This window comes from Aquarana catesbeiana, linkage group LG09 (assembly GCF_042186555.1).
Source record: "Aquarana catesbeiana isolate 2022-GZ linkage group LG09, ASM4218655v1, whole genome shotgun sequence".
In the NCBI taxonomy this organism is placed as follows: Eukaryota; Metazoa; Chordata; class Amphibia; order Anura; family Ranidae; genus Aquarana; species Aquarana catesbeiana.
In genome coordinates, this window is record NC_133332.1 from 318,071,562 (window position 1) to 318,137,585 (window position 66,024).

General features: G+C 46.8%; 1 protein-coding gene across 1 annotated transcript; it reads right to left on the reverse strand.

Annotated features, from left to right (window-relative positions):
* Positions 1-23,415: 23,415 nt before the first annotated feature.
* On the reverse strand, positions 23,416-53,307 carry EFNB1 (ephrin B1). The gene is made up of 4 exons (XM_073600767.1): positions 53,030-53,307; positions 30,974-31,066; positions 28,932-29,048; positions 23,416-28,564 (listed from the first exon to the last, which is right to left on the reverse strand). The coding sequence occupies exons 1-4, from the start codon at positions 53,196-53,198 to the stop codon at positions 28,176-28,178; spliced, it is 768 nt and encodes a 255-aa protein (XP_073456868.1). The 5' UTR covers positions 53,199-53,307; the 3' UTR covers positions 23,416-28,175.
* Between the last annotated feature and the right edge of the window lie 12,717 nt (positions 53,308-66,024).

The following is a 66,024-nucleotide window of genomic DNA, read 5'->3' on the forward strand; positions in this document are numbered from 1 at the left end:
GCCATCCCCAAACTGTTCCCACAAAGTTGGGAGCATGAAATTGTCCAAAATGTCTTGGTATGCTGACGCCCTAAGAGTTCCCTTCACTGGATCTAAGGGGCCAAGCCCAACCCCTGAAAAACAACCCCCACACCATAATCCCCCCTCCACCAAATGATTTGGACCAGTGCACAAAGCAAGGTCCATAAAGACATGGATGAGCGAGTTTGGGGTGGAGGAACTTGACTGGCCTGCACAGAGTCCTGACCTCAACCCGATAGAACACCTTTGGGATGAATTAGAGCGGAGACTGCGAGCCAGGCCTTCTCATCCAACATCAGTGGCTGACCTCACAAATGCTCTTCTGGAAGAATGGTCAAACCTTCCCATAGACACCCTCCTAAACCTTGTGGACAGCCTTCCCAGAAGAGTTGAAGCTGTTATAGCTGCAAAGGGCGGGGCCAACTCAATATTGAACCCTCCGGGCTAAGACTGGGATGCCATTAAAGTTCATGTGCGTGTAAAAGCAAGCGTCCCAATACTTTTGACAATATAGTGTATATAGACTTCACCACATGGAGATATCTTCAATATCAATCTGTCAATGGTTGGACTCCAACGCATTTCAACTCATAAAGAGTCTTCATCAGGGGGGTAAGCAATATTGAACCCTACGGACTAAGACTGGGATGCCATTAAAGTTCATGTGCGTGTAAAGGCAAGCATCCCAATACTTTTGACAATATAGTGTATAGAGACTCCACCATACGAGGATATCTTCAATATCAATCTGTGAATGGTTGGACTCTAATGCATTTCAACTCATAAAGAGTCTTCATCAGGGGGGTAAGCAATATTGAACCCTACGGGCTAAGACTGGGATGCCATTAAAGTTCATGTGCGTGTAAAGGCAGGTGTCCCAATACTTTTGGTAATATAGTGTACATAACATTGAGGTCATTTTGTGATGTTTCTATTTGTGCGGCCGTCCTTTGAAGCTCACGTCTCTCTCCATACAATCTATTAAATGGTTCCTGCGTAGAATTGGGGGCCAGTAGCAGCTGTGGAGGAGGGAATGGATTTTCATGGTGGAGCTCCTACTGTTCTCCCGGTGAGGTCTCTCCTCCGAGTCATCTGTCTTCGCGCTCCCCTCGCAGTGTCTCTCTCACATGTGCGCGATCTTTGTGAGTCAGTTAATGAGCCCCCGTCTCTCTTTCTTCTCCTCTAATAACCCATAATGCATCTTCCAGACCCTCCTCGCCGTCAGCTGCTGCTGGTAACGAGGGGCTTGTAAAATGCGCGGTAATGGCGGTGCCCCTCGCTGGGCTCTGGAAGCTGGGAACATTTCCCACCCTCCCCCTACATTTGGGGCTAAATTCCACAGGCTTTTCGTTTTTATGGGCGACGTTCCAGGTGAGCCCGCCTCACCCCGTGTATGGACGCATAACCTAAGAGGAAGACGCGGGGCGGAAGCGCAAAAAAAGAGAGACTTCATGCGGAGTTAAAAGCAAGACAAGGCCACTTAAATACGCCCATAAAATTAGATTCCCGTAAAAAGCCATAAAATCAAAAGTCAGCGAACGCCGTGGAGGTCATTCGGTCCAGGTAATCGTACGTAGGGGGCGGCGGGATCTGCGGATTACGCTCAGCGATTTATTTAATATGAACCGAGCTGAGCTGCACAAAAACAGATGAGCGCTTAGAATGGAAAACGTTGGACGTCTCGAGTATAATTCCATATGGATAATCACGGCGCTGATGGCTCCCATTATGGCCCCCGCCATACGTGAACCCCAACTCACCCTTGAAATTTCGCTGCACATGTGGAGAAGTAGGAAGAAGAATTGGCACCTGTAAATCTAAGTCCACTCTGTGATCTCTTCTCCAAGAACGGGACGGGATGTGAAGAGGATCTGAGCTTCGTCAGTCAAGGTGTGGTGGGACCATGACCATGAAAAGTGATGTCTACGTCCAACAGAGAAGCCCAACTTCCCTTCAGTCTTGCACAGATGTACTGGCACCTCTCCTGGCTTACTCTGATTTCACTGCACACTGTGAGCTCCTCGCATGGGCACACTGTGAGCTCCTCACAATGTGCGTTAGAAGTTGAAGCAGGTCCAGTACTGGCCCACAACGGCCTATCCAAGGCTCTCCCCCTCCTAGCCTTCTTGTTGAGTGGCCATCAGCTGTTTCCTGCCGTGACCTGACCTGTGTGCTCTGTGGATAGGTGTTGATGACCCATCTCCCATTCCCTGACTCACTCTTCTGGATTCCCTTTCAGCCTCTGCTCTGATTCTTGCTCCTGACCCTGGCCTGAACTCTCTGGAACTCACTTCTGCCCACCAAATTGATAGCTCCAATTGCTGGCCCCTGGCTTTGGCTGAAAACACTTCTGCCTGCTCGTTCCTGCACCTGTTGTTGCCTTCAGAAGTTGTGAAGTCCACCTGAAGTCTTTGGTGTCCTCTTCTTCTCCCTATGATGCTGTCCTAGCAGGAGAACAGACATTCCAGCTCCTCTGTTGCGCCACCTGTTACCACTACCAAGCCCACTCAGACAGAGACACCAGAGAGGCTATCCTCACTAATTCCATGACTTAAAACTCTAGGCACCTTCCTGAGAATTAGCATTGACTCAGTGGTTAACACTTCTGCCTTGCAGTGGGGGGTCCTCAGCTTGAGTCATGGCTGGGAAACCGTCTGCATGGAGTTTGCATGACCTCCTTATCCATGCATGAGTTTCCTCCAAAGACAAGGTGGTGGGTTAATTAGCTCCTGTCTAAGTTGGCCCTAGTATGATGTTCTAATTAGAGTGCCCAAGAAAGCCTACATTAAACAGAGACGCCCAACTTCTCTTCAGTCTTGCACAGATGTACCGGCACCTCTCCTGGCTTACACTGATTTCACTGCACACTGTGAGATCCTCACAATGTGCATTAGAAGTTGAAGCAGGTCCAGTACTGGCCCACAATGGCCTATACAACGCCCTCTCCCTCCTAGCCTTCTTGTTGAGTGGCCATCAGCTATTCCCTGCCTTGACCTGACCTGTGTGCTCTGTGGATAGGTGTTATTGACCCATCTCCCATTCCCTGACTTACTCTTCTGGATTCCCTTTCAGCCTCTGCTCTGATTCTTGCTCCTGACCCTGGCCTGAACTTTCTGGAACTCCTTTCTGCCCACCAAATTGATGGCTCCAGTTGCTGACCCCTGGCTTTGGCTGAAAACACTTCTGCCTGCTCGTTCCTGCACCTGTTGTTGCCTTCAGAAGGTGTGAAGTCCACCTGGAGTCATTGGTGTCCTCTTCTTCTCCCTATGATGCTGTCCTGGCAGGAGAACAGACATTCCAGCTCCTCTGTTGCGCCACCTGTTACCACTACCAAGCCCACTCAGACAGAGACACCAGAGAGGCTATCCTCACTACTTCCATGACTTAAAACTCTAGGCACCTTCCTGAGAATTCGCATTGACTTAGTGGTTAACACTTCTGCCTTGCAGTGGGGGGTCCTCAGCTTGAGTCATGGCCAGGAAACCGTCTGAAGGGAGTTTGCATGACCTCCTTATCCATGCATGAGTTTCCTCTAAAGGTGGTGGGTTAATTGTCTCCTGTCTAAGTTGGCCCTAGTATGATGTTGTAATTAGAGTGCCCAAGAAAGCCTACATCAAACAGAGACGCCCAACTTCCCTTCAGTCTTGCACAGATGTACCCGCACCTCTCCTGGCTTACTCTGATTTCACTGCACACTGTGAGCTCCTCACAATGTGCATTAGAAGTTGAAGCAGGTCCAGTACTGGCCCACAATAGCCTATTCAAGGCTCTCTCCCTCCTAGCCTTTGTGTTGAGTGGCCATCAGCTGTTCCCTGCCGTGACCTGACCTGTGTGCTCTGTGGATAGGTGTTGATGACCCATCTCACATTCCCTGACTCACTCTTCTGGATTCCCTTTCAGCCTCTGCTCTGACTCTTGCTCCTGACCCTGGCCTGAACTCTGAAACTCACTTCTGCCCACCATATTGATGGCTCCAGTTGCTGACCCCTGGCTTTGGCTGAAAACACTTCTGCCTGCTCGTTCCTGCAACTGTTGTTGCCTTCAGAAGGTGTGAAGTCCACCTGGAGTCATTGGTGTCCTCTTCTTCTCCCTATGACGCTGTCCCTGGCAGGAGAACAGACATTCCAGCTCCTCTGTCGTGCCACCTGTTACCACTACCAGGCCCACTCAGACAGAGACACCAGAGGGGCTATCCTCACTACTTCCATGACTTAAAACTCTAGGCACCTTCCTGAGAATTAGCATTGACTTAGTGGTTAACACTTCTGCCTTGCAGTGGGGGGTCCTCAGCTTGAGTCATGGCCAGGAAAACGTCTGCATGGAGTTTGCATGAGCTCCCTATCCATGCATGAGTTTCCTCCAAAGACAAGGTGGTGGGTTAATTGGCTCCTGTCTAAGTTGGCCCTAGTATGATGTTCTAATTAGAGTGCCCAAGAAATCCTACATCATCACGCCACAGCCACGTGCATTACACGCTGTTGTAGGAAGTTGCAGTACGGCCCCATGCATCTGAAGGGGTTGTAGTTGGTGGCAAGTTTCCATGGTAGTACACATTGCGTCAATTTCCACGCAATGAAAATTATACCACCTGTGGCATTTGGCTGCCAACTGCAACCCATACAAATGCATGGGACTGTGCTGCAACCACGCACATTACACACTGTTGTAGGGCAGTTGCCACAATCCCATCAATTTGAATGGGTGGCAGTTGGCAGCCAAACACCGACAAAATGCGGCAGGTGGTACAATTTTTATTGCGTTGCAACTGATGCGATGTGAGTTATGATGGCCACGCAGCGGGGGGCAGTGGGCGGTAAATTTTCCCCCCCACCCCCCCCCAAGTAAGTGAGGCCTTTCTCAATTTTTTGGGGGCGAGTCGTGACCGATAGATCGCCCGTGTCTCCACAGCGAGATTCTTCGTCCTTCTCTCCCCTCCCCCCCCCCACTCTGGAAGTTAATGAGTTAAATATGAACTTTTATTAAAAATCCATTCGGATCGTAAATTTCCCCTCCAGCCTCAACACACCGAACGTATTTCCATGGTGCCTCCTGCGCATTCGGTGGACGCGATCCCAGTTATTTCATTTTACACCTGGGCGCACAGTGATATAATGTGAAAAATGCAAATGAAGAGCGAGCGGGTGCAGCGGAGGGTAATGAAGAGCGAGCGGGCGCAGCAGAGGGCAGGGAAGAGCGAGCGGGTGCAGTGGAGGGTAATGAAGAGCGAGCGGGTGCAGCGGAGGGTAATGAAGAGCGAGCGGGCGCAGCAGAGGGCAGGGAAGAGCGAGCGGGTGCAGCGGAGGGTAATGAAGAGCGAGCGGGTGCAGTGGAGGGTAATGAAGAGCGAGCGGGTGCAGCGGAGGGTAATGAAGAGCGAGCGGGTGCAGCGGAGGGTAATGAAGAGCGAGCGGGTGCAGCGGAGGGTAATGAAGAGCGAGCGGGTGCAGCGGAGGGTAATGAAGAGGGAGGGGGTGCAGCGGAGGGTAATGAAGAGCGAGCGGGTGCAGCGGAGGGTAATGAAGAGCGAGCGGGTGCAGCGGAGGGTAATGAAGAGCGAGCGGGTGCAGCGGAGGGTAATGAAGAGCGAGCGGGTGCAGCGGAGGGTAATGAAGAGCGAGCGTGTGCAGCGGAGGGTAATGAAGAGCGAGCGGGGGCAGTGGAAGCTAATGAAGAGCGAGCGGGTGCAGGGGAGGGTAATGAAGAGCGAGCGGGTGCAGGGGAGGGTAATGAAGAGCGAGCGGGTGCAGGGGAGGGTAATGAAGAGCGAGCGGGGGCAGTGGAAGCTAATGAAGAGCGAGCGGGTGCAGGGGAGGGTAATGAAGAGCGAGCGGGTGCAGCGGAGGGTAATGAAGAGCGAGCGGGTGCAGCGGAGGGTAATGAAGAGCGAGCGGGTGCAGCAGAGGGTAATGAAGAGCGAGCGGGTGCAGCGGAGGGTAATGAAGAGCGAGCGGGTGCAGCGGAGGGTAATGAAGAGCGAGCGGTTGCAGCGGAGGGTAATGAAGAGCGAGCAGGTGCAGCGGAGGGTAACCGTGCCACCCACCGCCTGATCACATGACTCCTTCCATCGGCGTCCCGAACTCACAACGCAATCTCAGAGCTCCTCCCACATTCACTGCTGGAGGATTGAAGACGAAGGAACCCGATTGGGTCATCAAAAATATCCTCATCTCTCCTTCATTACATCGCAGGGCTGCTGATCTCCTGCAGCCTATTTGCAGCCACTTCCTGTCTCCATTAAAAAAAAAATATATATATATATAACAGATAATGGAATGAAAAATTCAATACATTGAAGATTAAACAAGCCCACGTCCTGTTTCAATGACTTCAATAGGCTGGGGACGGCACCATCTTTGTTGAGGCATCATTCAGAGTCAGTTTACTTTCCGGGGTGAGGAGGCGGCTCGGCAATGACGTCATCGTGTAAATCCCTGTGCAGCTCTTGGCGTTGCCTTCCCCCCCCCCGAACGCGGGAACACGAACAACTAACCCCCGACATCGGTGGAAGAAATTAGAGTGTATTTTTTTATGTAACATTAGCATATAAGCACTAAATATATACAGTATAATGTAAATATTATTAGTAAATATAATATAAATATATAAAATATACAATAATATAATCTTTATATAATAATAATTATCTACATTATATCTATATATACTAATAATATAATAATATCTATATAAGATAACAACAATAATAATAATAATAATAAATATATGTAATATATAATAATATATGTAATATATATATATACCGTATATATATATATATATATATATATATATATATATATATATATCTCCGGCCCTTTCTGTTCTCTGTAATGGGCGGAGCCTGCAGGTCCCTCCATAAGTCTGCTCTCTGCTTCTGCAGGAGGACTGGTCTTGTCTCCGCCCCTTCCTTGAGTCTGTAGTGGGTGGAGCTTACTGAGCCTTGAGTATTATTGACCATGGAGGTCCCTGTAAATTATTGACCATGAAGGGACAACACCATATTATTGACCATGGAGAGGCAAATCAATATTATTGGTCATGGAGGGACAACTCCATATTACTGACCATGGCGGGACAACTCCATGTTATTGACCAGGGAGGGATATGGAGTTGTCCCTTCTTGTCAATAATATGAAGTTGTCCCTCCATGGTCAATAATACTGAGTTGTATCTCCAGGGTTAATATGATGTTGTCCTTCGTTTGACAATTGACAACTCCATATTATTGAGCATGGAGGGACAACTTCACGTTAATATCCATGGAGGGACAACTCCATATCATTACTGACCATGAAGGGACAATTCCATATCATTACTGACCATGAAGGAACAATTCCATATTATTGACCATGGAGAGACAAATCAATTGTATTGACCATGGAGGAACAACTCTATATTATTGACCATGGAGAAGCAAATCAATATTATTGGTCATGGAGGGACAACTCCATATTATTGGCCATGGAGAAACAACTCCATATTATTGACCATGAAGGAACAACTCCATGTTATTGACCATGAAGGAACAACTCCATGTTATTGACCAGGGAGGGATATGGAGTTGTCCCTCCTGGTCAATAATATGAAGTTGTCCCTCCATGGTCAATAATACGGAGTTGTATCTCCATGGTCAATAATATGGAGTTGCCCCTCCAGGGTTAATATGATGTTGTCCTTCCATTGACAATCCATATTATTGATCATGGAGGGACAACTCCATAATTATTGACCACGGGGAGACAAATCAAGATTATTGACCGTGAAAGAACAACTATATATTATTAACCATGGAGAGGCAAATCAATATTATTGGTCATGGAGGGACAACTACATAGTATTGGCCATGGAGGGACAATTCCATATTATTGACCATGGAGGGACAACTCCATGTTATTGACCAGGAGGGATATGGAGTTGTCCCTCCAGGTCAAAAATATGAAGTTGTCCCTCTATGGTCAATAATACTGAGTTGTATCCCCATGGTCAATAATACGGAGTTGCATCTCCATGGTCAATAATACGGAGTTGTATCTCCATGGTCAATAATACGGAGTTGTATCTCCATGGCCAATAATATGGAGTTGTATCTCCATGGTCAATAATACGGAGTTGCATCTCCATGGTCAATAATACGGAGTTGTATCTCCATGGCCAATAAAATGGAGTTGTATCTCCATGGCCAATAATATGGAGTTGTATCTCCATGGTCAATAATACGAAGTTGTCCCTCCAGGGTTGATATGATGTTATCCTTCCATTGAACATGGATGGACAACTCCACAAGCTCATATAGGTGCAATCAATGGTCAGGTCTCAACATTTGCCCGTATTGTGTATGTACATTTTTGTGGTTTATGGGGATCAGACTGTACAATCATTATCCATTGTGTCTGTGAGTGAAAAGGGAGATCTCACACAATTTCTGCTGCAAGTATGAAGGATTGACCTCAGCTGCTAATATACATTACAGTGGTGTCTCTTGTCCCTGCTGGATTGTCAATCCATCCCCATGAAGGATCCAGCATGGGGTAGATTTCTTTCAGTGGAGTTAACCTTTAAGTAATCCCTTGACAGCCATCACCGCTGTGCAGCTGAAGAACCCCTCCTTCAGGTTAAGCCACATGAGAGCTCATCATGTCAGTGATTCACAGCTTGTAAACTCGCTGTAGAGGTTATGATCACTGCAACCTCCTCCATGGGAAAGTCAGTGGGATTCTTCTGCTGTCACACAAGTGGGATGTACTGAAAATCCTCCGATAGACTCATAGGCAGGGAATTGTCTGTGCAATGCATGTTAAAACAGCCAGTTGTACGTTCCATCAGAAGCTCGTGTGGCAGGGTGACAATGTTGTCACGTGTTGTCACCCTATACCAGGAAGTGGTCTTCATGGTAGGATCACCAGGAATTATTTTAATGAAAGTTGCAGATTTCAAAAGACCCCGTACACTCTTTGTAGAAAAAAAAAAATCTGCACAGGAGCTCCTCCCGACTCATTGATTCCCATAGCTGGAGATATGCTCCTCTGGGTGGCCGGGGCCACCATGAGTACAGAGAACCCTAGAAGCGATGAGCAAAGTCACCTGGGCTCAGTTCCTGATCAGTTTGGGAATATTTCTGGAAGTTTGTGGGGTGGGGGAGGGGGGGGGGGCAATCTTGTTATTTCATTCTGGGGTCATTTGTAGGGTCAATAAGCAAGATATTGTCAAACGAAAGGCATGGGAAGCCGGGCACTGCCATGGGGGACATTCACCAATTCATATATCTCCTCGAACAGAATTCTCTGTAAAAAATGCTAACACCACACACACTGGCAATATGGCGGCTGTGAGCCCACCCTTTTATAGAAAGGGGGCAGGGTTACCCATTCCTTCAAATGATTGGCTCTTGTGACTCAGCTGACCAAAGCAACGGCTATGCATTGCATTATAGGTTGTTTTCCAATTTCTGGTGGTGAACCCGTAAAGTTTCAGCCAGTAGTTTGCAATTCGCACTGCAAACTCGAGATATCAGCAAGACGTGAACCTCATCCCTATGGCCTTGAAATGGATGGACCGGGTGGCATGCACATACAGAAGGAGCTGGGCGCCGCCTGAATTTTTTTTTTTTTGGCAAATGCTGGGCAGTGCCGGGTGGGACCACACAATGAAGAGCTCGGGTTGGGTAAACATTTTGTTAGGTTTCTGACACTCAGGATTGGAGGGCATTTAAAGGGCAACTTCACTAAGGGCTCGTTCACGCTAGTGTTGGTCTCTGAAGAGAGACTTGTGTTTAGATTGCGCTTCAGAATCATTTAACAGGAGTTGAGGAGACGTATTGTCTCTTCACCGTCTGCTTTAACCCCTTGATCACCACACTGGTGCACCACAAGCATGGCACGCCGCTGGGTTGAGTTCAGTGGGCGCTACATCTGCCGAAAGCAATAGGGGGGGGTATAATTTGTACCACTGCTGCCATGGCATGTGTACACTCTTCAGTTAATGGGGGGGGGGGGGTAGTAGTTTTGTGGTGGTAGAAACACAGTTCGACCACTAGCGTGAGCAAAATAAGTTGGGTGATCTGGAGAACTCCTCATCCACAGGAGTGATGGGGTGCAAGTGTGTCAGTAGACCCACCTGGAGCAATGTGTGCAGTGAATGAAGAGAAACGTTGCTGTCCCGACCAGCCAACATGACATATTTCAGGGATCTTCAAACTACGGCCCTCCAGCTGTTGCAGAACTACACATCCGATGAGGCATTGTAAAACTCTGACATTCACAGACATGACTAGGCATGATGGGAATTGTAGTTCCCGAACAACTGGAGGGCCATAGTTTGAAGACCCATGACATATGTGGTAAGGATCGGCTTTGGCCTACATATCTCCGCCAAGAAACCTCACACCTGATGCGTTTCGCCCCACCAGGGCTTAGTCATGAGCCTTTGACTAAGCCCCCCGGTGGGCGGGGCGAAAGAAATCATGGGGTGTGGTTTCTTGGTGGAGACATGAAGGTAAAAACCGAACCTTAGTCACGTTGGCTGGTCTGGAGAGCGGCGTTTCTCTTCATTCACTAAAGTGAACGCCTTTACCTTCTGTGGTCCACCGCCAACTGAGGTGATCTTCAGAAACCATTTTAAAGGGAGGAGAACAATGTTGGTCGTCGGCTAGAGATGACAGCTCTCTATCTGGAGGATTAGGAAGTGGAATCGGTAACATAAAAAGACTCGGCTTGCTTGCCGCATTAATTCACAGAAGGCTGAGACACAGGAGACCACAGATAAACCAAAAGTGGATGGGAATTATGAGCCAGACCCCCCCCACCCTTGCCAAATACACATTTCAGACTCTACATCGATCTCCACTCACTGCTGATTAATTCAATTAAGCCACAGTCCTTGCTGTTAATTGATTTTTTTTTTGCTGCACGAGGACTGGAAAGATCTTCAGTTTATGTTTAATTAGTCTTAATTTATATTCTAGGCAAATTTCACTCTTTTTACAGTTTCATCTGCTGTAAGCGGGTTATTTAAAGACTTCTTTCCAATGGCTGTTAAAAAAAAAAAAAAAAAAAAAAAACTTGAGCGTTCCAACTGCACAGATAAAATGTTAGAAGGTTTTTTTTACAATGCTGCAGTTGGCTGGCCAGGTACGGCCTAATCTACAAATTAGATTTTTGAATTTTACAAATCAATTAATTCCAGACACAATATCCATCAACAGTATCATTTTTTTTTTTTTTTTTTTTAAAAAGCTCTACCTTTTACCATTGAAAAGCCAGCGACTTTGCCTAGGCTGAGATGTGTACAGTCTCCTCTCTCCCCAGATGATTAGGCTGCAACCATCATCTCAGTCTAGGATGGCCATTCTCAACCAGGGTTCTGTGGAACCCTAGTTCTTCCAGAGGTTGGAAGGGGGTCCTTGAGCTGTGGTGCCTTCACAGTATATGTTATTGTGGTATGCTGGCAACTGGTGCTGGACTTGAATGTCTGAAGACTTCATCACCTTGGAGGTCAATTATTCACAGCTCAAGGAACCCCTACCAACCTCTGGAAGAACCTCCACGTACGGAGGAGCATGTGACCTGGGTCAATTGTCTGTCACATGGGGAGGCCATAGCACTGTGTGAGCTATGGCTCTGCCCAATCTCAACCTCCTCAGAACTTTCCTTCCCTCCCAGAATTTGAATGAAGCCAAAGAAAGATAAGTATATGTTTCTGGGGTGATGGACCTGGAACTGTGAAGGCACCATCAGATGAGAGGTCAGTTAGACACAGCTCAAGGTACCCCTTGCAACCACTGAAAGAACCTCCAGGAGGAGGAGCATGTGACCTGGGCCAATTGTCTGTCACATGGGGAGGCCATAGCCCTGTGTGAGCTATGGCTCTACCCAATCATAACTTCTCCAGAACTTTCCTTCCCTCCTGGAAGCTGAATGGAGCCAAAAAAAAAGAAGGTAAGTACTGTATATGTTGATGTGGTGTTCTGGCTTTGGCCTCCCCATGTGGCAGGCAATTGGCCTGGGTCACATGCTCCTCCATACCTGGAGGTTCTTCCAGAGGTTGCAAGGGGTTCCTTGAGCTGTATCTAATTGACCTCACATCTGATGGTGCCTTCACAGTTCCAAGTCCATCACCACCAAACCATAGCAACATATACTTACCTTTCTTTGGCTCCATTTAGCTTCCAGGAGGGAAGGAAAGTTCTGGGGAAGTTACAAACGGACAGAGCCATAGCTCGCACAAACCTTTGGCCTCCCCATGTGATAGACAATTGGCCCAGGTCACATGCTCCTCCAGAGGTTGATAGACACAGCTCAAAGAACCCCTAACTAACCTCTCATATAATGGTGCCTTCACAGTTCCAGGTCCATCACTCCAGCAACATATACTTAATTTTCTTTGGCTCCATTCAGCTTCCGGGAGGGAAGAAAATTCTGGGGAGGATGCAAGCCATAGTTCACATAGATCTTTGGCTTCCCCATAGAACAGACTTTGCCCAGGTCACATGCTCCTCCATACCTGGAGGTTCTTCCAGAGGTTTCAAGGGGTACCTTGAGCTGTATCTAATTGACCTCACATCTGATGTGCCTTCACAGTTCCAAGTCCATCACCACTTGCCACCAAACCATAGCAACATATACTTACCTTTATTTGGCTCTATTTAACTTCCAGGAGGGAAGGAAAATTCTGGGGAAGTTACAAATGGACAGAGCCATAGCTCACACAAACCTTTGGCCTTCCCGTGTGATAGACAATTGGCCAAAGGTCACATGCTCCTCCATACCTGGAGGTTCTTCCAGAGGTTGCAAGGGGTACCTTGAGCTGTATCTAAATTGACCTCACATCTGATGGTGCCTTCACAGTTCCAAGTCCATCACCACCAAACCATAGCAACATATACTTACCTTTCTTTGGCTCCATTTAGCTTCCAGGACGAAAGGGAAGTTCTGGGGAAGTTACAAACAGACAGAGCCATAGCTCACACAAACCTTTGGCCTCACCATGTGATAGACAATTGGCCCAGGTCACATGTCCTCCATACCTGAAGGTTCTTCCAGAGGTTGATAGGGGTTCTTTGAGCTGTGTCTAACCCTCATATGATGGTGCCTTTACAGTTTCAGGTCCATCACTCCAGCAACATATACTTAATTTGATTTGGCTCCATTCAGCTTCCGGGAGGGAAGGAAAATTCTGGGGAGGATGCAAGCCATAGTTCACATAGATCTTTGGCTTCCCCATAGAAAAGACTTTGCCCAGGTCACATGCTCCTACATACCTGGAAGTACTGGGTATTTCACCTGGCTCTCAGTGTTGGGGATGTAAAGAAATGGTAAGCAGAGATTTCCTCTTTACTTACATTTCACTAACAAGGTGAAAATGGTCACCTGGACAAATAGATTTTCCCTAAGGGGACATGACATTTGAAACCTGACAGGGCTTTTAACATTTCCATCCAAATCTAGAAACACAAGTTATGGTTGAAATGATTAAATATAAAAAAACAAAAGACATTGGGTGATGGTGCCAGCTTCTTGAGCAGAAGATCATGGGAAAACCTGGGTTATTTGGTGGCAATAATCACTTCTTAGGTCCATACGCTTGCTCTAGTACAGGAGTCATGCTTGGTGCCACCACAGTTTCCAGGTGGACTTGTGTTGGCAGCATTCAGAAGGCAACCTGGACAGGAGCTAGGTCCTGGTGGTTGTGCAAGGAGTTCAGCTACAACCTTCGTACTCCTGCAGTAAAGCAGGGGGATAGTGCAATTAGTCAAAGCTCTGCACCTATTTGCCCACCCCATTACAAGGGAAGGTATAGTTGTAGGCAGTTGATGTCTAAAGGGACCACTACAGACAAGGTGAATAGGACGGCTCTTTCGTGTCCATTACAGATTCTGTCAATTAAAGAGATGAGGGGGGCCAGAGCTACCACCATGCCTGAGACTACTTTCTGCCTTACTGGTTGGCAGCATTCAATTCTCTGTTGTCTGCAATCTTGTATTTTGTCAGTGTGTTGGCCGAGACCATGATGAGGTGTTCAGCCAGTCTTTACTGTCTGCTCAGGCCTGCGTTGCCTCTAGTTTTCAGTTTTGTTGTATCAACATCATTTTGCTGTAAGGGGTATTTGTACTTTTGTCTGCCGACATGCATTCCTCAGATATGACTCTTACTAGGTTACTGGCAGGACGTAGCCGCTAGGGATGCCTGGAGACGCAATTCAATCTACCATGGTCCACCTGTCACTGAGGACACCAAAATGCACGCCGTGTCTAGAACCTGAAGGCGTTATCATCATTGCAAAAGACAGACATGTTATACCCCTGAGATAAAGTGGGTAATCATCCTGAGCACTAACAAAAGGATGAGGAAAGAATTATTCTCTGTATATGGAGGTATGTAGCAGTAACTATCAGTTTCATAGGTATAGATGTATATAATCTTTATGATAGCGCCCCCCCATATGATAGTATGCATTGTTTATACAGGTACCAAAGACTTCCTTAATCTATTGGGAGCAAATTGAGTAGAGCTTGTTAGACCTTACTGCCAGAGACCACTAAGAGGTTAAGAGCAGCAAAAGGTAGAACATAAGCTTGTGGCCACCCAATTACCACCCCCTTTCGTGGCTATACCTCCCTCACTCTTCTGGGAAGACTTTCATGTGTCTGTGGGAATTTGTGCCCATTTGAGGGTAGGTACTGATGTTGGATGAGAAGATCTGGCTCACCATCAGCATTCCAATTCATCCTAAAGTTGTTCAGAAGGGTAGAGGTCAGGGCTTTTGGTTTGTTGGACATCTCATTCCAAGACCATGGTCATTAGTCTTTTGTTCCCATGCGAGAGGCCAGGTAGTGATGTTGCCCAACATGCCTTCTTCACTGGGCCGGCCATAGTCAGAGAGCTTTCCAACATCGGTGGCCCTGCAAATAGCTATGCTATATAACCAAAATGTTGTGGACACCTGACCATCACAACCTTATCAGACATCCAGAACCATGACTATGGAGTTGCCCCCACCCCCTATGGCCAATATGTAATCACTTCCCATACTGGCTATAGTGCCCTCCATAGATCTGGGAACCCAGATTTTTGAGAGCGTCAGTGAGAATTTGTGCCCATTAGTGAGGTCAGGTACTGATGTAGGATGAGAAGACCTGGCTCAGAGCCAGCATTCCAAATACAAAGGTGTTCTGTAGGGTTGCGGTCAGGGCTTTGAGCTTATTGGACATCTCATGCCAAAACTATGGCCACTAGTCTTTTTGAATTCCCCCGCCCCATGTGAGGAGGTCAGGTAATGTTGCCCTGACCACTTCACTGGGTCATCGCCAGAGACCATTCCAACATGGGGGCCCTACAGATAGCTATGCTATATCACTAAAAGGTTGTGGCAACCTGACCACCACACAACTTTATGAGCTTGTCAGACATCCAATTCCAGAACTATGGCCACTACTACAGAGATGCCCCCCATAACCATTATCAGGAGTTTTCCCCTCCCCTATGGCCATAAATATGGAATCTGGCTATAACATGATCCACTCTTCTGAGAAAACATTCCACAAGATTTGAGGGCATCTGCGGGCATTTGTGCCTATTGGTGAGGTCAGGTACCAATGTTGGATGAGAAGACCTGGATAATATTCAGCATGCCAATTCATCCCATGTCCAGTAGTGTTGAGGTCAGGGCTGAGGACAGGACACTTGAGTTCCATTACACCATGTCTTTATCGAGCAGTCTTTGTACACAATCATGCTGGAACAGAAAAATGGTCTTCAAAGGATTACCCACAAGGTTGAGAGCTTGCTCCTCTAAAAAGGAGGATTTTGGACCATCACATATATAAATGCTTGGACATCCCATTTCAAAACCATGACCATTAATAAGGAACTGGCCCAACTTTGTGGCTATAAAAGACTGTACGCTTCTGTGAAAGCCTTCCACAAGATTTTGGAGGGTGTCTGTGGGAATTTGTCCCTTTGTGAGGTCAGGTACTGATTATTGATAAGACCTGGCTCACAATCAGCATTCCAAAAGGTGTTCAGTAGGGTAAAGGGTTCTGGGCTCTGTGTGAAATGCTTAAGTTTCTCCATGGCCACCAACCCACTGAGCACCTTTGGGATGAGATCACCTAATTCCAAAGGTTTTTCATAGGGTTAAAGTCAGGTACTGATGTTGGATAAAAAAAGCCTTATACCAACAGGCCTTTCAAAAGTAGGGTTGAGGTCAAAACTGTCCAGGACACTGGAGTTCCTCCACACCAAACTGGTCACACCTTGTCTTTATGGTGATGGCTTTGTATACAGGGGCAGTCATGCTGGAACAGAAAGGGGTCTTCAAATGGTTACCACAAGGTTGGAAGAGCACAATTGTCTACAATGTCTTTGTATGATAGAGGATTACCAGAACCCTTCACTGGAGACACCTAAACTATAACATTTGGAAGCAGTTCACATAATTTTGGTCAGAGTAGGTGTGACCTTCAGGTTTCCACATACTTTTAGCTCCGTATCCACTCAACTGAATAAACATCAGTTTTTGGGAAAATTCTCGATGTTAGGAAATTAAGGAGCCCTATATAACTTTTGATTTACCAAATACAGTGCAAGTGTTATATCCTTTGGTCTTCTAGCCTTCATTAGCACCTTCATAAGAAAAAAAAAAATACGCAAGCCCATTTCCATAGGAAAAAAACTTTATTTAACAATATATCAGGATTCCAACATAGCTCCAGGGAACTGGAGTTCCAGGCATTAAACATGGACATGGGGTGAAGTTTAAACTGCAGAGCTGTAGGGCAAAAATGTATTCAAAACAGGAAACAAAAGTAAAGTGGTAAGTCATGAAAAAAAAAAAACAAATAAAAATATTACAAAGTGCCTGAGGAATGAACAAAACAGAGGCATTATTGGAGTATGTGGCTTACAGTGAAAACTCGATGTGTGCACGGAAATCTCTTCCCTTTAAAAACGATGGAATCGGAAACCCCGCCTCCTGCGCCAGGCGATATAATGAGACAAGCGCCCTGACGGAGAGGCCTCGGACATGAAATGGCGTGCATAGCGGGTTGGAGCCGGGAAGCTCCGTCCGAGAATTCGGGGTCTTAAAAGGCACAGTCCAAAATGTAAAAACAAAAAAAAAAAAAAAAAAATATATATATAAAAAAAGTGTTTACCCTACTTAAAACTTTTAACTGTGTTCTATTTCGGCTTAAACCGCAAAAAGCTGAAAGGAGGAGGAGGAGTCGATAGGTGACAAGACAGCAGGGGTACTGAAGGATTCTGGGAAGCTGGCCACCCTCCTTTGCCTGAGAGATGCAGAAAACGTGATCAGGACAACCTTCTCCATACCTGGTGTTCACCTTCAATAGCAACATATGCACATAGACACACATAAGAAAACCCGGGAGGGGAACTGTGCTGTAGCCCAAGTTATTCCATAATACGAGGAAATGTCTGCTCAATTTTACCAAGCCGTCATTTCAATTTTTTTTTTTTTTTATACTCGGTTAGCTTTTATTAATTCTGGAAAATCTGGAAATGAATGGTTATGGACTAGAATCATAAACCTCATTTCCCTTCCAGACTATAAAGGCATTGCAGTCCACTAGAGCTACGGTCCTTTTAAAATTCGGGAACACAATCTTCTCAAAATTACCCAATATAGGGAAGCCTGCAACTGGTCCAACGTGTAGGTGAAGCTGAGGGCAAACAAGGGATTGGACAATGGAGCTACAGATAGTCCAAGGGAGTCGGGTATGACTCTAGTGTCAGGAACTTCAAATCTGGGTATTGGTTGGACAATGACGGGGGGGTCTTGGCTTTGTAAGCCGTGTAAAAAATGGCTATTCCTCTTGGGAACACCCCTCCTTTTTTCAGATATTTCCAAAGCATTCAAGACACCGACCTGTGGTGGTACAGTGCAAATAAATTAGCAACGTTCTAGATAAATCTAGGAGTGGTGAGAAAAAAAAAAATGGGAATGTCAAGCCAATGACTTAGGAGCTTGCGTGCAAAACATGCGTTCAACACAAGAGACACCCCTTCTGGGGTGAATGCATTGGCATGGTGAGCAGAGGGGGTGGTTTCACCTGAGTAGAGAGGAGAGCACATGCAGTAGCACAAAAACAAAGTGCAAGATTTACTATGTGTCCAGCTGTCTAACGTGACCCCTCCCCTAGTATATCTGGCAGGTTTTGCTTCAAGTTGGGTGACCAGTCATGAGGAAAGCCAAGAGTCCAAGAGATCTCACCTTAGTAATGCTAAACCATTTAACACAATTTTTTTTAAAATGACTGTCGCCAGCAAAAAAAAAAAAAAAAAAAAAACTAAAAGATGCTGCTTGTAAAAGAAAAAATATGATCTGTCCCGCTGCCAGCATAATTAGTCTTTATGCTCTTGAACATCCTTTAGTATCTGAAGCTTTTTAAGGAGTGTTGACTACCAGGATCACTTGAAAAACCAAGCCCCTCAGGAAGAGCCCCCTGGCCAACCCAGCCCCTCAGGAAGAGCCCCCTGGCCAACCCAGCCCCTCAGGAAGAGCCCCCTGGCCAACCCAGCCCCTCAGGAAGAGCCCCCTGGCCAACCCAGCCCCTCAGGAAGAGCCCCCTGGCCAACCCAGCCCCTCAGGAAGAGCCCCCTGGCCAACCCAGCCCCTCAGGAAGAGCCCCCTGGCCAACCCAGCCCCTCAGGAAGAGCCCCCTGGCCAACCCAGCCCCTCAGGAAGAGCCCCCTGGCCAACCCAGCCCCTCAGGAAGAGCCCCCTGGCCAACCCAGCCCCTCAGGAAGAGCCCCCTGGCCAACCAAGCCCCTCAGGAAGAGCCCCCTGGCCAACCAAGCCCCTCAGGAAGAGCCCCCTGGCCAACCAAGCCCCTCAGGAAGAGCCCCCTGGCCAACCAAGCCCCTCAGGAAGAGCCCCCTGGCCAACCCAGCCCCTCAGGAAGAGCCCCCTGGCCAACCAAGCCCCTCAGGAAGAGCCCCCTGGCCAACCAAGCCCCTCAGGAAGAGCCCCCTGGCCAACCAAGCCCCTCAGGAAGAGCCCCCTGGCCAACCAAGCCCCTCAGGAAGAGCCCCCTGGCCAACCAAGCCCCTCAGGAAGAGCCCCCTGGCCAACCAAGCCCCTCAGGAAGAGCCCCCTGGCCAACCAAGCCCCTCAGGAAGAGCCCCCTGGCCAACCAAGCCCAAATCTAGGTCTGTGTTCTTATGTGATGTGGAAGCTGCAGAATTGACCAGGCACCCACCACTTTTGGAAAAGTCTTATGCCTGACCCCCCCAACCAACTCCTTGTTCAACCAACTGCTACATAATTGCTGTGTCCTGCAAGATGGGCCAACAGATGGGACCACAGCTGACAGCAAAGACCTTTTTTTTTTTTTTTTTTTTGACACCCATGAGCAAGTCAGATGTATAAGATTCTTGGTCAATGGTAGCCCTTCAAGAACGAAGATCGGTAGAGTGGGCAGCTGGACAGGTTAAAAAAAAAAAAAAATCTTTACAAGGAGCATCTTTATTCAGAATTTATCAACATGGCTACGGAGTTGCTTTACAAAAAGGTTTTTCCCCAATCTAATATTGCATGAAGCCCGTTGGAATGCCATCATGCGGACTACCTAAAGCCCACACGTTGCTTGCAAAGGCCATTTTAAAAAGGAGGGAGTGGGACTGGAACTCTAATCTTCATAATAGTGGGGAATCCCCCAGATTAATAAACCATTTATGAGTCTCCCAATGACTGGTCACACGACCCCCAAAGAAAAACCCCGTTTGCCCAACATGGTCATAGTCTTCCCTGGCCACTCCCGAGATACAGGTGGTCCATCCCATTCATTTTTATTATCCAACATCCCCGTCTTATGCCATTATATAATAAGAACATAGAACAGTCTCATCATCCACCATTTTTTTTTTTTTTTTTTTACTGAAGCCTGCTTCATATCCTGCGAATACTTATTTTAAGAGTGCGTCGCTCAATTCATGTTTGAATAAGATAATGCGTGGGATTTAATGTTAAAAAAAAAATATCTAAATTTTGACTAATAAAAAACAAAATGAAAATTTGGAGTTTATACAAAAAAAGTTTTACAGTATTTGTTTCTTCCAAAAAACACATTATTTACAAAAAATATCAAAGTTAATTCTCTGAAGGTACAGAAGGTGGGGGGGGGGGGGAATAAATCTGTTTCGTAATTGGGGAAAAAAAAAAAAAAAAAAAAAAAAAAAAAGGTGCTACTAAAATTTTACATTGTCACCTTTTTTTTGCATTTTCACAATATGTACAATGTTGCTCGGGGGGCCTGAATTGACGGGGCTCAGATAAGAAATAAAAAAACAGGAAAAATAACCGAAAAAAATAAAATAAAAAAATTGTGCAGATAAAAATTTAGCCGCCCCAATGACGAGCCGGTTCAGCAATAGCGGGAAAGGTATCTAATAGGATTCTACAAATCGAGGTTATGAATTATTTAGGATGCCGGCTGCTCCAGTCTTAGGAAACTGGCCTATTAAAAAAAAAAAAAAAAAAAAAAAAAATGAATAATGAAAACCGGGTTTGCAGCGTAGAATGGAATACATATATTTACAGAGGCGGTAAAATAAGAGTGCCGATACGGGACGTCTTCGGATCATGTGCTTAGAAATGTGTTGGCCTCTTCTGGGAGAAAAACAAACAAAAAAACAAAAAAAAAAAACAAAAAAACAAAAAAAAACAAAAAAAAACAAAAAAAAAAAAAAAAAGGAGCAAGCCCCGTGTTCAAAAATTAAAAAAAAAATAAAATAAAAAAAAATACTCCAGCATCAAAAAACGGTGCTCGATGTGAGGTGGAGGGGGGTCAAGTGTGGTGCTTTTTAAAAATTCTATTTTAAGGCCTTCTTTTTTTTTTTTTTTTTTTTCCCTGGTCACATGAGACTCGACGTCTCCCAGCCCCATCTCGGGCAGACAGACAGCTGCTGCCTTAAAAGCACACAAGCCCTTAATCTGCCTCCATACAAGAAACGACACCGGATCCAACTCTGCATAGAATGTAAAAAAAAAAAAAAAAAAACCCCGGGCACGGGAGCTGCCCAAGGGAAGGTTAGGAAGGAAAACACCCGGGTGGTGCAGGGTGGCGAGGAAAAGGTCGTGGGGGTGGGGAGCTGTTGCGGCAACTCCAATACTCAATGCATGTCCTCCACCAAAAGGATTGGGGGTTTGTATTTTTTTGGCATGCCATTGGCGCCACAAAAGTCTTGCAATGTGAAATTGGATCTGAGCTGTCCATACTCCATCAAAGCATGCCATTGGTGCCACAAAATAACTTGCAATGTGTAGTCAGGGTGAGCTCTTGCCGCAACCCCAATACTCAACACATCCTATGAAGGAGTATTTTTTTTTTTTGCATGCCACCAAACTTGCAATGTGTAACTGGGTGTGGGCTGTTGCAGCAACCCCAATACCCAATATGCCTGTCCTCCATCCAGGACTATTTTTTGCATGCTATCAAACTTGCAATGTGGCATGCAAAAAATACTCCTTGATGTATAGTTGGGGGGTGTGAGCTGTCGCTGCAACCCCAATACTCAATGCATGTCCTCTGCAAATTTGGCATGCAAAAAATACTCCTTGACAATGTGCAATTGGGTTTGAGCTGTTGCAGCAACCCCCAATACTCAATCCATTGTCCCCCACCAAAGCAAGCCATTGGTGGCACCAAAAAAAACAAACTTGCAATGTGTAGCTGGAGGCGAGCTGTTGCAGCAACCCCAATAGTCAATGCCTGTCCTCCGTCGAGGAGTATTTTTTTGCATTCCATCAAACTTGCAATGTGTAGTCAGTGAGCCATTTCCACAACACATACACTCAATGCGTCTCCTCCACAAGTTTGATGGCATGCGAAAAATACTTCTCCATGGAGGACGTGCATGGAGTATTGGGGTGGCTGCAACAGCCCACCCCTAGCTACACATTGAAAGTTTGATGGCATGCAAAAAAATACTCCTCGTATAGTTGGGGGGTGTGAGCTGTTGCAGCAACCCCAATACCCAATCTATGTTCTCCGTCAAAGTATGCCATTGGTAGCACCAGAAAAAAGCCCAAAACCTTGCAATGTGTAGTCAGTGAGCCATTTCCACAACACATACACTCAATGCATCTCCTCCACAAGTTTGATGGCATGCGAAAAATACTCCTAGATGGACGTGCATGGAGTATTGGGGTGGCTGCAACAGCCCACCCCCAGCTACACTTTGCATGTTTGACGGCAGGCAAAAAATACTCGATGTATATAGTTGGGGGGTGTAAGCTGTTGCAGCAACCCTAATACTCAATGCATGTCCTCTGCAAATTTGGCATGCAAAAAATACTCCTTGACAAGGTGTAACCGGGTGTGAGCTGTTGCAGCAACCCCAATACTCAATGCATGTTCTCCTTCAAAGTATGCCATTGGTAGCACGAAAAATAAACCCTGCAATGTTCAGTCGGGGTGAACTGTTGCCGCAACCCCAATACTCAATGTGTGTCTGTCGAATTTTTTTTTTTTTTTTTTGCATGCCATCAAACTTGGAATGTGAAGCTGGGGGTGAGCTGCTGCAGCGACCCCAATACTCAACACGTGTCTTTATATGGAGGAGTATTTTTTTCTGCATGCCACAAAAAACTTGCAATGTGTAACCGGGTGTGAGCTGTTGCAGCAACCCCCAATACTCAATGCCTGTCCTCCGTCAAGGAGTATTTTTTTGCATTCCATCAAACTTGCAATGTGTAGTCAGTGAGCCATTTCCACAACACATACACTCAATGCGTCTCCTCCACAAGTTTGACGGCATGCGAAAAATACTCCTAGATGGAGGACGTGCATGGAGTATTGGGGTGGCTGCAACAGCCCACCCCCAGCTACACGTTGCAAGTTTGATGGCATGCAAAAAATACTCCTAGATGGAGGACATGGAGTATTGGGGTGGCTGCAACAGCCCACCCCCAGCTACACATTGCAAGTTTGATGGCATGCAAAAAATACTCCTAGATGGAGGACATGGAGTATTGGGGTGGCTGCAACAGCCCACCCCCAGCTACACATTGCAAGTTTGATGGCATGCAAAAAAATACTCCTTGATGTATAGTTGGGGGGTGTGAGCTGTTGCAGCAACCCCAATACTCAATGCATGTCCTCTGCAAGTTTGGCATCCAAAAAAATACTCCTTGACAAGGTGTAACCGGGCGTGAGCTGTTGCAGCAACCCCAATACTCAATCTATGTTCTCCGTCAAAGTATGCCATTGGTAGCACCAGAAAAAACCCCAAAACCTTGCAATGTGCAGTCGGGGTGAGCTGTTGCCAGAACCCCAACCCTCAACGCATGTCCTCCGTCAAGGAGTATTTTTTTGCATTCCATCAAACGTGTGCAGGTCGGGGTGAGCCATTTCCACAACTCCACCCCCCCCCCCCCCCCCCCCCCCCCCCCCCAACACTCAACGCACGTCCTCCATTAAAGTATTTTTTGCATGCCATTGGTGCCACAAAAAAAAAGAAAAAATTACAAGTGTGTAGTCAGGGTTGCAACAGCTCACCCCTACTACTCAGTGCGTGTCCTCCAAAAGTAGACCACTGGTGCCACAAAAAACTTGCAATGTGTAGCTGGGGGGGGGGGGAGTTGCAGCAACCCCAATAACTCAGCGCATGCCCTCCATATTTTTTTTTTCATTCCATCAAACTTGCAGCGTGTCATCAGCCCACGTCTCTGACCCCGGAACGCGCCGATTGCAGCATGCCAGTCAGTTACGCAACCCTTCACGATCAATTATAGAAATTTTTTTTTTTTTTTAAAAGGGAGCAAAAGTCAGATGTGCAGCACATGTCCTGACTCGGCGGTTGTGCTCAGGCAAGCATAGAGGAAACCCTTCCACAAAAACAGGATTTACAACAGGGTGTGTGTTTTTTTTTCCTTTTTTAAGTGCAGAGAAGTGAACAAGCATATGCATGTGCCTCTCTGGTGTAACACTCCAAAAAAAAACAAAATAGCGTGAAAAGAGCGAGTACAAATAAAAGCAAGCTAAGGGATAGGGGGTGCCATGCCTCGTCTGTCTTCAAGGGGTCCTTATTGGCTGGGATTTAAACGGGGAAAAAAAAAGGGTTAAATGTGGTGGTGGGTGATAATATCAAAGAAAAAAATCTGTGGGGGGGGGGTGGGGGCGCATTGTGAAAAGACAGGAATGTTGGCTTTTATGGACAGTGGTAGGAATGGGGAACACAGGACAGCCTCGGGTTATATGGGCCTGTGTCTATAAAGGCACAGACTGGAAGGTGTGTGAACGTTCGATGTGTATTGATTGGAGGACTTGGTGTGGGAGGTTTGTCATTTGCATAAAAAAAAAAAAAAAAGAAGGGTTTCATGTGTGAGCCACATGCACATAAAATTTCACATTAGACTGCACTGAGCAACTGTGTATGACCGGGAAAAAAAAAAAAAAAAAAGTACTTCTCTGCAGTACAAGCATTTTCCTTTTTTTTTACGTTCGAAATAAGTACAGAAAAAATTGTGTTTGGAAAAATAAAAAACGTCGCAAACCCCCGGCCTAAAAAACGGAGCATGTGTGCAAGTGTAGAAGAAGGGCCTCAGACAGCTTCACTCAAACCACGCCCACCTGACTCATTTGGGGCCCCCCCGTCCACCATGGCTCAGACGGGAGCAAAACGCGTCAGCGGGCGTGGTTTGTGGCATAAGCGCTGTCTGAGGTCCTTCTACACATGCTCCGGGTCAGGCTAGGAGGAGTGCGGGGTTTTTTCAAAACACAAAAGGATCCCGTTACTGTTGGATAAGCGAGTTCACATGCCGGCAACCCCAATCTTAGAAGACCAGGGAACATTGGGATTCCTCCCTTGCTTAGATCGGCACTTTCCGATCCTGAAAAACTCCCTCAAAAACCCAGTGAGCTCCTAACATCCCGTAGAAAGCCAACACCTACTGAAAGTGCCCAGGGCTGTCCACACTGGAAGCGTTGTCAGATTCCTACAGGAAGTTTTGAGTTCAAGTAAATTTTTGGAGGATCAGATATTTTTCTGTACCTGCAGCCTTTTTAAAGCATAAAACCTAAGGAAGCATGCTTGCATTGCAGAGATGTATTGCCCAGACTACACTTTAATAAAGGAGCAAATGTTCTGACTGCACACGCTGAAGGAAACCTCATAGAAGTCCATTCAACTCCCAACTGCCTGAAGGGTTCCAAAGGCCCGGCACACTATAAAGCCCCATACATACTATGAGTTTTTCCTTCAGATTTACTAAAACCATATAATAGGAGGTCAAACCTTAGGAGTTTCAATGTGTATGCCATCGGGCAGGCCCTTGCACTACATGGTTTTGGTAAATCTGAAGGAAAAACTCAGCAGAAAAAAACGATAGTGTGTATGTGGCTTTAGACTCAACCAAGGAGGTCCTCGGGTGGAGGAATCCCTCCAAGCAGGCTCTCGGGCTTCAGCAAGAGCAACGAAGATGATACGCAGAGGGTAGGAACCCGCACTGACCAGGCTTTGGCCATATCAGTGAGGGGCTTCTGCACTTTGGATATCATCGCGCTTTGCCTTGCCGTACTGGAGTAGCACCCAATGTATCCCAAGACTGAAAGATCGCTTCGGACTGCTGTCTGCTCCATGAGACAAGTTGGTGCAAATGCCAAGGCGGTGCTGCAGAGGCACACACAACACATGATGTAGAAAATATTGTGTACTTATTACCCAATTGGTGTTAGCAGGACACGGTTGACTAGCGTTGTGCCCGCTAGTAAATGAAGCCTATCCCCATGGTGATATACATGGCCCTAAACCAGTTCCTTACATCACTTGGCAACGACTACTCAGAGGAACCCAAGGGGAATCTCATTAGCAATGCTGGCACAGGCAGCGGACTAGGTCACCAGGTGCCAATATCTGAGCCAAGGCCTGGATTATGAGAGCCATGGTGTCACGCCAACCTTCAATGGGTACCCAGCTGCATGTTATACTTTGCTTCTCAAAGACAGAATTGTGGAACAGTTACAAGGGAAAAAAAAAATCCTAGAAAATCACCTAAAACCCATTGCTGACCACCGTCGGGAACTCCAAGATGTTCAGTACAGAAGACCAACCCAGGGATGTTGCGTCAAAGTAAAACTGTGGGTCACAACAGTCCTGTGTGGCTTCGGTGACGGTTGCTGACAACATTTTTTAACTTGTGGTTGCCTTTGCTTGGTTTTAGAACCGCCGGTGTCTAGACATGCTTCGTTCCATTACTCTACAACCAATGGGCAGCAGGCGGTGAGACCTAATGGCTAATCCCTGACACCTTTAGCTCCATCACATTGTAACCCATGGGCAGTAGGTGATATGAGACACAGCCACTGGTGCCCAGACACCTTTAGCTCCATCACAATATAAACCAGTGGGCAGGCAGTGAGACCCAACGGCTGGTCCCAGACACCTTTAGCTCCATCACAATATAAACTAGTGGGCAGGCAGTGAGACCCAACGGCTGGTCCCAGACACCTTTAGCTCCATCACAATATAAACCAGTGGGCAGGCAGTGAGACCCAACGGCTGGTCCCAGACACCTTTAGCTCCATCACTTTATAGCCAATGGGCAGCAGATGGTGAGACCCAACAGCAGGTGCACCAACAGACTTTAGCACTACAACATTATATCCAATGGATAGCAGGTGGGGAGATGCAGCTGCTGGTGCCCAGACACCTTTAGCTCCACCAGATTACAACCAATGGGCAGCAGATGGCGCACCAGCCGTTGGGTCTCACCAACAACCTTCAGCACCATAACATATCGCATTGGGCAGCAGGTGATGGGACGCAGCCGCTGGTGCCCAGACACCTTTAGCTCCATCACATTACAACCAATGGGGCAGCAGACGGTGAGACCCAACTGCCGGTGCTCAGACACCTTTAGCAGTGACTGGGGCCCAAACACCTTTAGCGTCATAACATTGCAACCAATGGGCAGCACATGGTGAGACCCAGAAGCTGGGTGCCCAGACTGTTAACATCCATCACATTACAACCAATGGGCAGCACATGGCAAGATGAAGCTGCTGGTGCCCAGACACCTTTAGCGCCATAACATATCCAAAGGGCAGCACATTGGGAGATGCAGCAGCTGATGCCCATATACCTTTAGCACCATCACATCATATCTCTAGAACAGCAAGCGGTGAGACGCATCCATTGGTGCCCATTAGCTCCATCACATTACAACCAATGGGCAGCAGGTGGTGAGATGCAGTGACTGTTGCCCAGACAGCTTTAGCTTCATAGCATTACAAACATTGGGCAGCAGGTGGTGAGACCCAGCAGCTGGTGCCCTGACACCTTTGCCTCCATCATATATTATAACCAATGGGCAGAAGGTGGTGAGACCCAGCAGCTGGTGCCCAGACACCTTTACCTCCATCATATATTATAACCAATGGGCAGCACATGGTGAGACCCAGCAGCTGGTGCCCAGACACCTTTAGCTCCATCACATAACAATGGGCAGCACATGGCGAGACACAGCCTAAATGGAAGGGGTGTGCAATTAAGTGCATATGCGTACACAGGTAGTATGCGTGGCGTGCACCGGTTAACATGAGTGGTTGGAGTCGTTGCCCGCACCATGGCTCAGGGTGGGTTCTCGCCTGGGCAGGATGACCTTCGCTCTACCCGGAAAGATACTCAAGTCGATCAGTTCCAACATGTCGGAGTCCAGGTAAGCCCAAGACGGCACTACCGTGCTGGTGAAACCAGTGAACCCGGGAGGTTGCCAAGCTCATTCCCACTCCTCTTCACCAGCTTGCCGAACAAATTCACAATCATCTATACTACCTGCATGATCGTGGTCCCCCCCCCGCCCCCACAAGACACATTGCGGTAGACAGAAATCCATGCCGCCTCTCCTCGGTCAAGTAAGGGTAGGACTGCCACAGGTGTGCAAAGTGCAGACAAGAGCAGATTCGATCCGCCCTCCCCCTGGACAATAAAAGGGAGCAGAACAATGAGGTGGGGGGGGGGGGCGGGGGACTATATAAAAAATACCTAACGTAGGGAAAATTTTTAGTCTTATTGCTCCGTCTCCCAGAGTCCCTTATGCAGAGTGACCTTTGGCCTGTGCTCCAGGTGCCGGATCGACCATCCCCCCCCCTCCCGGGGGGGTCGGGGGGAGCAAGGTGAAGTCGCCGTCCCTTCCTTTCCTCAGACCTTGTAGTAAATGTTCGCGGGGCTTTGAGGTGGCATTTCCTGAACAATGTACACCGGGTGCCCGTAGTCCCCGCTCACCTTCTCATAGTGCGGGCAGTAATTGTTCTCTGTAGTCCGCAGCGGGATGATGATGTCGCTGGGCTCCGAGCCCGCGTTCCCGCTGCACTTGGGACTGGCCAACGTGCTGAGCGACAGGGCGGCTGCCCTCTGCTGCGTGTGCTTGCGGTGCCGCTTGCGGATCTTGATGAGCAGGACGATCAGGAAGATGATGATGAGGATGAAGATGACGCACCCGGCCCCGATGGCGGCGAACACAGCGATCTTGGAGCTGAAGAAGCCGTCGACCCCTCCGTCAGAGGGCGTGTTGGACTGATTCACAGTCTCTGAAAACAAAAAAAAACATTTTTTTAAAAAAAAATTTGATTTTTGAATAAAATCTTTTCATTGCATTTTATTATTTAAGACCTATGCAGTGCAGGTAACTCATGGCTGATGGGAGGGGCCAACAAGGTGCTGTACATAGTTTCCTGAAACCGCCACAGAGCTCTTCGGAAGCATGTAAATATCAAAATACCTTGATGGGTAGGTATTCCGGAGAAGTGGGTGTTCCTAGGACAGACTTAATTAGGTCTAAAGGGAAAACTATGGGGGGGGGGGGGCACTTAGAAAAAAAACAAAACCGATACACTAAGCAAAAATGGGAACAATATTGTAGTCCACAATGAATGCGTCTGCTGAAGAAAGTCTTACCTGGCTTGCCGGAGTTCCCTTCCGCCTCCTTATCGTTTCGGGGGCCCGGTGTCACCAGCTTTCCAGTATTGTCATCTCTAGGTCGGCTGGTAGAGACGTGATCTGGTGCGTTGGGGTCTAGACAACAGAGGAAAAGGACCTTAGATTTATCAAACCTCGGACAGAATTCAATCTCTATCTGCAACATGTATGGTAACTTTTCCAACTTTAAGAAGCCCAGCCCCTCCTCCCCACACCCCTCCAGGGGAAGACCCTCCTCCCCACACCCCTCCAGGGGAAGACCCTCCTCCCCACACCCCTCCAGGGGAAGACCCTCCTCCCCACACCCCTCCAGGGGAAGACCCTCCTCCCCACACCCCTCCAGGGGAAGACCCTCCTCCCCACACCCCTCCAGGGGAAGACCCTCCTCCCCACACCCCTCCAGGGGAAGACCCTCCTCCCCACACCCCTCCAGGGGAAGACCCTCCTCCCCACACCCCTCAAGAGGAAGACCCTCCTCCCCACACCCCTCAAGAGGAAGACCCTCCTCCCCACACCCCTCCAGAGGAAGACCCTCCTCACCACACCCCTCCAGAGGAAGACCCTCCTCACCACACCCCTCCAGAGGAAGACCCTCCTCACCACACCCCTCAAGAGGAAGACCCTCCTCACCACACCCCTCAAGAGGAAGACCCTTCTCCTCCCCACTAGGAAGACCCTTCTCCCCCCACTCCTAACCTGCATTGTGAAAAGAAAAGGCCAAGCTTCGCCAAAAACTCCTACAGCTTCTTTCAAGACAGATTATTTGAGTAAGATCGAAGCAAGAAGTCCTTCACTCACAATTGTAGGGTTCTTATACATTTGTGCAGAAATGGTAAAGCCCCTTTACAGAGGCGTTTATGGTTTACCCGCTCCTTTCAATAGGTGGGAAAATGTTAAAATGTTCTTCAGGTATGCAGTGCAGGAACCTACACAGGGGGTTAGCCAACCTCAACACTCCAGCTGTTGTGAAACTACAAATCCAACCATGCCTGTCTGCTTTTCAAAATCTCATGGAATTTGTAGTTTCACCACATCTGGGAGTACGGAGGTTGCCTTTCCCCGACCTAGGGCCTACCTGCAGCAACCAACTGGAACTTCCCATCTTGCCCCAAATCTCAGGCCCTTCTGATAGCAAGTGTGGAGAGTTTGCCTGACAGTGGCCACCCCTTTCTACCTTCACACTCCTATTGGCCAGAAAGGTTGCCCATTCTACCGATGGGCGAATCGTAACATGGAAGGTTGGTGGCTTAGCAGGCTTCGACATCGGTCATAAGAAAGTTTTGGAGACTGGACCCCTTCCTTCCAGGTTTTGAGGACTGAGCACCCCTTCCTCCCATAACAGGGTTTTACTCTGGTTGTACTAGGAATGTTTAAAGACACCTCCATGGGCATGCTAAACTCACATTCCCCACCGTCCAGATCTGTGGGCCGCAAAATCTGGTAAGCTTCAACTTTACAATTAGCATAGAACTCCGTAACCTCTCTGCCCCATGCGGCAGCACCTGGACAAAGCGAATGGGGGTTTAGGCACAAAGTGCTGCATTTTTTGGGATTCCTTCGGCAGAAGGACGCAACTAAGGCGAGGAAGGCTTTGGCATTTGATTGGCTAGATATTGGCTCTCCTTGGAGGTGTCCCCCCAACCAATCAGATCAGGATAAGTTCAGACAAACTAACTAACTAAAGGTCTACAACTTTCTGTAGGCAAGGGGTGACAGCGTTGGGTGTCCCTCAGGACTATTTGGCTCCCTTGGTTCCCAGGATCTCATTGGGAGGATGGCCAGAAGTCCGTGTATAAAGCAAACAGATTTACTAAGAAAAAAAAAAAATTTTTTTTAAAATTGAATTCCTTTCACTTGACATTACTTATGGTTGGGCCTTTGATAAGAGGGCCTTCAATTTTCATGAGTGTAACGTTACAGGTCCCCTTTACATCTAAAAGGGGAACCAATTTAAAAAATTGTTCCTTTTCTCGTACATAGAAAATGGACACGTTGGAAAAAGTTGCTTGCAAATCACGTACCTTGCCCAACCTTCATGATGATTTTCATGGACCGTGTCTGGCACACGCCTCCTTCTCGGTTCTCCAGACCTGCCCACGTCCCATTGGATGTAGCTGTAACAAAGACAAAAGAAAAAACGGACATGAAGCAAAGGCAACGGAAGGCAACAATGAGACAACCTTTAAAGCTCAACTTTACTTTGCATTGTTTGAATGCAGATCGCCCAACCACGTGATGCTGAACCCACATAATTTAGAGGAACTGAAATCCAACTAATGAAAGGGGACGGGCCAGGGACACCCAGACTAGGGAGGAAAGGGGTCCACCAGCCGGGAAATGACTCTGCAGCTTCTAAATGCACATTGTAAGAAGCTCACAGCGTGCAGAGAAATCAGAGGTACACACACACATAGGTTTGGACTTGATGGACTTGCGTCTTTTTTCGACCTCGCCTACTATGTATGCGTATGTAGAGGAAGCCATTCCAGTCCAGGAGAGGAGCCGGAACCCCTGTGCAAGGCTGAAGGGAAGACCAGGGGACCGATTTAATATAATGATCTAACCAGCTCCTGAGCTGCATTACAGCATACCTGTGCAAACGCACGGCCTTAGAGAAACTCAACAAATAGCACAATCAGCAGCGTCATGCCGTGAGAAAATCGAAACTCTTCCAACCACCAGTCCAACGTTTTTCCGCAGACTCCGACATAAGCTGAACACGGTAAAGTCATTTCAAAAAGTTACATTCAATCTTTTATGAAATCTGCAGCTTTAATTAAAAATAACCCCTGATGGCCCTTCCTGTGAAGGTTGTGGTCCAGGGCTCCCTAGGGTGACAACACTGTCCTCTGCCAATTGTGCTCCTGTGTTGTCCCCCTATAACAGGGGTCTCCAAACTTTCTAAACAAAGGGCCGGGTTTACTGTCCTTTAGACATTGGGGGGGGTAAATTGGACTGTGGCCATTGGGAGTACAAAATGTCCCAACGTCAGTCGTCAGTGGGAGGAATTGTGCCCCACCACTGGTCCCATTGCTGGTGTTAGAGGAACTGTGCCCCATCGGTGGTGTTATTGGGAGGAATTGAGCCCCATCACTGGTGTCACTGGCCCCATTGCTGGCATCAATAGGAACTGTGCCCCATTATTGAAGCTATTGGTAGGAATTGTGCCCCATCACTAGTGTCCTTGGGAGGAAATGTGCCCTTTATTGGTGTCAGTAAATAAAATGGCACCAAGGCCAGAAAAAAAGCAAAGTGCCGCAGTTCGGAGTCCACTGCTCTATAACATTGGCTTCCTAAGGAGACCAGAGACTGTCAGAACACATTATGTAGGCATGGTCCACTGTTGTCACCATCAGAAAACAGAAATGCCATGCAGCAATCACGGGAGTGGCTGGAAAAAGGCTACAGGAGATCAGCCGCACTGAGATGGAACAAAAGGATGAAACACTGAAAACTAAACTAGGATCGTTTATGACATGGTGTACAGGATAAGCTTGACGTCCTTCAGGTCGGGTTTATATCGAGCGCGTGTTGCGTCTCTCAATCACTCTGCCATGTTTTTTTTTTTTTTTGTTTCATTCCAACACTGAGCTGACTCGCATTTGATACAATAATCATCTCAGAACGCAGCCAAAAGTGAAAGACGAATGACTCCACCAGCAATTATAATTATCTGCCAGACTCCAGTACAGATGTTGGGGCTTGTCAATGGATTAGCAGGAAGGAAGGAGAAATCATCTCTCTCCAGAATGGGACCATCCCTCCGTGCCTGCAGGCCTGGGAAGAGCACAGAGTCAGGAGAAGACGCTCGTTCACATCAAACGATATATTAAAGCGAGCGTCTAAGCCACCCCGACAATAAAGCTGGCTATTTATCCAGATTTATCCCGTGGTGGATCCCATCCCGCGTGGTCTTTAGGTGCATTCCCAGAAGAACTTTGGGCCAAGCTAACAAAGTACCATTGTCAGAGCAGGTCTTCACTGTGCAGTTTCTGAAGGCTTTAAATAAAAAAGGTGAAACCCATGATTGATGGTGGATTTTGGATTAGACAGGAATGCCAAACCACTCCTCCAGCATAATATTCCTCATCCAAGAAGAAGCCAGCAGAAAAATCCTTCAAAATTGAAGCTTTATCGCTCCAGGCAAACATGAGGTCCCAGGCGAGGCTTCATGCTGAGTGTCCAAAACAAGAAATCTTCACGAGGACCTTCACCCCCATCTATGACCCCAGGGCTGCCCCACTGCAAGATCCTCCACGACCCCAGGGCTGCCCCACTGCAAGATCCTCCACGACCCCAGGGCTGCCCCACTGCAAGATCCTCCACGACCCCAGGGCTGCCCCACTGCAAGATCCTCCACGACCCCAGGGCTGCCCCACTGCAAGATCCTCCACGACCCCAGGGCTGCCCCACTGCAAGATCCTCCACGACCCCAGGGCTGCCCCACTGCAAGATCCTCCACGACCCCAGGGCTGCCCCACTGCAAGATCCTCCACGACCCCAGGGCTGCCCCACTGCAAGATCCTCCACGACCCCAGGGCTGCCCCACTGCAAGATCCTCCACGACCCCAGGGCTGCCCCACTGCAAGATCCTCCACGACCCCAGGGCTGCCCCACTGCAAGATCCTCCACGACCCCAGGGCTGCCCCACTGCAAGATCCTCCACGACCCCAGGGCTGCCCCACTGCAAGATCCTCCACGACCCCATTGATGCCCCACTGCAAGATCCTCCACGACCCCAGGGATGCCCCATTGTAAACACCTATGACCCCAGCAGGGGTGCTGCGTCCCCTCTTGCCATCCCCTATATGGTAATGGGTAGATTCCTGCATAGCATGAACCTATCCATGTCCGCCCCCTATTCATGTGTCCGGCCCCTTTCGGGTCACCGGGTGCATGAATTACAGCAGCCAGTTTGTTTTGTTTTTTTTAAGCACCTGATTAGAGCCATAGGCTCTAGAGGGATGCTGAGAATGCGTCTGGAGCCCACCCAGGTGTGTTGCAACAGCGAAAGAATAATTTGCTGTTGCAACACTGATCATCCTCCCAGCCAAGTGGGACTGATACCCGTCACCCGAGCGGCTGAAAGGACAGGCGATCCTTTTGGATGCCTAGTAGGAGGGGAGGAGAGGCACAGCGGAAGGAGAAGAGCCGCCCGGTCCCCACTGATGCCTGGATGCCCGGTTCCCGCTGCCTAGAGGGGGTAAGTGCCGGTGGGCCGGAGCGGGGCGGTGTTCGGTTGTATGCCGCCCACCCCACAAAAAAAAAAAAAAAACCACCAGCCGCCACTGGACCCCAGTAATTGCCATTACAAGATTTTGATAATTCAAGTTTGACCTATTCTTGTTGCTGAAAGTAACCCTTTACCCGGTATCCCTCCACCGAGTATTCCTCTCCCCCCCCCCCCCCCCGTCCCTTTTTTTTTCTCTTGCCATTACAAGAACCTGACTCCATTGATGCTCATTACAAGAAGGTCCACCACTCAAGTGATGCCCTCAAAAGTTCTGATAGCATGCTCAAGACCACCTGGAAGTTCTCACATATGGGAGTGTTTCCATCACTTTCAAGTTTTTCAAGGGCCCATTTCTTCGAACATTGAGGTGCATTGACCGGGCCCCTTTAACACGGTGCGACTCAACATACAAACATATGCAGCGAAGCACACCATACTGCAATGTAAATGGGCCTACATAAGAATCACAACCTTTATGTGCAAGTTTTTTCCCCTAAATCGCAACTAGCCATTACATTTAAAAATGACTGCCATTATCTGAACAACCTTGGCCATGGATGTTACGTTCTAGACCGGCTTCAAGAATATTCATGACCTGAAGCACAAAAATTAATTTGTCAAAATGACATCTTAACATAAAAAATTAATTATTCTGAACATGCCGCGATGTATTTTTAAACTCTGACAAGGTATCCAAAGGCAAAAAAAAAAAATTGGATGCGATTTTGTAGTTCACACTTTGGAAGCAGCAAGTAAAAAAAAATAAAAAAATAAAAGCCATTTGTTTCGGTTCCATAAATTTGTGTATTTTCACTCCAGGATGACAGACATGGAGCAGGCTTCCTGCAGAAACCCTTCTAGAAAAAAGGTGGTTTAACGCTTCACTGGATGTCCAACTGGAGAGCACAGTATATGCTCACACAAGTGGTGTTGTTAGAAGGCCCTTCCGGCCACACATGCACCACTGAGAACTCGCACCAACAGCTGCCGAAGCCCTCCAAACGAGGGGCTATATGCACCTGGTAACAGCAAGCATGCTCCAAAGTGCCCCTTTTATGTGTGTGTGCCTTAAATAGTCTGGACCAGACCTCTCCACATTACTCGTCCAAAATACACACAAACCGTCCCTTATTCAACTACACAAACGTCAAAAGAAGAGTAATGCACATTTGGACCAATGACAGAAATAGACCATGTGGTGCATCAAGCTTGGGAAGCGATTTCAAGTTAACAATTTACAGCACTATTCTTTATTGGGTGCATCTGGTCAGCCTTTATATAAAACAGACCTTTCACCATCTAACTAAAGATCTACATAGAGGAATCAGGACCTTCCTCCTGCTGGTGACCCCTCTAGTGATATAAAGATCTATATAGAGGAATCAGGACCTCCTTCCTCCTGCCGGTGACCCCTCTAGTGATATAAAGATCTATATAGAGGAATCAGGACCTCCTTCCTCCTGCCGGTGATCCCTCCACTTGATATAAAGATCTATATAGAGGAATCAGGACCTCCTTCCTCCTGCTGGTGACCCCTCTAGTGATATAAAGATCTATATAGAGGAATCAGGACCTCCTATATAGAGGAATCAGGACCTCCTATATAGAGGAATCAGGACCTCCTATATAGAGGAATCAGGACCTCCTATATAGAGGAATCAGGACCTCCTATATAGAGGAATCAGGACCTCCTATATAGAGGAATCAGGACCTCCTATATAGAGGAATCAGGACCTCCTTCCTCCTTCTGGTGACCCCTCTAGTGATATAAAGATCTATATAGAGGAATCAGGACCTCCTTCCTCCCGGTGGTGACCCTTCTAGTGATATAAAGATCTATATAGAGGAATCAGGACCTCCTTCCTCCTGCCGGTGATCCCTCTAGTGATATAAAGATCTATATAGAGGAATCAGGACCTCCTTCCTCCCGGTGATGACCCTTCTAGTGATATAAAGATCTATATAGAGGAATCAGGACCTCCTTCCTCCTGCTGGTGACCCCTCTAGTGATGTCCCCAACAATTCTATATGCTTTATCAATTCTATACGCTTATTTTGTACTTGCCCAAAATGGTTTCCTACTGTAGTTCTGGCCAAAACCCCTCCACATATTGCACTCAAGTGTTTATTTTTCCTTTAGAAATATAAGTGCTCATGTACAAGGACAAGCAATTGTGGGGTGCACTTTTGAGTGACAGAGCTATGCTTCTACTGCAGTAACGGAACAGCTTGTGCAACTTTGCCACGCTAGCCACATGCGATTGCAATAAACACTATGACCGGTGAATGGGACAGCTGGGACTACCTAGCCATCCTGTAGGTCAACTTTTTTTTTTTTCGTCTGGTGTTGCACTGAACACAGACAGTTCAGTTAGAATGAAGTCCAACAAGGGTTAACGGTAGCGTCTCCTCCCAATCTCTGCAGGATTCCCCCCACACAGGAAATTAAACCTCTCTCCCAGTCTGGGAAGGGGGATCATGGGGTTTGGAGAAAGAAAAGAAAATGAAAAAAGCCTCGGAAAGGCTCGAGGCAAAAAACCAGTAAGGCTGTGGAACGGGGATTATTAGCTGCAAGAGCAAAAAATAAGAAGGACCCCCACAAAATACTTCTGTTTTCATTTCATAGACCAGTGCTCCCATGTGCAGCCGAAAACGCATTCCTACTTACTAAGAGCCAGAACCTGAAGGGGTCAATTACGGAACACGTCAGCAAGAAACGGGGCCGTTACCCATTGGAACGCCATTTCTCTCTAACCTGCTTTTGGAAAGGGTGTGCTCGGATTCTAAGGGCAACCACTCCACTTTCTTTAAATAAGAAAAAAAAACCCACACCACTCCTCCCTACCTATATAGGATTTATAGTTTGTGAACATGACAAAACCACTCAAGACTTGTGATGAATTTTGAGATATCATACTCAAGGCCAAAAAAAAAAAAATAAAATAAAAGGGTCTAAAACTCCAAAATTATAGATCTGTAGCGTTGGAAATTGAAGATCCCTTCATTACTCCTACATTATATACAGTGCCTTGAAGAAGTATTCATACCCTTTAAATTTTCCACATTTTCTCATATTACAACCAAAGACGTAAAATGTATTTTATATGATAGACCAACACAAAGTGTCACATAATTGTGAAGTGGAAGGAAAATGATAAATGGTTTTCAAACATTTTACAAATAAATGTGAAGTGTGGGGGGAATTTGTATTCAGCCCCCTTTACTCTGATAACACCCCCCCAACTAAAATCTAGTGGAACCAATTGCCTTCAGAAGTCACCCAATTAGTAAATAGAGTCCACCTGTGTGTCATTCTCCGTATAAATACAGCTGTTCTGTGAAGCCCTTAGAGGCTTTGTTAGAGAACCTTAGTGAACAAACAGCATCATGAAGGCCAAGGAACACACCAGACAGGTCAGGGATAAAGTTGTGGAGAAGTATAAAGCAGGGTTAGGTTATTAAAAAAATCTCCCAAGCTTTGAACATCTCACGGAGCTCTGTTCAATCCATCATCGGAAAAATGGGAAGAGTATGGCACAACTGCAAACCTACCAAGACATGGCCGTCCACCTAAACTGACCGGCCGGGCAAGGAGAGCATTCATCAGAGAAGAGCCAAGAGGTCCATGGTAACTCTGGAGGAGCTGCAGAGATCCACAGCTCAGGTGGGAGAATCTGTCCACAGGACAACTATTAGTCGTGTTCTCCACAAATCTGCCCTTTATGGAAGAGTGACAAGAAGAAAGACATTGGTGAAAGAAAGTCATAAGAAGTCCTGTTTGTAGTTTGTGAGAAGCCATGTGGAGGACACAGCAAACATGTGGAAGAAGGTGATCTGGTCAGAGGAGACCAAAATTCAACTTTATGGCCTAAAAGCAAAACGCTATGTGTGGGGAAAACTAACACTGCACATCACCCTGAACACACCATCCCCACCGTGAAACATGGTGGTGGCAGCATCATGTGGTGGGGATGCTTTTCTTCACCAGGGACAGGGAAGCTGGTCAGAGTTGATGGGAAGATGGATGGAGACAAATACAGGTTCACTTCCAGCAGGACAACGACCCGAAACATCCAGCCAGAGCTACAATGGAATGGTTTAGATCAAAGCATATTCATGTGTTAGAATGGCCCAGTCACAGTCCAGACCTAAATCACATTGAGAATCTGTGGCAAGACTTGAAAATTGCTGTTCACAGACGCTCTCCATCCAATCTGACAGAGCTTGAGATATTTTACAAAGAAGAATGGGCAAAAATGTCCTCTCTAGATGTGCAAAGCTGGTAGAGACATCCCCAAAAAGACTTGCAGAGAAAGGTGTTTCTGCAAAGTATTGACTCAGGGGGGCTGAATATAAATGCCCCCCCCGCACTTTTCACATTTGTAAAACATTTTGAAAACCATTTATCATTTTCCTTCCACTTCACAATTATGCTCCACTTTGTGTTGTCACTGTACTGGCCGGCTCCCTGCCATCTTCCCGATACCCCTCTTCCCGTCTCGGGTTGCCGGAGTGAGGGGCCAGAAGTCTGCGCCCGGAACGGACATCAGACAAAGCCAGCACAGAAGGAAAAAACAAACAAAAACTGGGTGCGGCCTGCAATAAGCGGGAGTAAGAAATTCCACGCTTTTGTCCTGTGGGCGGAGAGATAATGGCCGCGGCATTCATGGTGTTGGCATGAGAAAAGCTGAAGGTTGTCAGCCTTAGGAATTGCTTTCTAGTCACCATGGCGACCTGGAACATGGGATTTGTCAAGCCATGCCTTATAACAAAAGGTCTGCCAAAAGTAGGGTTGAGGTCGGGGCTCTGTACAGGACACTCGAGTTTCTCTACACCAAACTGGTTAATCCAGGTCTTTATGGAGATGTTGGTTAAGACCTGACTCATTCCATTTCATTCCAAAAGGTGTTCCGTAGGGCTAAGGACAGTTACTTATGTTGGATTTAGAAGACCTTATACCAAAGGGCTTCCAAAAGCAGGGTTGAGGTTAGGGCTCTGTGCAGGACGCTCGAGTTCCTCACTTATGGAGCCGACTCTACTCTTCTGGGAAGGCTTCCTGCAAAATTGTGGAGGAACATTTGAGGAGGTCAGGTACTAACTTTGGATGAGAAGACCTGGCTCACCATCAGCATTCCAATTCATCCTAGAGGTGTTCAATAGATATGAAGTCAGGGCTCTACAGGACACTCAAGCTCCTCCACACCAAACCAGTCACACCAGGTCTTTATGGAGCTGTCTTTGTACACAGGGGCACAGTCATGCTGGAACGGAAAAAAGGGTCACCAAAGGATTACCACAAGGTTGGAAGCTTGCTCCTCTAAAAAGGAGATTTGGGACCATCACACCTATACAGGCTTGTTGGACATCCCATTTCAAAACCATGACCATCAATATGGAACTGGCCCAACTTTGTGGCAATAAGAGTCTCCACTCTTCTGGGAAGGCTTTCCACAAGATCATGGAGGGTGTCAGAGTTTGTGTCCCTTTTGTGAGGTCAGGTACTGAGGTTTGAGAAGACCTGGCTCACAATCAGCGTTCCAAGCAGGACTCTTCACCGGGGACACCTGAACTCAATCATACAGAGGGGAGTCCACCAAAAAACAGTCAGCTATATGGTGTACTTCTGCAAAGTTTGGAGTTCCGGGAATTCTAAAGACATTTATAAAGCAAAGACTGTTAGATTCAAGAGACGCTGTCATTAGGACAAATGCATCTCAACAGTGTCTCCAAATAGATAAAAATGTCATCCAAACAGCCTCGTGCAGAAAACATGCTTGTTAAGTATTGGAATAAAAAAGACATTCTGAGGTCCCGGCATTTCGTTGAATAGTTAATCAAGCTGGCAACACTGAACTTTAAAAAAGGGTTTGCAGAAAACCAAACAGGAAGCCCAGAGCCCAGATCTGTTTATACAGTTGGCATATCTCATTGTCAGGCCTGGCATTTTCACAGCCTACCAGTCTTGTGCTCCCGGTTTGATGGACACACATAGCAGGTCTCCGCTCTACGTAGTTTAAACAAGAGTCCCAAATATGGAAGAGCGAAACCCTGCACGGAATGAGAGCCATTCGTCTCCCTCCACGGGAAAAAAAAAAAAAAACGCACAATGTGAGGTCTGCAGAGGGAAGAAGGGGGTCACACAACAGGAGAATGGTTGGAGGCATTATGAATAGCGGCAATTCTGCACACAGCAGCCGGGAAAATCATAAAAGAAACCCAAAATACAAGAATGCAAGATTTTTCATAGCAGTTGGTTGTATATGAAGCTGTAAAACGATATGACTTTGCACCGGAGTTCAGCTTTAATAAGGGGCGGTAGATGCCAAACAGCTAAATACTCAGTTGAAGATTAAAATTTGGGAGCCGCTTTGTCTGCTGAAGGATTTTTTTTTTCTGTTCAGCCAGTCCTGAGATTTACACAGGCCAGTCATGGTGACATTCTATTCACCAACCCCAATCCGAGCCTGTGATGTGATTGGAAAGTGAAGGAGCAACCTGAAGAACCTTCACGCTGATCTTTCCTCCTAACAGTATGTTCCTCACCAGTATATTTTCATGCGGAACATCGCATTGGCTCCTAGTGCTGGCTTTGCCTCTCAGTCTGAGCTCTGCTTAATGTGGGATTAAAAAAAAAAAAAAAAGGAGAAAGAGAAAGAGAAAGGAAGGGTCAAAGTCAGATTTTTTACACAAGATGCGTTTACAAATACATTTTTTTTTAGTCTCCTGGATCCCCACCGCAATATTTATTGGTTCCTTCCTCTGACCTCCACTGAAGGACTGAGCATTAGGGAGGAATTGCCAACCATTGTGGGGTACCCAGGGCATTGACACCCCCAAGTAGGTCAACTTCCAACGGAAGCCTAGGAGTGGAGTGGCATTCGGTTAGCATGGAAAGTAACGTGTCGCCAAACCCACATCATTAAAAAAAAAAAATTAATAAATCGATAAATGGTGCATTACATTCTGTTCATACTAAGTCACTACAAGATTCCTTTTCTGTATCCTGGTTGACCCTGCTGCTCTCTACCTCTCCCTTCTGTTCATCTCCCCAATTCAGCTGAAGATTTTGCAGCTGTGGTGGCAGCTCTGCACATGCTCAGTCGTCAGTGAGTTTGAATGGTGAGCATTTCCTCCCCATCACATCTGAGCAGTCCGCCCATGTGGGCGTATAAAAACAGTAGTTGGATGGACTTTAGCTTTTAACGTTGAAGTTAATAAAGACCCTTTACCCTTGAGGGAGCCTCTGCCTCCCTACTGCAAGGGTTAACTGCTTTTTAAACCTAGGGGGTAGGATGAATTAGGGCAATATACTTCCCCTATTCCTCATACAGGCTTCCCCCTTGCCGTAGAACCAGTCCCACCCCCCCCCCCCCCCCATTCCTCTCCGGTTGCAGTTATCAAATGTCATGTATAATGCAGGGCCAGCAGTCCTGCATTGCACATATGGGATGCCAAGAGCCCGTCCACAACCGATGAGTGTTGGCTGCCGTGGGAGCAAAGAGTAAGGCAAGTATATCATGCCATTCAACTTTTCTAAAGTTAACCCTTGGCAGTGGGGAGGGGAGCCAAGCCCACTGCCAAGGGTAAAGGGTTTCTCAGCATTCAACCCACTGCCAAGGGTAAAGGGTTTCTCAGCATTCAACCCACTGCCAAGGGTAAAGGGTTTCTCAGCATTCAACCCACTGCCAAGGGTAAAGGGTTTCTCAGCATTCCACCCACTGCCAAGGGTAAAGGGTTTCTCAGCATTCCACCCACTGCCAAGGGTAAAGGGTTTCTCAGCATTCCACCCACTGCCAAGGGTAAAGGGTTTCTCAGCATTCCAAAGGAACCCACTGCAAGGGTAAAGGGTTTTGTCAACTTTAAAGGAACACAATACAGTGACTCTTCTAAACTGAAGATGTCCGGAGACATTCGGCAATCATGTTTGGAGCTGATTTTGATTCAGATAGTAAATAGAATGTTTACTTTACCGGAGATGTGGTCTGGTAGTAAAAACAGAGGCAAGCTGTCCATCTACATTGCTTCCTGAGCAAACACAGCAAAAGGCCGCTTCAAGCCAACCCCTTCATTTCACAGGGCCTTACACTTCTATCAGATGCTGAGCACAGCTGTGCGCACCGGTGGACGGACACGGAGATAAGGGTTTGGATTCCGTCAAGGTAAGAAGCTGCTACACATCATACTCCAAAGAGTAGAAAAAGGTTCTAAAAACAAGGCAGCAGACGGAAACAGATGTGCGTATTGGGCCATCCGTGTTTTATAAAAAACCAATTACTTTGGGATAAAGATAACGATCACTATGCATTTTCTACACGTGGGACAGCAAGTACACGGGATGGGGAGTTAGACATTTATGAGAATTATTTTTTTCAGCAAAATCAAAATTTGAGGCCTTTTAATTTGGAACAGAATGAAGAGTCATGTTACAAAAGCCAAGACATGCAAAACGGGACAACTATTTGCTGGATGTCCTAGCTCTAATGCAGTCTCTCAAGCAGAGATCCTTCAGGAAGTAGCTTGGGTTCCTTAATGTGTATGTATAGCCCAAACTTAAGTTTTGGATAGAGAAGAAGGTTAGGACCCAGTTAGGTCTGATTGTGGTCAGTGTTCTTGCTGGGAGGATTCAGCCCGTTTGTCCTGGTGGCCATTATCAGCCAAACAAAGTGATGGGAAATCCTTAATGTGATCATGGTCACAAAAAAAAAAAAAAAAAAAAAAAAAAAAAGAGTGAATCTTCCAATGGGGATACCGATTTCAGTGACAATGGTCCAAGAGGGAAATTCATCCCACTTTGAGAGATTTTTTTTCACTTCCTTTTGCCCTCCACCCACTCCCAAACCAGGTCGCCACCAACCCAATGGTAGGCCTCTTACCCCAACCAGGTCGCCACCAACCCAATGGTAGGCCTCTTACCCCAACCAGGTCGCCACCAACCCAATGGTAGGCCTCTTACCCCAACCAGGTCGCCACCAACCCAATGGTAGGCCTCTTACCCCAACCAGGTCGTCACCAACCCAATGGTAGGCCTCTTACCCCAACCAGGTCGCCACCAACCCAATGGTAGGCCTCTTACCCCAACCAGGTCGCCACCAACCCAATGGTAGGCCTCTTACCCCAAACAGGTCGCCACCAACCCAATGGTAGGCCTCTTACCCCAAACAGGTCGCCACCAACCCAATGGTAGGCCTCTTACCCCAACCAAACCGCCACCAACCCAATGGTAGGTCTCTTACCCCAACCAAACCGCATAGTAACACAACCCCCCCCCCTCCTCCGTCACCAATGTAAAGGCGATTTTCTTGTCAAACCTCCAATGTTCAGGTGGTCCCTTTCCCCACCAGCCATCAAAGTAAAGGTGGCCTTCTCTCCTCACCGGCCACCAATGTAAAAAGGTGGACCCTTCCCCCTAATGGCAGCCAATGTAAAAAGGTGGCTCCCTTCTTCCCACCCGGTGCCAACATTAACTAGTCAGTCACTTTAATGACAAAATCTATCTAGGCATCACGGGCTGTGTGACCTTTGCGTCTGCCTCTATGTTCAGTTACTTCAGTGTAGGCAGATGGCCTTAGCACGGCCCCTTGCAATCACACCCCACATTACTGCAACGCAATCATCTACACAGAACAATGGAGGACATTTTTTTGCCACGTATCTCTTGGTCGCATTGGGTGTTTTCCCATCCTGCAGCTCGAATGTGGGCCCCACCACATGTCCGAGTTTAAATGAAGCTGCTACATGTCTATTTCAGTTTGTTCTTTAAAATCTAAAGAACGTATTTACAAGGCCACTACGGGGAAAATTCATTTTTAAAATCTCTCAAAGTCCAAAAAGGAGGAGGACCCCATGGCTCCATTCAGCAGAGGAAAAAAATACAGTGTGGCTCTGTTAGGAAGCATGTGTGGTCCAGACTTGCTCCGCTCACACCCTCCGGGCCCAGATGAGAGCGTCCCACACAGCACACAGGCTAAAGATCAGCCCGAGTATGGTTCAGAGACGAAAGATGAGGCCCTAGGCATGGGCACAAAGGAATGGAAGAAAAAATAGCAGACACGCAAGGATCTGTACACACCTAATGGAGCTGCAGAAAAGAGGAGGACAGAAGACAAACAAAGCGTGCAGAGATGTGATCTAAATGAACCCCGATACCCAAAGGATCTGCAGAATGTTTTCCTGATTTGCTGGACACCTCCGCCTGGCAGCTGAGGACAGAACACTTCCAGATGTGCACTGCTGCGAGAGATCTCCCCCATGTACACTCACACCCGCTAGCCAGCCGGTGCCAGGGGCGAAGGCTGAAGAAATAAAAATGACAAAGAAATACCAAGAGAAGAAAAGGAGGGGGGGTTGGGGGTGCGAGTCCGTCTGGAAAGAAAGTGATTTTTATAGAGGAAAAAAAAAAAAAAAAAAAAAACCCCAGCAGGATGTGACTGGCAAGTAGGAAGACCACATTTGACGACAGCCATAGCCAAGGGGCTTTTTCCTCCACAGCACTGTAAATACAGGAAAACCCGCTCTCTTCCCCCCCTCTAACGTTCTGGAGCCAGAACCGGAGAACATAAGAAGCACACCCTTGGCGCTGCCATTTCACGCTTTGCGAGCCCCTGGATCCCTGCGGTGAGGCTGGCACAGCCGGGTCAATGAGCATGCTTCCCCTACTGCAAGCAGAGTCGTCTTCTCGCTCCGTCTGGCCCAAATCAAATGCGGTTTCCGGAACCAGGGGACAGCCTGTCACATGTGGGCACGTCAGGCAGGCTTGGTGGAAGGTGAGGCCAGCAGCCTCCTGAATGTTTTTTTTTTTTTTTTGTTTTTTTTTACGTCTTTCCACTGGAGGAGCGAGGACAGAATCACAAAAAAACTTTCCAGCACTCACGTTAGGAGGGGTTTTTCACTGGCACCATGAGAGATAAACAGGCTGAGAACATACAAACAGTGCCAGCGGTCCATTTATAGCCATACTTAGTCCATGCCAGCACTTGTCCCACAGTTGTCTGGATATAATCATAATCCACAGCCATGATGAAGGCATCTCCGAGCAGAGAAAAACTTCAGTTAGTTATACTCTACTGCGGTTGAGGGATTTAAAGCTGAACTACGGGCAGATATAAAAAGGATGCAAATAAAAGCAGCTCTGCATTTAATAAATTCTATTGGTTTAATTTTTAAGCACCTGGATTTGGACTTGGTATTAGCCTTATGCAATTCCAAGCACATCAGCGCTAAGACTGGAAGCCGGTAAGGTGTGCTGCTCACAAATGAACACGTTGATAGGAGCAGACAGTGGAGGGTTGACCTCAGACTTCTGTTGCTTTTTCATTGTCTAATCAACAGGCTGGGGGTAGACAGGGTGGATGGGTAACTACCTGCTAATCAGCAAGGTTACTGAGGAGAGTGAAGGGCCACAGAAACAACCATGCAACCCTCATAAGCTACAGTAGGCAGCAGTTTTGTCAAAAGAAGGTGAACCCCCCCTCCTCCATATGTATGACTTTAGGCATCTCTAGTGAAGGGTACAGTTTGATACTCCATCACACGAAGACATTGTAGGCATTTGTGCTCCTCCAACCTTGTGGTAACAATTTGGTGAAGGCCCTTTTCTGTTCCAGCATGACTGTGTGCCTCTGTGTACAAAGCCAGCTCCATAAAGACAAGGTTTGACCAGTTTGGTGTGGAGGAACTTGTGTCCTATACAGAGCTCGGACCTCAACCTTACTTTTGAAAAACCTTTGGTATAAGGTCTTCTCATCCAAAAACAGTACCTGTCCTTAACCCTACAGAACACCTTTTGGGTGAGGTCTTCTCATCCCAAAAAGGTGTTCAGTAGGTTTGAGGTCATGGAACGAGTGTTCTGCACAGAGCCCTGACCTCAACCCTACTAACACCTTTGGGATGAATTGGAATGAGCCAGGTTTTCTCAAGCAACATCTCAATAAAGACAGTGTGACCAGCTTGGTGTAGAGGAACTCGTGTCCTGCACAGAGCCTTTACCTTATCCCTACTGAACACCTCAGGGATGAATCGGAATGGCAATTGTGAGCCAGGTATTCTCATTCAACATCAGTACCTGACCTCACAAAATGGGCACAAATTCCCACAGACACTTTAAAATCTTGTGGAAAGATTTCTCAGAAGAGTGAAGGAATTTAAAGCAAACACCATATCAGCGGTCATTGGGGGGCGCAACTCCATATCAACAGCCATGTGGGGGGGGGGGGGGGGGACGAAACTCCATATCAATGGCCATGGGAAGGGGGAGATGGAAACCCCACATCAACGGCCATGGTTTTGGAATGGGGCAACTCCATTATTAATGGCCATGGTTCTGGAACAGAATTTCCAACCAGCTACTATAGTGCGATGGTCAGGTGTCCACAAGCCTTTGGCCATATAGCGTACAACCCCAAAAGAACACTAATGAAACCGACGGGACATGATTCAAAGACTTCAACATTTACCTTCAAAGCGCTAACTGCAAACATTTCAGCAATTACAAAACATGAAACACATTGCTGCTTGGCTTAGATAGTACACACAAATGAGGTTTTTGAACGAAATCCACCTTTCATATAGTTCCCACAGTCTAAGCAATACAAATCATTACTACTGCAAGAGGAGGGGGAAGAGTTTACATTTATTGCAGTGCCCTGGGCTGCAATAAACCTTACCATGACCCTAAACTGCAGAAACCCTTCTACTTAACAGGCCATGAGCCCCGCTAAGGGGAATACTTGAGATGTACTCCACACTGCTGCGTGAGCACATTTCACACAAGACTGGTGAGAAACATAGGCACTTTAATTATACTGAAGGACCCAACACTGAACAGAATCCAGGTCTCATTTACATTTTCTACACGAAAAGCTCTACTGAGACAACTTTCTTTAACTTGTTTTTTTATATCTGAGAAGGACTAATTAGATCTATAGAGGTCTTCTACTGCTAAAAATTCAATGGAATAAGTCATTTACATATGCACAGCTAGCTCGACCTTGGACACAATTCAGTTGTACTAGTCAACAGACAACACCAAAAGAAATGGTAGTTTTAAGGTACAGTTTTAAAACTTAAAACAAACATGTGTTCGTACCTGACCATTACATCTACTACAAGACCAAAGGTATGAGGGCTTCCCTCCAACTGGGTTCAGGCGTCTCCAGTGAAGGGCCCTGGTAATATTCCATTATACAAAGACATTTTGGACAATTGTGCTCTTCCAACCTCGTGGTAACTGTTTGGTGAAGACCCTTTTCTGTTCAACCATGACTGTGCCCCCAAAGTACAAAGCCAGCTCCATAAAGACATGGTTTGACCAGTTTGGTGTGGAGGAACACGTGTGTCCTTCACAGAGCTCCGATCTCAACCCTACTAAACATCCTTGGGGTGAGTTGGAACGCAGATTGTGAGCCCGGTCTTTTGGCACCCAACGTGAGGCCTAACACGTGAGCCAGGTTGTCTCCATCATCAGTACACTAAAAATCACAAATGAGCCAGCTCCATAAAGACATGATTAAACCAGTTTGGAGTGGAGGAACTCAAGTGTCCTTTCACAGAGACTTGACCTCAACCCTACTTTTGAAATGCCTTTGGCATCTTCTCATCCAACATCAGTACCTGGCCTTAACCCTATGGAACATCTTTGGGATGAGGTATTCTCATCACAAAAAGGTGCTCAGTAGATTGGAGGTCATGGAGTGTTTTGCACAGAGCCCTGACCGCAACCCTACTGAAGACCTTTGGGATGAATTGGAACCCCAATTGTGAGCAAGGTCTTCTCATCCAACACCAGGACATGACCTCACAAATACTTTTGGCTTAATGGGCACAAATTTCCAAAGACACATTCAAAATATTGCTGGAAACCTTCCCAGAAAAGTGGAACCATGTATTTAAAGACATTGTTTGACCAGTTTGATGTGGAGGAACTTGAAATGGCACAGAGCACTGGCCTCAATCCGACTGAACACCTTTGGGATGAACTGGAATGCCGATGGTGAGCCTGGTCTTCCAATCTGACATTAGTACGTGGCCTCAAAAATACCCACAAACACCTTCCAAAACTTTGTGGCCTTCCCAGAATGGAGGATGTTAGAGCTTCAAAAAAGGAGGGCAACTCCATAATGGACTTTTCTTAGAATGGGAGGTCCAACAATCTCATATGGGTGCAATGAGCAGATGGCCATATCGTGATTAGAGTTACATTATTTAGGCTCATTATAGGCCCAACAGCTAATGCCGAGGTTCTTTCTGCATCAAGGGAGTTTTTTTTGGAGGGTAGCAGAACAATGGAAATATTTTAGACCTGGTAAAATCTTTCCAATATAAAAAGGAGCCAGCTCCACAGAAAAAAGCCAGGGACAATGGGCCACCAGTTATGACACCAATGCCAGAAAGTACGGATGGCCAGGGTCACTTCACCTTACCATACTAGTATAGAGTTGCTATTTGGTGGTGAAATTAGGGTTCCGGGATGCAGCAGTGGTATATATGTCCTGGATCCAGGTGACACCAGGATCTTGGTTAAATCCTGGGACAGTCCCAGAGTACCTAGGCAGTTGAGGAGACTCTTAATGGCCTGGTCAGTAGAGGTTTGTTTTCCCCCTCAGTCGCCATGGTAAACAGGAATTGTTGAGCCCAGTTTTCTGTATAGTTGGACATTTTGTTGAGAGCATGGAAGGCACCAAGGAGTTATCCTATACCCTGTGCTTTTCTTAATGCCTGGTGTACCATCCTATCCTACACAACATACCAGATGACCTGTCAGAAATCCAGCGTCTCCCTACTTTCTGTAACGGGCTGACAATGCTGCACTTCAATCTTAACCAGCATTGTTAAACCTGCCCGGGATCTACTCTGGACTACAGAACTCTGCCCATCTGCTCCCCTCTCCATGTGCACACATTCAGCTCTTTCACAAAAAAATAAAATAATGCTGCCACGATACCCAGAAGTCAGAGTGTAGAGAAAGGGTACTTGGGAAATGTAGTTCTGGGGGGGCTTGCCTAGGTTATTAGACATTGACTTCTCATTAATCCCTGCTGCCCCCTTTTACAAGCCTGGTGTCATCACAGGGAGTAATAAAAGCGGTTTCTCAATACAAGAACAAAAGTAAAAGAAAAAAAATAAAGCCAGGATTACTGTGAGGGGCTGGTGAAGACCTGGCTGTCATGGTGCACGTTGGCACCAATGACAAAGTCAGAGGCAGATGGAGTGTCCTAAAGAACGATTTTAGGGACTTGGGAGCTGAATTGAGGAAAAGGACCTCCAGGGTAGTATTCTCAGGAATATTACCGGTACATCGAGCCACACCAGAAAGGCAGAGGGGGATTAAGGAAGTAAACAAGTGGCTGAAGAGCTGGTGTAGTAAGGAGGAGTCTGGGTTCCTGGAGGACTAGGCCGACTTCTCAGTCTATCACCTGTACTATAGAAGGGACGGACTGCACCTAAATGAGGAGGGTGCAGATCAGCTGGGAGTGAAGATGGCCAAAAAGTTAGAGGGGTTTTTAAACATTAGTGTTAGGGTGACCAAAGCTTATAAAACCAAGGTAAGTATAGTAGCAAGTCCTAGTTGCAATCTCGGAATACCCAATAAGAGGATAATATGCGACCGGTCTAAACTATGTGGCATGTTCACCAATGCCAGGAGCCTGGCAGGCAAGATGAGTGAACTAGAAATACTGTTGTACGAGGAGGATTTGGATTTTGTGGGAATTTCAGAGACTTGGTTCAAAAGCTTCAACCATTCAAGGGTATACCCTTTATCGCAAGGATAGAGAGGGTAAAAAAGGGGGAGGGGTATGCCTATATATCTCAAGAATAATGTACACGTGAATGTGAGAGATGAGATCACTAAGGGAGCTAGGGAGGAGGTGGAATCCTTATGGGTAGAGCTCCAAAGGGATGAAGCATGAAGCCAAGGGGAAAAATAATACTGGGAGTATGCTATAGGCCCCCTAACCTGAGCGAGGAAGGGGAGACAGATCTATCACAAATTGGATTAGCAGCAAGGATGGGAAGTGTTATAATGTGGGATTTTAATTATCCAGACAGACTGGGCGGAGGGAACCATGCATTCATCTAAGGCTCGCCAGTTCCTAAATGTTTTGCAGGACAATTTTATGGGTCAGATGGTAGACGCACCAACTAGAAATAAAGCATTACTGGATCTACTGATCACGGATGTGGAAATACAGGGCAATTTAGGTAACAGCGATCACAGGTCAGTATAAAATCACACAAATAGGAAACATAAAGGGGAATACAAAGATATTGAATTTCAAGAGAGCCAACTTCCCTAAACTACGATCCTTGCTAGAAGGCATGAACTGGGATAAAATCTTAGGAACAAAGAAGATGGAGGAGATATGGGTTTGGCTTTAAGAGCATATTAAATAAGGGCATTAGCCAATGCATCCAATTGGGTAATAAGTCCTGGATGGCTTAACTCCAATGTAAAAATGCATATAAAAGCAAAGGAGGCGGCCTTAAAAAGATACAAGGTTGAGGGATCATCATCATCATCAGCATTCAGACTTTACAAAGAATGCAACAAGAAATGTAAGGGTGCAATTAGGGCGGCTAAGATCGAACATGAAAGACACATAGCGGAGCAAAAAAAAAAAATCCAAGAAATTCTTTAAGTATGTAAACAGTAAAAAAAAAAAAAAAAAAAAAAAAGGGAGGACAGACCATATTGGCCCCATAAAGAATGAGGAAGGACATCTGGTTACAAAGGATGGGGAGATGGCGAAGATATTGAATTTATTCTTCTTCTCAGTCTTCATGAGGGAATCGGGGGGCTTCAGTAACCAAAACTGCAGTGTTTATCCTCATGACACAACACAGGAAGCACCTACATGGTTAACAGAGGACAGAATTAAATTTAGACTTGGGAAACTCAATAAATCACCGGGACCAGACGGCTTGCACCCAAGGGTACTTAGGGAACTCAGTCAGGTGATTGCCAGACCATTGTTCCTAATTTTTACAGACAGTCTATTGACTGGAATGGTACCAGCTGATTGGAGAAAAGCCAATGTAGCACCAATATTTAAAAAAGGACCCAAAATACATCCCTGGGAATTACAGACCAGTTAGCCTAACATCAATAGTATGTAAACTCTTGGAGGGGATGATAAGGGACTATATACAAGATTTTAGTAATAAGAACGATATCATTAGCAGTAATCAGCATGGATTCATGAAGAAATCTTTCTTGCCAAACCAATCTATTAACCTTCTATGAGGAGGTGAGTTGCCATCTAGATAAAGGAAGGCCCGTAGACGTGGTGTATCTGGATTTTGCAAAAACATTTGACACAGTTCCCCATAAACATTTACTGTACAAAATAAGGTCCGTTGGCATGGACCATAGGGTGAGTACATGGATTGAAAACTGGCTACAAGGGCGTGTTCAGAGGGTGGTGATAAATGGGGAGTACTCAGAATGGTCAGGGGTGGGTAGTGGGGTCCCCCAGGGTTCTGTGCTGGGACCAATCCTATTTAATTTGTTCATAAACGACCTGAAGGATGGGATAAACAGTTCAATCTCTGTATTTGCAGACAATACTAAGCTAAGCAGGGCAATAACTTCTCCGCAGGATGTGGAAACCTTGCAAGAAGACCTGAACAAATGAACGGGGGAGGGGCGACTACATGGCAAATGAGGTTCAATGTAGAAAAATGTAAAATAATGCATTTGGGTGGCAAAAATCTGAATGCAGTCTATACACTGGGGGGAGAACCTCTGGGGGGGGGGGGGGGGGGAGATCTAGGATGGAAGAGGACCTGGGGGTCCTAGTAGATGATAGGCTCAGCAATGACATGCAATGCCAAGCTGCTGCTAACATAGCAAACAGAATATTGGCATTAAAAAGAGGATCAACTCCAGAGATAAAACGATAATTTTCCCACTCTACAAGACTCTGGTCCGGCCGCACCTGGAGTATGCTGTCCAGTTCTGGGCACCAGTCCTCAGGAAGGATGTACTGGAAATGGAGCGAGTACAAAGAAGGGCAACAAAGCTAATAAAGGGTCTGGAGGATCTTAGTTATGAGGAAAGGTTGTGAGCTCTGAACTTATTCTCTCTGGAGAAGAGACGCTGGAGAGGGGATAGGATTTCAATTTACAAATACCGTACTGGTGACCCCACAATATATAAAAACCGTACTGGTGACCCCACAATTAGGGAGAAAAAAACTTTTTCGCAGAAGGGAGTTTAACAAGACTCGTGGCCACTCAATAAAATTAGAAGAAAAGAGGTTTAACCTTAAACAATGTAGAGGGATCTTTACTGTAAGAGCGGCAAGGATGTGGAATTCCCTTCCACAGGCGGTGGTCTCTGCGGGGGGGCATCGATAGTTTCAAGAAACTATTAGATAAGCACCTGAATGACCGCAACATACAGGGATATATAATGTAATACTGACATATAATCGCACAGATGGGTTGGACTTGGTGGACTTGTGTCTTTTTTCGACCTCACCTACTATGTAAAAGTATTATTTTACTGAAAGGGTAGTTGATGCTTGGAATAAACTTCCAGAGGTAGTGAGACGGTCAACAGTAAATGGTTTCAAATATGCTTGGGACAAACCTAGATCTATACTCGAGAAAAAAAAAATGGCCAGACTCGATGGACTACTTGGTCTTTTTTCTGCCATCGGTCTTCTATGTGAACAAAGCTGCAGCACAAAGTGGAGGGAGGTTCGGGGTCATGACTATACAAATCCTTTAAATGCCCCAACACAGCCTTAATAACTCATTGTACAGTCATAGTATAGGAAGACGGAGCGGTACGGCTGAACATGGCAGCAGCGTTGCCCTCCCATTAAATCGCAGGGGCACTTACATGTGATGTAGTAATCCTGGTTCCTTCTGAACTCCAGGCCCATGTAGTTGGGGCTGAACTCCTGGAACTTGATGGTGAATCGAAATTCTTTATCCGGCTGGTTGCACGTAACCAAGACGTTGGGATCCATAATGGTGCTGCAGGATTCAGCCTGTTCTTTGCGAACCATGTACAGCTTGTAATACTCATAAGGCCGCGATGGCTCCCCCTTGGGGCAAATAATGTCCAATCGGTCTCCGATCGCTGGGTGTATAACCAAGCCCTTTCCTGGTAGGAACCTGCAGAGGAAACAAAAAAACCCCATCATTAGATCATGCCTCGGCTTTTTGCCAGATTTATTTATTTTTTAGCACCAACACCCACATATTATCACTGGTTCAGCAATCACCTTCTAAAGCTCCCATCTGTTACCATACGAATCACACCTTTAGCTACTTCCCACATCGCACCACACCTCCTGCTACTTCACGACACCCTTTTCGACCACACGGTCCGCGTACAGCTTGTGCTACTTAAAAGCTGTCAAAGGACGATGATTGCAAGGGATGGGCCAACTAGTAGAGAACGCAGAGAGATGAAATTAGGCTATCTGGAACATCAAGCGCCGGCAGCGAGGAAGTAGCACTGCAAAAAAATCCACAAGCTCCGCGCGCTGCAGGGATGTGTAATGGGGTTTGGCATTTGGATGGCACCCAACATAATCAAAACCTGTATGGAAACTAGGCGTGGGCATCCCCTGGGCTGTACAGGCACCTGGCATACAACAGAAAAGTAATAGTGAGAAATTTGTAAGGTCTGTGTGCTGCTCCAAGTAGGTCAGGTAGGAGAAGAAAAACAAAAATAAAAAGCACACCGGGGAAACAGGTTTTGAAGGCATGGGTGTTCAACCAGTGGCCCTCCAGTTGATGCAGAACTACAAATCCCACCAGGCATTGCAAGGCTGGCAGGTACAAGGCATGACTTCCAAAGGCAGAGGCATGATGGGGCTTGTAGTTGTTTCGCAACAGCTGGAGGTCCACAGGTTGAGCACCCCATGTTCAAGGCATCTACTGCCGATACGGGACAGGCAGTCGCATTCCAGTCCTCAGGCCAGAGTTTGCCAACGGGGCCCTCAACAAACAGGTGATGGGCCCCGGTGTGTATGAAGATCAGAAAGCGGGCATGCTGCAGACACCTTCAATGGTCGGCACGCTGCTGGGGAAAACTGACACGTGGTAAGAAGTCAAAAAATTCTGGTCAAACATCTACAGCTTTATGCGAAGGTGTGCTCATCCTTTGAGTCTTAACCAGGTCAATTTTTTTTTTTTTTTTTAAGTGAAGATCCTGCCAGAAACAGCACTACCTGTATGGCCATATCAAGTTACTGTCCTGCAATTGGCAGCCAGTTGGCCGTTGGCCAGTTGGGTTTGCAGAAGCCATGTCCCGATGAGCAGCCCAACGGCCAACTGGCAGCAGCCGTTTGGGATTTCTGGCACGCGACTGTCCCTTGAAGGCGTGGGTGCTCAACCTGTGGCCCTCCAGCTTTTGCGCAACTACAAGCCCCATGAGGCCTTTTGCACGGCTGACAGCTACAAAGCACGGCTCCCACAGACAAGAGGCATGATGGGACTTGTAGTTCGGCAACAGCTGGAAGGCCACAGGTTGAGCACCCATGCCTAAAAGGGGCGATTGCATGCCAGAAACTCCAAAACAGCTGCTGCCAGTTGGCCTGCTCATCAGGGCATGGCTCCTGCAAACCCCACGGCCACCTGCCAATTGAAAGTCAGTAACTTGATATGTCCAATCATGAAGTGGTTTCTGGCAGGATCTCAAAGTTGACCTGGTCAAACCAACCATGGTTTGCTCAAGACTGTATACAGCTAAACATGTCAAACTCAAAAGTATATTTTGGGTTTACACACCCACTTATTCTGTTTGGCCAGATTCAGGAACCTCTGCCAGATCCTGGACATCTCAGAAGACCGCACTTTACAAAATGCCCTGGGTGAGGGCGTTTTGCATGTCAATTATTAGACAAATACTGGTGAGGACACTCCTGTGTTCTACCATGCAGCAAGTATGGTTCATGTGATAGGCTGCCAACACAGAACAAAGCAATGGGGGGGATGAACTGGGTCTCGAATTTTGTCCAAAACTCTCAGCATGGTTGTACAGGGGCCAACAGACGATTGATAGAACATAAAGTACCTGAACTTTCCTTATGTAAAATTGCATTTAAGCCGGACGACCGCCCATGTTGGTTTTCATGCGTGGTACCAACAATCACACATTGCCTGGCATAACAAGCAAGATGAACTACCATAGCCCATGTTAAAGTGTATGGAGGGAAGAGTTGGACCTTCTGCCAAGTTTGTGTTGCTGTCCGTCTCCCCACTGGGAAGCTTCAACCCTTGTGTCCCGATGACCATGGTCACCAAGACAGAAAGCGAAATCCTGAGCAAGAAATGAGAGAATGGTCAAAAATCGGGACAAAGGTTTTGGCGACAACCAAGACGGGAGTATGCCTTGCTTTGGAGAAATTTCCTCACGAGGTGAAGTAAAGGGAAGTCTCACAGACAGCAAAAAAAAAAAAAAAAAAATAATGGTGTCCAGTAGCTCCAAAAGCAGGAAGAAAGGATGCAAACTGACCACGCTGGGACAGACCTCCTTCCATGCCTAGCACGATCAGTTAGAAACAGGAAAGGTTCTGTCCAAGGTATACTGGCAGGATCACTGGAGATTAATAGTCCTAGTGGCATTTTATAAACAGCAATGGCCTTTAAAAAAAAAAAAAAAAAAAAAAAAAGAAAAAATGCAACGTAGACCCCAACTTCAAGATTCACATACACTTCAATTTATGGTCTTGAAGCACGGATAGAATCTACAGGCTTCATCACAACAACGGTCCCAGAGCACCAAGAATCCGAGCCATAAAAATCGACACAAACTTCCTATATGAACAGCATTTAATTAAAAGCAAGTTCCCACCGAATTTATGGTACAAGATGCAGAACGGGCCAAGCACATGCCCTACTTTGATCCTATGGAACATTGAGCACGCTTTGTGTCCAAGAGAAAGAAGTGGGTTAATATTTTACTCGATTGGCAGACAGGAAGGCCTGGAGTCTTCTAGGTCTACATAAAAGATATATTTCTCTACACATAAATATATATATTGCAGTCTCCAGGGGATGGGATAAAGCCTCGGCAGGGCGTCCCCAGCAGATTCAGACGCACAGCACAAAGGCCGTCTCACAAGAGCCTGTTAGCTCTGCACATTCCTCTCCGGCCGGTTCCTTGGGAGAGCTATCAGGTGGCAGGCCCCAATTTTCTTATTGTTCAGGGAGGTGTTTTCTGATGGGAAAGGTGAAGAGGGGATTTGTGAGGTCTGAAAAATGATCCCTCCGAGTTGGGTAAACAAGAATTGCTTTGTTACCAGGCAAGATTCACAAGCTGTGTGATAAATGTGTGCGTTTAATGTGTGTGCCGGCAAGGGTGGAGCGGTGCGCTGAGCACGGCAGGAGAAAGACCCTATAAAAAGAACCCACTTGGGGCAAGAGAGCTGAATTAGGAAGGGTGGTGCTGCTCGTTCCAAGGGTGGAGGTGTGTGCAAAGCATGGTGGGGGGGGGGGGGGGACCCTATAAAGAGCACACTCGGGGCAAAAACTCTGAAATACAAAGGGTGGTGCTGCTCGTTCCAACAGGGGGGAGATGTGTGCGCATGGCGGGGGGGGGGGATGGAGATCCTATAAAGAGCCCACTCAGGGAAAAACTACTGAAATACAAAGGGTGGTGCTGCTCGTTCCAACAGGGGGGAGATGTGTGCGCATGGCGGGTGGGGGGGCGGAGATCTTATAAAGAGCCCACTCAGGGAAAAACTACTGAAATACAAAGGGTGGTGCTGCTTATTCCAAGGGTGGGAGGTGTGTGCCGGGGGGGGGGTAATCCTATAAAGAGCCCACTCGGGGCAAGAAAGCTGGATTGCAAAGGGTGGCGCTGCTTATTTTAAGGCTAACTGGTGTACAGAACATGACGGGGGAAAGACCCTATAAAGTGCATTTCAGTTTTCATGCCCCAAGTAAGCACTTTATAACGTCTCTCCCCCCCCCCCCCCCCCCCCCCGTCATGTTCTGTACACCAGTTTAACTCTAAAATAATCAGCACCACCCTTCGCAATTCAGCTTTCTTGCCCCGGGTGGGCACTTTATAGGATCCTAGTCCCACCATGCTCTGCACACCTCTCCACCCTTGGAACGAGCACGCCACCCCCTTTTGCATTTCAGCTTTTATGCCCTGAATGGGCTCTTTATAGGGTCTTTCTCCCGCCATGCTCTGCACACCACTCCACCCTTGGAACGAGCTGCGCCACCCTTTGTATTTCAGTTTTCATGCCCCAAGTGAGCAAAGGGTGGTGCAGCTCGTTCCAAGGGTGGAGTGGTGTGCAGAGCATGGCGGGAGAAAGAGCCCATTCAAGGCATAAGAGCTGAAATACAAAAGGGTGGCGTGCTCGTTCCAAGGGTGGAGAGGTGTGCAGAGCATGGTGGGAGAAAGATCCTATAAAGAGCATACTCAGAGCAAGAAAAAAAAAAATGAAATACAAAAAGGGTGGTGCTGCTTATTTTAATGGTAGAATGGTGTGCAGAACATGGCAGGCGAAACACCCAATAAGGTGTCCACTTGGGGTAAGAAATCTGAAGCACGAAGGGTGGAGCTACTCGTTCCAAGGGTGGAGATGTGCAGAGCACAGCTGGAGAAAGACCCTATAAAAAAGGAGCCCACTTGGAACAAGAAAACTGAACAATCAAGGGTGGTGCTGCTCGTTCCAAGGGTGGAGAGGTGTGCAGAGCACAGCAGGAGAAAGACCTTAAAGAGCCCACTCGGAACAAGAAAACCAAAATATCAAGGGTGGGGCTGCCAGTTTTAAAGCTGGTGGTGTGTGCAGAACATGGCAGGAGAAAGACTAAAGAGTTTTCTTGCCCCGAGTGGGTTCTGTATTTAGTCTCTCCTGCCATGCTCTGCACACACCACCACCCTTTGTTTTCTTGCTCCGAGTGGGCTCTTTATAGGGGCTGAAACACATAGGGTAGTACTGCTCATTCCAAGGGGGGAGTGGTGTGCAGCATAGGAGAAAGATTAAAAAGCCCACTAGGGGCAAGAAAACTCTTCTTGCCATGCCCTGCACAAACCTCCACCCCCAAGACAGCACCACCCTTGATAATTCTGTTTTCGTGCCCCGAAGTGGGCGCTTTATAGGGTCTCTCTCCTTCCAGGTTCTGCACACCACTCCACCCTTGATATTTCGTTTTTTTGCCCTTATGTGGGCTCAACAGACCCGAAATACCAAGGATGGTGGTTTGTTACTCCAACGGTTCTCTCCCCTTTATAGTTTAGTCTGCAGCAGCCCTACCAAGACGACAGAATGTTGAGTCTTTCCAACTTTTACATTCCCTGTTTCCCTGAAAATAAGACCTAGCGTGATTGTCGGTGATGGCTGCAATATAAGCCCTACCCCCCAAATAAGCCCTAGTTAAAGTCCTTGTAGGTCTTATTTTCAGGGTAGGGCTTATTTTTGGGGAAACAGGGTAGGGCTTATTGCAGCCATCACCGACAATCACGCTAGGTCTCAATTTCGGGGAAACAGGGTAGTTACATTGTTCCAGCTTGGGCCAACTATGTATACACCATACCTAAAGATTCCCTCTAGAAGCTGGAAATCACCGTCATGGGTACCTTTTCTACACTGACCTCTATTAGCTTCTGAGTAGCTGCCCTGCTGCATTGTGAACGCAGGAGGTTTGCCATCCAGCAAGGGCGCCATTCAGAGATCGCTTTGCATTTTCTCCAAAGCGTTCTCCGGTTGGACAGGGTTGAGTGCCGGGTGGTAAAGTCACGCTTCTCCACCTTGGCCAATTAGGGAACGATTGCATTCACTGGAGGGAGTGCAAAAGCATCCCCTAATTTGGCACCCATGCCCAGTGGCCAACTCTTCCTGGTGTTTACAATCCAGCTTCTCAGAACAAGACCCAGAAGCTGGTGGAGATCACTGTAGTAGCGGTTGCCTATTACAGCAATTTTCCATTTCTAGAGTGATTCCACAGGTATGGTGTATACCACAGTTGGTCCAAGCTGGAACAATGCAACATTATCCATACCTGGAATTCTTTAGGTTTGAGCTTCTGCAAACTTTTTTTTATGAACGTTAGCACGCACGTTTTTCCCTGGAATGGTTAGGCTTGAGGATTTTTGTTTTAGCTAGTGGAAAGCTTGTATTAAAAAAAGTGAGGCGCAAAAACTGGTTTTCCAGGTGCTCCCATCGAAGTCTATACAGAACAAAAAGTGAGCGACTCTGCCCCAATGAAGCTTATATACTTTTCGGAGCAACATGACCCTCATGGGTGACCAGCCACCACTGAATAGAAGTCTTGATGTTGAGCATTGAAGCCCTTTGGGAAACGCACTTCCAAAATTGCTCTGGTGTGACTTTTACCTTACGGCAGCAAAAGAAAGCCTCTCACTTTGTGACTTGCTACAAAGTTACAATGAGATCAGGGAGGGGGGAGAGGAGACTGGGAAAATCCTTCCTGTTGCCTGCAGCAGACAGACATCTCAGCCTAGGCAAAGTTATTGACTTAAGCTCAAGTATGGCTTTATAAAATGATAAAAAGGTGCGTTTTAGAAAAAAATAAAAAATTTCGGGAAATTCATTCATGAATGTTTATGGAAAGGTCCGCTTTAAACAAAAATAAAAGAAAATTCTTTGATACACAACGGTTGTAAGAGTTGCCAGAATAGAACGTCAGACTGACAAGTTCATGAATATTAAAGCAGTATAGTGGCACATCCCTGGGGCTTTTGGCTCCTTTGGGGGTGGGAAAAAAAATCTGTTGTGTGTGTCGGGAGGGGGTGGGGGAGAACAAGGATCACCCTCAGTCTCCGCCTGGCAAAATCCTTTTCACGTCCCGGATCGGCTTTTGTTTTAGGATTTCCACAATTGTGCTGGGGTCTCTGAAGATGTGTTATCTCATTACGTTCCACAGCACTCAATGGCCTTCATTTGCATATGAGAGAACCTAAACAAGCCCCCTCTCATGTCCCCGCAACTCCCCTTATCCCGATGAAGTGGGGAAGTTAACCATCAAAGGCGTATAATGCGGATTACATTCCTCGCCCATTCAGCCGCATAAAGACTGGCACAGAGGGGGTGGGGCTGGGGAGGGAGGTTGGCAACGGAGCAGGAGATGGAAATGAGATGAACAGAACCCACTAAATCTCCAAGAATAACTGAAGAGGGATCATTCTCCAGCTTCATCTGAACCCTAAACAGGGGACCTCAATCCTACAGTAAAAAAAAATAAAAATAAAAAAAAAGTCATAGAAATCCCATTTAAAGTACAGAGAATTTCCCCTACATAAACCGACACTAGAGGTCATGGAATAGCTGCCCCATCTAAAGTACAAAGGAACTGAGCTCCTACACTAGAGGTCACAGAATAGACATCCCGTCTAAAGTAAAGAGAACTTCTACACAAAGCTACGCTAGAGGTCATGGACTAGATGCCCCATCTTAGGTACAAAGAACAATTCTCCTACACCAGGGAACTCCAAACTTTCTAAACAAAAGGGCCAGTTTACGGTCCTTCACACTTTAGAGGGGCTAGACTGGGCAGTGGGAGTAGAAAATGCCTTGGCGTCACTGGGAGCAAAGAGTGACCCATCTTTGGTATTAGGAGGAGGAATAGTGCCCCCATTGTTGGTGGCAGTGAGAAATAGTGCCCCATTGTTAGTGTCAGGGTAAGGAATAGGTGTTTCATATCAGTGGAAGGAATAGTGCCCCAAAGACCAGATAAAGGCAAGCAAAGGGCCACATCTGGACCGCAGTCTGGAGAACATTGTTCTACACTAGACGTCAGAACAGTTGTCCCATCTTAAAAAAAAAAAAAAAAAAGGAAGAAGAAGAAGTATAGAGAACACCTCCTACAAAGTCCTACACTAGAGGTCATCTAATAAAACATTCCATCTAAATTACAATGAACTTCTCTCCTACACAACAGGTCATGAAATAGACATCCAACTAAAGTATGGAGAACTTTTCTCCTACACTAAAGGTTATGGAATAGATGTCCAATCTATGGTACAAAAAAAAAAAAAAAAAAGGTTCTCCTACACTAGAAGTCATAGAATAGATGTCCCATCTAAAGATCGAGAACACCTGCAAAATCCTACATTGGGGTCATAAAATAAACACCTCTAAAAGTACAAGGAAATTTACTACCCAGCAGGTCGTGAAAGACATCCAACTAAAAGTAGAGAACTTCTCCTAGAGGTCATGGAAAAGATGTCCCAAAGATACAAAGAACGATTCTCCTACACAATAAGTCATGGAATAGATGTCCCATCTAAAAAGTATAGAGAACTCCTACAAAAAAAAAAAAAACTCTGTACCAGAGGTCATGGAATGGACATCCAACTAAAATACAGAGAGCTTTTCTCCTACACACAAAAAAAAAAAAAAAAAAAAGTCATGGAATAGTTGTCCCATTTAGAGTAGAATTCTCCTACCAGGGGTTGGCCAACTTTGAACCTCCAGCTGTTGCATAAATCCATGCATCACAAGGCATTGCAAAATTGGCAACCACAGGCACGACTTCCAGACCAAAAAGGTACGATAGGAGTTTTGGTTCAACAGCTGTGGGCCGCAGTTTTCCTACCCCTGTTCAACACAATGCTACAGTAGGGCTGTAGGCAAAGACATGCCACCTAAAAGTACAATGCAGAGGAAGACAAGCTTCAACCTCCAGTCGTTGCAGAACTACAAGTCCTGTGAGGCATTGCAAGACTCACAAGCAAGACTCCCAGAGGGACAATGGGACTTGTAGTTCTGCAAGAGCTAGAGGGACAAAGCTTTCCAACCTTATCCAAACACAAGCCTACACTAGAGGAGATCACGAAATAGACATCCTATCTAAACGTATGGAAAATTTCTCTCCTGCACAATCCTATAGGAGAGGTCATGGAATGGATGTCCAATAAGAAGAATAGAGAACATCTCCTATACATACATTTTTTTTAGCCTGGGTTACTGTAGCAAGAAGACAAATACACAGCTTCCCCAACACTCCATCCATCCACAATGTCCGCCTGTACCGGGTCTTTTATGGCAACGATGGAACAACAACTGGGGCTGAGAAGTATCTTTACTGTGAGAACCAAACACCGGCCCTGCCAATTAAAAAACCCCACCCAGAAGCCAGGATGGCAAGTTCAGAAGCATCATTCACAAAGAAAAGAAACCTCATCTCAGTAAAGCGGATCTCCTACAGCCTCTTTACAGACACTTCATGAACTGCCAATGGTGGACGCATCGCATTTTACAAGGAGACCACGCCTGCGTAATGCATGTCGTCTCCACCGCAGCCTGTGTTACAACGCAATAATTAGACAGGAACAGCTTTTGTCACCCAGGTGCTGGTACAAAGTTCTCCATGGTTGGGTCACCAGGGACTATTTAAAACGAAAGCTGCATTAACATGTCATGAGATTTCAGTTATTGGGTTTCCATCGGCTTAGCTCTCTGGGTCATGTGCCTATACATGGGAGGACAGTCAATACACGCCATCATATGATACCATTGAAATCACCATCCTACAGCACTTGAGCAGATAATGGCGGCACGCTGCCAGAGAGGGGACAAAGCTCTGGATCACTGTGTGCTACTGCTCATGTTCAAGGGGCAACCTGCTAAGATACGGGGGGCCCCCCGGCTATACAAACCCGGCTCTGCCCCTTTCCCCTCATCACTCCGTCCATCCACAATGTCCATCTGTACCAGTTCTTTTATGGCAACGATGGTACAACAACTGGGGCGGAGAAGTATCTTTACTGTGAGAACCAAACACCGGCCCTGCTAATTAAAAAAAACCCCACCCAGAAGCCAGGATGGCAAGAATGAATGAGCTTATATACTTGAGACAAGTATGGCTCCATTGTCTAAGGTTAAAGGGCGACTCTTAATGGACTGTCCAAGACAAGGGCCAGGCAGAGCCTCCTTTGTGCCTCTGCTCCCTCGGCCCATTCAAGGGGGCGCCCCCTTCCAGACACACATAAGCTCTCTTCTCTTTCACACACCGGCCCCCATTGATGTGCTTCTACACCCACCCACTTTGTGGCTTCTAAATGGATTTACAAGATGCACCAGCCAGGCAGAAACTGGTTTCCATAGTAATCTTGGCTCCTTTTCACCCTTTGCTAACCAAAATTCTACCCCACCCCCCCCCTCCCCTCGTCGTCTTCACAGGTCTTTCTGATCAGCAGCTTATCACCTTCGTATAATGAAGGGTTTTCCCCCGTGGCACAGGCCTTCTAGGCTACATCAAAGCCGGGCCGTGGTCCACTGCATCTCTCTCCTACCAGCCAGCCCAATAGGGAATATCAGATCAGAAGACAACAGGCATGTTCAGTTGCTGTGCACTCAATGAGAAGAGGGACTGCCATGGTCAAAAAAAAAAAAAAAAAATTGCTAAAAATATAAAATTAAAGACGTAACCCCTACCAAAACAAATACGTTGTTAGGTCTGAACTAGGAACCATAATGTTTGTCCCTTTTATCCTTGGTTAAGCGTCAGTGCTGCTAATCTCCTACAGCCTCTTTGCAACCACTTCCTGCGTACATGTCCTCCGGCAATGGCTGAAGGGCATTTTCTATGGTGGGTTTCGTGATTGCAGTGGACAATGCTTGTGTCATGTGCTAAAGCTGAACTCCGGGCATTAGACAAAAATCTATTCTTGTAGTGGGGCCTACCGGTACTGCAAGAGTAAATGCTTTAGTCCAGGAATAAAAAAAAGGTGCAATCCATTATCCCTGGCTCTGCCATGCTTCTTCTAAGTAACAGGCTCAACACTGCCATTTTTCCAAGGTGCTTCCGGCCAAAGTCGCATGCACTCCTCCACCAAAAGGGTCGGCATCAAGGGGCTGTCAGAAGTTCAAGGCTTCAAAAGCAGAGGAGAAGAGCACTGGAGCCTCCTGGACCAAGGAGAGAGACCTTTTCCCTGCACCCTTAGACAAAAAAAAAAAAAAAAGAAGAATTTAACCCTTGCGAGGCGGAGCCCCCACTGCAAGGGTAGATTCTGTTCAATTTCAGCTTTAAAATGGCAACTTTTACGCTCCTTCAGCCTCAAAGTTTGAGGAGCAGAAGAACAGCTGGAGCCCTATCCCTGCACCCCTAGACTAAACAAGCATTAAACCCATGTGAAGCAGCACCCCCCCCCCCCTTTCCCACTACTGCAAGAGTAGATCTTGTCCCATTTCCCAAGTTCAGCTTTAAAATTACCACTTCTACTCTCCTTCGACAGCAAAGTCCAAGGCTTCAAGCAGAAGAGAACAGTGCTCCTGGACCAAGAATATGGGTAAATACATCTTATCCCTGTACCCCTAAAATAAAACAAGCTTTTAACCCTTGCAAAGTGGGGGGGGGGTTGTCCAATTTCCCCAAGTTAAACTTTACAAAAGGGAACTTGTACACTCCATCAAAGTCTGAGGCTTCAAGCAAAAGAACAGCCCTGGAATCTTCTGGACCAAGGATATGGTAGATACATCTTATCCCCGCACCCCTAGAATACACAAGCGTTTAACCCTTCTGCAAGGGTGGGTTGCCCAATTTCCCCAAGTTGAACTTTAAAAAAAAAGGGAACTTATACTCTCCATCGGCATCAAAGTCCGAGGCTTCCAGCAGAAAACAGGACTGGAGTCTTCTGGACCAAGAACAGGGTAAACATAATACGGGTAAGTGTATCCCTGCACCCATAGACTAAACAAGCATTTAAAACCTTGCAGAGATGCCCCCCAACTGCAAGGGTAGATTTTTCCAATTTCAGTTTTAAAATGGCCACTTGTACTCTCCATAGGCTCAAGCGATGGTGACAACGAATGCGCACAACTAAGACGGGGACAAAAGTTGTCACCTTGTAAACAGAAAGTCCCAAGAAAAAGGACTTTCGTGGCCGATCACCAGGGATTATTGCAGATATGAAAATTTCTAGTTACACATTAAGGCTTTCAAGTCTACAGTCTGTTGGGTGGGTTACAACTCTGCACAGAACCGGGCAGTCTTCAGCCGCTTGGTTTAGGTACATCCACAATGTTTCCACAGGTAAATTTAGAGTGTGGGGGGGGGGGGGGGGGGGGTAGCTCATTGAGAAGTAGAAGGGAACATGGCTTTCAGTCATTGTAAAGCTAAGTCTTCCACCATTGGTCAACCTTGAGAAAATATACCAGATCACGGTAGAATGGATTTTTCGTATTTTCAAGGACTATCTTGATGTGCAGCTGTCAGAAGTAGAGCTCGCTCTTCCTTCCCCCCCCCCCCCCCCTTACAATAAGCCAGAAGTGACAGAGGCAAACAAACAGTTAAGCGCCTGTAGGCCCTGTTTTTCTTCAGGATCTCCAGTGTGCACCAGACAACAGAACTCAAAGCTCATGAGGCTCATTGTCTCCTTTCCAGTACCAATTAAAAGCCTGGCCTGTCAGTCATTCTGTTCAGGGGTTTTGTGTTCCTTTCCTGTCATTTCCTGTCAAGAAACTTCTTTCTGGTCCCGTCAGCCGCCCTCCATGCCATGAAAAGAACCTAGTGGCCCACCCTCTTACCTCATTCTCCATAAGGGGGCCGCTTCCCTGCGGTGAGTGGGAGTGCGGGCTTCGGGGCAGAGAGAGGGAACGCATGTTAATGCAACAAACAAGACACGTAGCAGTTAAACCTGCAAAGCCTGGTATGATCCAGACACACAATTAAAACGTGGTTCATTTTATCCCACGTTAAAGTGACCGAGTAAACCATGCCGAAAGTCTGGGCACACAATTCAGGTGTCCATTGCTGAAGTCCAAAGAAACGCCTTTACGCCATGAAAAATGCATTTAACTCATGGAAAACCCAAGTTTGGAAAAAAAAAAAAAAAAAATTGTGTGAAGAAAACATGACTTCCTTAAACTAAACACTCAACGTTTATCCCTCAGAATTACACCA

What these genes read in the sequence shown, in the direction of transcription:
- EFNB1 (XM_073600767.1), bottom strand. Translation starts at nt 53,198, where the DNA reads ATGGTTCGCAAAGAACAGGCTGAATCCTGCAGCACCATTATGGATCCC. An exon ending in CCAGGATTACTACATCACAT is followed by an intron (nt 31,067 to 53,029) that starts GTAAGTGCCCCT and finishes TCTTTGTTACAG; the next exon opens with CTACATCCAATGGGACGTGG. An exon ending in CATCATGAAGGTTGGGCAAG is followed by an intron (nt 29,049 to 30,973) that starts GTACGTGATTTG and finishes TCTGTTGTCTAG; the next exon opens with ACCCCAACGCACCAGATCAC.